Below are 70,104 nucleotides of genomic sequence, written 5' to 3'. Positions count from 1 at the left end.
AAACAGCTGTTTGGCAGCGTTAGCACGCCCCGGGAAGGAGGGGAGAGGAGCGGGAACGTGGCGTGCTCAGGGGAGGAGGTGGGGAAGAGGCAGGGCCGGGGTGGAGATTTGTTGAAGAAGTTGGAATGGGGCAGGGAGTGGGCGGAGTTGGGGTGGGGACTTTGGGGAAGGGGTTGGAATGGGGGTGGGGAAGGGGTGGGAAGAGGCAGGGCAGGGGTGGGGCCTCATGGAAGGGGTGGAGTGGGGGTGGGGCCAGGGGCAGAGGGAGGGGGTTGAGCACCCATGGGAAAGAGGGGAAGTCGGCCTTATGGGTAGGCCTTATGGCCTAAATTAACTGGGTTCTGCCTTGAACCCACAGAAGGGTAAAGGTGAGGTGCCCTAGAGTGTGTGGATAACAAGAGAGACTAGCTTACACAGAGCTCTTCCTGAGGTCTGGGAAAGGTCCCAGAGTGTCACAAGGTGGAACAGATTCGTAAGCATAAGGATCATTTTTCTGTCAGTTCATTCAAAAGTGTAGTGATTGTTGGTGGGGCATTTAGTGCACAGGATGAGGTACACCCCACGTTGTGACAGGCGTGTGCAGGGCCCATGGATTTTGAAAGGTGTGTAGTGGGGGGGGCGTTGATCATCACATCAGGGGCACTACATCTGCACGTTTTGCATCTGTTGTTATGATAGGCGCTGGTACCACTTTGAGTTGGTGTGTCCTGGTCTGTGGGGAGCTTGCTTCTGATGATGAACTTAGTGAAGCTGGGGGGTTGTTTGAAAGCCAGAAGAGAGAGATTGGGAAAAATTTCTTTCAGAACATGGCTACCATCCAGTATGGGTTGTAACTGTTTAATGATACACCGTATGAGTTTTAGTGTGGGATGATAGGTGACAAGAAGTGGTGTGTGGTCAGTGGGGTTTGTTTCTGCATGGGAATTACTTCTCTGGGGTTTGGTGAAGGCAGTTTTAAGTGTGTTAAGGTGTGTAGCCTGGACTTTCTCCAAGGAGCATATTCTGTGGTATCTGAGTGCCTGGCTGTAACTAACAGATTTCCTAGTATGTTTGGGGTGGTTACTGGATCTGTGGAGGGAGGTGTGGTGACCCATGTGTTTCTTGTATATAGTTGTGTGTAGGGTTCCATTGCTGAAGCTGATCATGGTGCCTAGGTGTGGGAGTTCTCTAGAGAGAGTCTGATGGGTGGTGGTTGTTGAAGTTGTGGTGGAAAGCTATGAGGGAGTTTAAGTTGTCTGTCCAGAAGATGTAAATATCACTGATGTATCTCAGGTGTATCATTGGTTTCATGGTGCATTTGTCCAGATATTCTTCCTCAAGGTGGCCCATGAAGAAGTTGCAATATTGGAGAGCCATCCTAGTACCCACGGCTGTGTCCATGGTTTGGACAAAGTGTTTGTTGTTGAATGTAAAATGGTTATGGGTGAGGATGAAATGGATGAGTCTGGCACTGTGTTTGGGGTGGTATCTGAGGGGTATCTATTGTCTTTAGATAGTTGAGGCAGGCAGTGATGCTGTCATTGTGAGGGCTGTTGGTGTATAGGGAGGTGACATGCATGGTAGCGAGGATGGTGTTCTGAGGAATGTTATTAATGTTGCAGAGTTTCTGGAGGAAGCCAGTTGTGTCCTGGAGGAAGCCAGCCCTTTGTGTGGTGAGTGGTCCGAGGATGGTTCTATGAGTCTCCATATTACTTCAGCAAGCGTTCCATGGCCAGATATGATGGGTCTGCCTGGGGTCCCTTGTCTGTAGAAGGTCCCTGGGGTAGGTTCGTGGGGGTGAGGTTGTCAAATTTCTCTTGGAGTTGTTTGGGGAAGGATTCAATGATATCCCTTAAATTTCTGGGTGGACTGTGGTGTGGGGTATCTGAGTTCTTTATAGTAGGCAGTGTCGGAGAGTTGTCGGTTGGCCTCATTTGATGTAGTCTTCATGGTTGAGGACTATGATAGAGACAATCACCATGCTCTCAAATGAACTCAAACAGAAAAATGATAAAACACCCTATCACCTGTAGGCCAACACTTTTCACAGAACGATCATTCCATATCTGACCTCTCAGTGTTTGTCCTCAAAGGAAACCTGCACACCTGCCAAAGTTGAGCCTGGGAGTTTAAATTCATAACTCTGCTAGACACTACTAATCATGGACTGAATAGAGAGACACTGGATTTATGGCTTGTTACAAGAATCATAGAATCATAGAATATCAGGGTTGGAAGGGACCTCAGGAGGTCATCTAGTCCAACCCCCTGCTCAAAGCAGGACCAATCCCCAATTAAATCATCCCAGCCAGGGCTTTGTCAAGCCTGACCTTAAAAACTTCTAAGGAAGGAGATTCTACCACCTCCCTAGGTAACGCATTCCAGTGTTTCACCACCCTACTAGTGAAAAAGTTTTTCCTAATATCCAACCTAAACCTCCCCCACTGCAACTTGAACCTATAACGCACTAACCTCCTCTGTCCTATGACTGCAGAGGCGCTAATTTCACCATGAATGGTCTCTTGCAACATGTGTTAACTTCTTGTGCTTAACAATCTGTTCCACCTTGTGTTTAGCTGTGACACTCGTACCTCTCCCAAACCTGAAGAGCTCTGTGTAAGCTTGAATGAATGCTTGTCTCCCTCACCAGCAGAAGCTGGTCCAATAAAATGTATCACCACACCCACCTTGCCTCACTAATATCCTGGGACTCACACAGCTACAACACTGCAAACAACATTTAATTTTGTCACAAACGACTTGTATTTGCTGAGTCAGTGATTCATGGCTACAGTCCGGAAGCTGCTGTTCACGGACATTCCTACCAACCGCCCTGTGGGGTGTGAGTGCTCACAAACAGTGCATGAAGAAGGGGCAGGCTCGACAGCCAGGTTCTAACCCTCAGGGTCTGTCTACACTTAAAGTGTTACAGTAGTACAGCAGGCGCTGTGTCCGAGCACTTCAGCATAGACACTCATGGCAGCGGTGGGAGTGGGTCTCCCATCGCCATGGTTAATTTACCTCCCCAAGAGGTGGTAGCTAGGTCGATGGAAGAATTTTTCTGTTGACTTAGTGCAGTCCACACTGGGGGTTAGGTCGGCATAGCAACATGTCTCCGGGGTGTGGACTGTTCACACCCCAGAGAGCCATAGCTATGCCAATGTCAGCTACATAGTGTAGAGCAGCCCCCAGTGAGCTGTACACAAAGAGGGCTGTTCAAAGCAGAGAGTCTGGGCAGGAGCCTGGGACTCAGGAGGAGACCTGGAGTCCATTCCCTTCTCTGCCACAGACTTTTTGTGTGACCTTGGGCAAGTCACTTAGCCTCTCTGGGCCTCAGTTCTTGAATCTTGGCCCTGCCCTGATGCACAGGGGATGTGAGGGTAAAGGTTGTGACACACCCAGATCCCATGGTAAAGGGGGCTGACTAAGTATTGTTGCCCCTTGGCCCAGGAAGTGAGGGGCCTTGCTAGGTTGTTTCTGTCAGGGGTAGAAGCTGATGACGAGTCAGGTGTTTCTTTGGCACAATCCCATTTATTCACCAAGCACGTCCTCAGATGTTGCTCTCCCTGAAAACAGCAGGAACAAATAGCTGCAGGCAGTTTCCTAGCTCATACTTCCCAACCCTGCCTTTCCAGCCAGTCCTGTGCCCCTAGCAAGCTCTGTCTGTGCTCCCACTCAGAGCCATGCTCATGGCTGTGTCTCTCCTACACACCCCGACAAGCAATCCCCTTCATCCTGGGGCTGACTGCCTTGGGTGGTAGCATCAATTGTCTCCAGCTATCTCACTTCCTGAGGGGGCTGAACTGCTCTTTCCTGTTATCTTGAATTAGGGTGGTTAGCCCACCCCTCAGCTTTAACCAGGTCTTTGGGGCTGGTGGCTGAATTTATTTGGACATCACAGTTAAATAAATAATTTCCTGGTTACTAACTTTGCTGGCTTCTGTGTGCAGATTATTGTTTTTAATGACAAGTTTTTTAAATCGTGCCTTACATGTGTGTAGTTATGTATGCTGGTATTTTAAAATGCCAATGTTGCCTTGGTTACCAGCGTCTATGGCTCTCTAGTGAAACGTGCACTGAAGATTCACCAGACAGGCTTGGCTGTCCCTAGCAGGGTTAGTATTGATTAAAGGGGACTCCACAGTGTGGGACTGAAAAAGCCACCCAGCCATCCTAAAACCTGGCTGTACTGATGGGGTTGTCACCATGGACGACAGTGTGTTCCCAGGCACCTCTGGCCAAGAGGAATGCAGCCTAGCCTGCGATCCTGGCCTAGCAGCCTTCTGGCAATAAACATACTGGGGAAGTGGGTCTCAACCTTCACCCTGACTCAGAGTCAGCCATTTGCCCAGCCCCCTCACCTTTGCTCTCAGAATCAAACACATGTGACTGATTCCAATGCTACCCCTATTGAATGGAGGGGGCGTGTATGGGGGGGAGAGGGCTGCACTGGGAGCCTGGCAAAGAACGCTCAGCCCTGAAGAAGCAGGGCATGCGGGGAGTGGGGGAAATGAGATTTGCTTTTCTCTAGGCTATAAGATTTTCAGCACCTCCCCCACACCCCAACTGCCTTTTGTGACACCCTGAAAACTACAGAACTTTCTCCTCAAGGGACACCACTCTTTTCCTGTTGTGAGCATGGTCTTAAGGCTCAGCACCCATTCCTGCAGCCGCACCTGACACAGCAGCTCATTTCTCCCCCGTCCGGGCCACTGGCTCTTCACTTCATAGAGGCACAGAATTTAAGCCCAGGCGGGACCATGAGGCCATAAGCTAGGGCAACCTCCTTTATAGCACAGGCCATTCATTTTCAGGCTTTCCTCTGTAGTGAACCCACAAACGTGTGTTTGACTATAGCTCACTGTGTCACAGGCACACTCGGGCAGGTATAGCTCCTCTGTGTCGGCCCAGCTTTGCAATATTCCACCCAAGGGTCTGTGTGGGTCTCCATCAAAAGCTAACAGTTTGCTGGTTCTCAAGGCTGTTTGGGGCTGTTTGTCCAGGAAACGTTTTTAGAGTTTGGTACCAGGCAGAACCTTGGCTTCTAAAACTGGTGGGGGTGAAACTTGTCCCCTGCAGCAGGCTGGGTCTCAACACTGAGAACAATCAACAGCCCTTGACCCAGCCCAGCCTCATCTGTACAGCCTGGGGCAGACGCAGACTTGATTTCACACAGAAAAGGTCTGGGACTGTAGCAGAGAGGGAAAGAGGGCAACAAACATTATCCATTAAGGAGGCAACATTCTGCCAGCAAGGGTGTCTCATGAAAAGTGGATCCCAGCTCTGTGGACCAGACAAGGACTGTACGAGCTGACTACTGGGTGACAAATACCTTATTAGACTGGAAAATTACTTGTTAATAATTCTAGGCTGGCCATTCTCTTTTACCTGTAACCTTACTTTCAAATCCTTTTTGTTGCCTTTAGTTTGAATCTATCTCAAGCTCTGTTAAATAAACTGTCCTTTTGTTACTATTGACACATCTACATGCCTTGTGCTAAGTGGGGTGTTGAACTAAGGTGAAACCGGGGTGTACTGCTTTCCTGGCAGCAAGGGTGTCCAGAAGACAAGGGACCAGACACTCAAGTGTAACAAAGGGGGTGTGTAAATTGCTAGTCTGAAGCGAGACAGAGCAGGCTAGCAGAGCCCTTGTGCTGCCAGGGACTGGCAGAATTGGGAGGCACTAGGTGTGGGCACAGATAAGGCTGGAACCTGGAAGCAGTGATGCACCCCAGGCACCCTGAAATGTGTCACACCTACCTTTCCGAAAGGCAGCCAGTTTGGATCTGAAGACATCAAGAAATGGAGAAGTCCATCATGTCTCTTGGAAGCTTGTTCCAATGGTGCCTTATTTCTAACCTGAATTGGTCTGGTTTCAGCTTCCAACCATCGGGTCTTGTTCTCCACTAGATTAACAAGCCCATTAGTACCCACCATTTTCTCCCTGTGAAGATAACTGATGCAGCATACTCAAGCCACCTGTCTACCCTTGTTTAGATTCACTGACTAGATTAAGCTCTTTAAGTTTTTCGCTGTCAGGGCAATTTTTCCAACCCTTGAATACTTTTTGTGACTCATCTCTGCATCCTCTCAAATTTGTCAATATTCTTTTTAAAACTTGCACATGAGAACTGGACAGAGTGTTCAGTATTGTTCTCACCAACACCATACAGAAAGGTCACATCTCTTCCCTGCTCCTCCACACCTCTCTTCTATTTATACACCCAAGGATTGTATTAGCCCCTTTTCTGACAGCATCGCAGAGGGCACTCATGTTGGCCGGCTTGTCCAATTGGATCCCTGGATCCTTTTCAGAGTCACTGCTGCCCAGGATACAGCCCCCCAGTCTCTAAGAATGGCCTTCATTCCTTGTTACTAGATGTATAACTTTGCTTTTGGCTGTACTCATAGATTCCAAGATCACAAAGGACCATTGTGATCATCTAGTCTGACCTCCTGTGTGACACAGGCCAGAGAGCTGCCCCAGAATAATCCCTAGACCAGAGCTTTTAGAAAAAAATCCAATCTTGACTTTAAAATTGTCAGTGATGGTGAATCCACCTGAGCCCTGGGTAAGTTGTTCCAGTGGTTAATTACCCTCCTTGTTAAAAATGTATGCCTTATTTCCAGCCTGAATTGGTCTAGTTTCAACTTCCAGCCACTGGATCGTGTTAGACCTTTCTCTGCTAGACTGAAAAGCCCATTACTAAATATTTGTTCCCATGTAGGCAGAGGCAGATTAGGAGTTTGTGGGACCCTGGGCCACAGCAAGTAGGAGCCCCTCCCCACCCCTTCCACCTGCAGTCCCCTCTGCCCCCACAGCGCTCCTGCTGCGGAGCTGGGTCAAGGTGCGGGGGTGCCCATTTTTCCAGAGGCCTCCCAATTGGCTGGGGCCCCTGGGCATGGGCCCCGTTGGCCCAGTGGCTAATCCGCCACTGCATGTAGGTATTATAGACTGATCAAGTCACCCCTTAACCTTCTCTTTGTTAAGCTAAACAGACAGAGCTCCTTGAGTCTATCACTATAAGTCAGGTTTTCTAATCCTTTAATCGGTCTCATGGCTCTTCTCTGACCCCTCCCCAGTTGATCAACATCCTGCATTGAAGCCGGGCTCGTGGTCTATAATTACCCAGGCTGCCCTTTTCAGATGTTGGCACAATATTCGCCCTCTTCCAGCCATTTGGCATTGTCAGGTCACTTCCCTGTGCACTGGACTCACGCACCCCTCATGGCTCGGGTGTTTCTCTATTTATAAACACAAGGTATTTAATGAGTGTAGAATTGCCAGTGCCAGCTGGTCAGAAAATGTAGAACAGACAATGAATATTGGTCATTTGCATAATGCCAGCTAAGGGTGTTGTGGGAGATACCAACATGGGGGATAGTTTACCACCCAGATCCGTGTCCCAGGGAGCCGTAGGTTGGTAGGGGGAGCAGCTCCCCCAAGAAATGCTCCCAGAGCTGACTTCATGAGCACCCAGCACCTCCCAAGTGGGTGAGCTTGGTGACAATCACTGCTCTGCAGTTTGCTTCAGTCATTCCAAGCTCAGGGGTCAGAACATGGTGGCCCTGGTTCTGGGTCTGGCTACTTCTCACCAGGCTAGACAAAAAGTGTAGCGGTGAGGCTGCATAGCCAGCTTTGGATGCAGCCCGGCTGGCTCAAGAGAGTGAGCATGTCACCCTCTAGTGGCTGCTGACCCTCCCCAAGGGGTTACAGCTCAGTACCAGCGGTGTGGTGGATGGGAGAGAGCTGGTGAGGCACCTGTCTGAGGCACTAGTGTGCTGCAGGGGCCTGGAGGAGCCAGCAAAGCCCATGGTAAATCCCATGGGCACCCTTAAATCCTCCCCTAATGTCAGCAGTCACAGTAGCTGCACCATGGCTGTAAGCCAATGGCCATCAGTGGTGAGCCCTGGCTGAGTGGAGAGGTGTTGGAGTCATTCTTGCTGTGCTCTGGACCATGTAGCTAGTGTGGTGCTCTCTGGCCGGGTTTTTAGCATTCCAGGAGGAAGTCTGCACTGGTTTAAACAGGACTCCTGGAAACGCTTCCATTCTAGAGTTTTGTAAGTCACCAGCAACCCCCTCTGCCCCCTGGGGGATTTCAGCCACGCCTGTATTTTGGAGCAACGTCTAATTGAGACACAATAGCAAACACCAAACCAGATCTGGAGCACCCCTGCCCCACCCTGCCGAAGGACAAGCCAACAGAGCATGTGTGATGAAGTGGGGATTTTCCTTTGTTATGTTGTATGTGAGCCTACGTGAGTCTTACTGTTTTGCATCAATGCATTGCTGTGCATGCCTCAGTTTACCTGTGTATTGCACCAATGTCTAGATGGTGGGAATAAGGGTGTGTGACTTTTGCAGGGGCTGCTCCAGATGCCTGCATGGATGCTATGGCCTCCCCTTCATAACCTGAGACACAGGAGGGGGATGCAACCAGGTTATTCTTGGCCCAGGAAGCGAGACAAAGGCCGGAGGAGGCGCACCGGGCAGGGCAGGGGCCAGGCAGCTGGAAGCAAGTCAGTCTCAGCTGGCTTGGGCCACAGGGGAGGGCCAGAGCCCTGGCTCTAGGCTCCCCTCCCCGCAAGATGGACTTGGCTGAAAGTCACTGGTTTCTGTGCAAACAGGTTCTGTTCTACGCTGTGTTCCTATCCATTAATAAATCTTCTGTTTTACTGGCTGGCTGAGAGTCACGTCTGACTGCGGAATTGGGGTGCAGGGCCCTCTGACTTCCCCAGGAGACCCACCCAGGTGGACTCGCTGCAGGAAGCGCATGGTGTGGAAGGGGATGCTGAATGCTCTGATGTCAGACCCAGGAAGGTTGAAGCTGTGTAAGCTTCTTGCCCTGGCGACAGTATGCTCAGAGAGAGGAGGCATGGTCTCCGCAGAGTCCTGGCTGGCTTCATGAGGTGTAGTTCCAGAGCATCATCCCAGGTGACTCCGTGACAGCGTGCATGGAGGATTCAGGTGCATGCATAGAGCAGATAGCTTTGGCGTATCCTGTACCACCCCCTGCCTGCCAATGGGCACCAGAAGGCTTCCCTGGATTTTTAACTGGCATCTATTCAGCTCAGGTATGAGAGAGGGTAATGCTGCGTGCCAGGCAGAGTGACATGAAGGGCACTTGACAGAATTATTTGCATTGCTGTGACACTGCCGAGCCGTCTCCACTGGCCCTGGGGCGAGATAGGCAGGGGCTTCCTTCTCCAGAGGCTTTTGTTTATTAAAACACAGCTCAAGTGACCCCAGCCCAGGAACCAAGCAAACCGGCACATACCTTAATCCAAATAGCCTGGATCCTGCAGAGTCCCCACAGCCCTAACCGGTGTTCCAACCCCCCTGGAGAATCACCTTCACCCTCCTGCTAACACATGAAAACACAGGCAGAGCGCCAAAAACACAGATCCCCAGCTGGGCGCATGCCCCCCCTGCCCCACCCCGCGAGCAGCGAGCACCCATCACAGAGGACTCTGCCCATGGTGTCAGCGGGGGATGGGGGGTTCACCCACTCACCCAGCATGGCCACACCTGCCCAGAGGCCTGGGTCACATACACCAGCCCACACCCCAATCACTGCCCCTCAATCACTGCCCCTCGGTGCCCCAGGGACACATTCCCCCCCATGTAGCCTCTACTTCTGCCCACCCTGGTCCTCGCATACCGCCAGGGCCAGCCTGGGAGCAGGCTCTGGCTCCTGAGCCAGCCCACCCTGAGCCACTGCACCCCTCTAACATGCTCCATAGCCAGCATGCTAATCCCACGTTGGGGGGGCCAGAGGCAGCAGCACCGCAGCAGCCTGGCCCAGGCCAGCTTGGTGCCAGGGTGGAACCCGCAGCACTGCAGATCCCCCGGACTCGGCCGCAGCACTCGCCCTGCCCTGGGGAGCGAAAGCTGGGCGTGCAGGGGGCAAGCATCCCTGGGAGAGCAGAAACTGGAGCCAGGCAGCAAAGGACGAACGACAAGGAGGTCAGGACAAAGCATCCCCCCATCCAGGGCCGGCTCTAGGCACCAGCTTTCCAGGCAGGTGCTTGGGGCGGCAATTAAAATGGGGCGGCAGTCCGTGTCCCCTGACGCCGCGGCAATTCGGTGGGAGCTCCACCACTGTTGGGGTGGCAAAATTGCTCAAGCCGCCCCACCCCCATCCCTTGGGACACCTCAGCAGAAAACTCAACAAAACTCCCCCAGGACAGAGAGTCCATGGCCCCAAGTGCCTGGGGCCCTTCCCACTGCTGCATCCCTTTAGGAAGCGGTAGAGGCATCTGGACGCTGAGCAGTGGTCCCTCTAGTGGCACCAGCCGGGCACTGCTGGGAGACACTGACTGTTCCCTCCACGGGAGGGGTGAGATCCTTCCCCCCACCCCCAGACCTCCTCCCCTCCCCCTGTCGCTGCACCAGCCACTCTCCCACTCCCGCCCCCCATACTGGCTGTCCCCCAGCACAGCCTGTGTGCCTGGCCCCGGGGCAGTGACAAGGGCAGAGGGGCCCAGCCAAGCAGAGGGCAAGGGGCTCTGTGCAGACACACGCGGGCAGGGTGGGGCCCAGAAGGGCCCGGGGAGCAGCTCCCGAGCATTTGGGCTGGAGCTGGGGGGCAGGGTGTCTCTGTAGAGGTGGGGCTCAGCCACTTCCCAGCCTCTCCGGCCAGGGCCAGCTCCAGCAGGTGCGAATGGAGCGGCAGTCCGTGTCCCGCGGCGGCAATTCAGCAGCAGCTCCGCTGCTCTTCCCGCAGCAGCAGCTCTTGGGCGGCAGCTCCGCCACCATTCCGGGCACGGCGGCAATTTGGCAGCAGCTCCGCCGCTGTTGCGGCAGTGGCAATTCGGCGGCGACTGCTTGGGGCTGCAAAATCGGTAGAGCCGCCCCTATCTCCGGCTGCAGCAGGAATGCTGTGGGCACCTAGCTCCCCCGAGCAGGCCCTGGACCTTCCTGGTGGCCACGCAGGGACTAACCTCCCAGGAGCAGGAGCACCCAGAAAGCAAGGGTGTGCCTTGCCTTCCTCCTCCCCCCTGGCAGGATGTGTCCTTGCCGTGCTCCCAGCTGGGAATGAACCCTGACCCTGCAGCTAGGAGTCTGGCTCCACAGCCCAGCTCGGACATAGCTCGGGCACAGCCCCCTCCCACGGGCAGTACACTCTCAGCCGCAGCAGCCCCAGCCACCATCTTCCCCAGTGTTCCCATGGCCCCGCTGGACTCCGTTTGCTTGACAGGGGCCTTTTCACCCTCTCCACTGCAGGGGGCTGGTGACTCTGCCAGGATTCACATGCCAGGCCTGCGTTGGTGGCTGGCTCCCGTGATGGGGAGCAGAGGCCACACATGAGGTCAGCAGGAAGAAGGTTAACCCTGCCGCTGGGAGACGTGGACAGTCCACATCTGCAGGGTTCAGTGCAGGGACTGGGGCTGGCCACGGGAGAGTCGGCTGGGTGCATTTCATCCCTCAGGCTCTAGGAGAAGGCTGTACTAGGAGTCCACGCCCCCCCATGCACCAATGCCAGGCATCCTGCCCCTGCTGCTTGCTGGCCCTGAGCACGTCCCAGGCAGCCTGCAGGGAGTGTCACTGGTCACATGTGGGTCAGGCTAATCTCCTCTCAGGTTCTTGGCATCCTGGAGGCCTCCCAGCAAAGCAGCCCAGTCTGGGTACCGGCCAAGTCCCTGCCCCTTCCCCACGGCCTGCAGGCGTCTCTCCTCTTGCACCCCCTCGCATCCCAACCCCCAGGTGTTTGTCTAGGGGCCGGGGAGGTGGGGGCAGCCTGGTGCTGGGGTTAGACTGGAGTTTTCTCTGGTCCCCTGTGGCAAGGATTTCTGCAGCCCCTTGGGACCCAGCTCAGACTTGGTACTGACAGGCCCAGCACACCCCATGCTTCTTGGGAGAGCTAGACCAGGGTCGGGAGAGGCCGTGGGCTGGTCCCTGGACAAGGCCCTAGGCTCCAGCTGCGCTGCTCTGGGGACTGGAAGATGGGCTCAGCCTAGTGTGCTGAAACCTGCAACGTGGCTGTTGCAGCACCGGCAGAGGCTTGGGCCGGCCACCTGAGCGCAGAGCCACTCTGCTTCCTGGGCTGGTGAGAGGGGGGCTGGCCCACACTGCTAGTTCTAGCGCGCGCCTGTCTCCCCAGGCGGGGGGGCTGGCACCCCACTGAAGTCCAGGCACACCTTCTGTGTGCAGCAGGGCCCTGGCTGTAGAATGGCCATAAGCCTGCATGCAGTCTGGGGCGTGGGGCACAGACCCAGCGGCGCTGGGGGCTGGCTAAGGGTTTGATGGAGAGCGCAGGCCATGCCCAGGGCGGTGGGGGCGGGGTATGGTGCATGGCAGCAGCCCAGCCCCCATGGGGATCCCCATGGCAGGGCTGCCTCTGTCTGGAAAGGGCACCAGCACCGCCAGCTGCCAGCGTTCGGTCTCCCATAGGCAGGAGGTTGCTGGGTGGCGGCAAGGCTGCTGTTACTGGGCAAGTGATTTTTAGAGCCACCCCCCCCCCCCCACCAGCCCCATCTTGCCAGGTCCAGCTTCATCCTGGGCTGGCAGGTGTCTGTGCTGCTGAATTTAGGGCTATTGCATCTCCCAGGCCCCGTGGAGGCTGGCAGAGCAGGGAGATGCTGAGCCGGCTGGGGGAGCGGGGCACAGCGAGAGCTCTGCCGGCAGAGATGCTGCTGCGTAGGGAGGGGAGGCTCACAGCCAGCCCGGCCCGGCCCCTACAGCAAGTCAGCGGCACATTGCGAATGTCTGTCAGGCTGCGCAGAGGCAGCCATGAGGAGCAGCGATGCCCGTCCACTGTGCAAGGCTGCAGGACCAGTCACTGGCATACGTGTCGTCACTGTGCCATCGGCTGGCCAGCTGGGGGCGGGCGGGGTACTGGTGGGAGAGACAGCTCTCTGCCAGCTTCCTCAGTTTCCCACTCCGTGAGGGAGGCTCAGGGCTAGGGCTGGGATGGGTCAGTGCCTGACTTTGTACACCTGACCTTTCGGTGCAGGAGGGCCCACACCTGGGCTCTGGTGCCGGGACTCACACTCAGCCCCCAGCATGCTGGGATTTACATGGCTCCAGCACATTCTGGCTTCATCTCGCATCTTTGTCTCAATCTCCTTAAGATTCCTGCCATAGTTCTGGCCTTTCCCGGCCCTGAGGCTGCAGGGGCAGGGACGGGCAGATCCCTGGCAGGAATTCTGAGCATTGCAGCCAGACAGGAGGAGGAGGGAGGTCGCCAAGGCAAACCCCTCCCAGCTACGCTCTGCTCCCTGGACCCCCCTGCCCCGGGAAAGCAGACCAGGGTGCTGCACGGGCCTGAGAAGGAAACTGAGGCAGTGCTGCTAGAGTGGGCACAGCTCTTGCAGCTCCACCCAGTGCCATGTGCCAAGGGGCTGATGGGCAATGGGGCTGGGGCTGCCCTGTCCAGGCACGGTGGCACTGCCAGCAGTGGCGCTCCCATACCCAGGTGCTCAGCTGGCTGGAAGGGTGGACAGAAAGGAGAATGGGCACGCAGCCTGATGGCCCGGGCCGGAGCCAGAGGCATGGAGCTCAGGCTCCTATGGGGATGACACCACAGTGTCGTTACCTTGGCACGCACGCAGCTCCAGAATTGCCCTGATGCTGGCAACCTCCAGCGAGACCCCCCCCCCTCCAACGCCAACACCAACACCCATCTCCAAGCCCCCTGCCCCAGAGCACCTGACTCACCCAACCCCCTGTGGCAAAGGCCCCATCCTCAACCACCCCACACCCCAGTGCCAATGCCCCTCAGCCTGCACTCCACCCCAGGGCACCGCCAGCCCCAGCCCTCCCCGGCTGCCAGCACTGCTCGTGACCACAGGGGAGAGAATTGGGAGGGGTCAGGCTCAGGGCAGGTCCACAGGACATCACTGGCGCCATGAGCTGTATGGCCAGCCCCAAAACAGTCAAAAATCATGTGTCAGGCACCACAAAAATCATGAGATTGTATAAAACTCACAGCTGTGGGGGGCTCTGTATTTCCCTCCTGCTATCTGAGCCCTAGGGTGCCCTGGGGCCACATCTGGAAGCTTTCTCCACAGCCATGAGGGCTAGAGACTCACTTTTTCTTTAAGTGTGAAAGCTGAAATCATCAGCTCCACTTGGCTCCAGGAGCTGGGGCTTTAAGGAAAACAAGAATTATCATGAGACTCATGACACAATCATGAAAGTTGGCAACACTGCGGAAATTCATAAGAAAAGGCAGATGTGGACCAGGTCTTTCAGTCACAGGGCAAAAGCCCCTCTGCCCCATGGGTCCCTCCGGGGCCCCCCAGGGTCTGTTCCTCTGTCCCATGGCTCCCGCTGGGCCCTCCAGGGTCTGCCCCTCTGCCCCACAGCTCCTGCTGGATCCCCCAGGGTCTGCCCCACTGCCCCATGGCTCCCACTGGTCCCCACGCAGGGGTCTGCCACTCTGCCCCAAAGCTCCCGCTGTGCCCCCCGGGTCTGCTCCTCAGCTCCTGCTGGATCCCCCAGGGTCTGTTCCTCTGACCCATGGCTCCCGCTGGGCCCTCCAGGGTCTGCCCCTCTGCCCCACAGCTCCTGCTCGATCCCCCAGGGTCTGCCCCTCTGCCCCACAGCTCCCACCAGGTCCGCCCCATGGCTCTTACTGGGCCCCCAGGGCCTGCCCCTCTGCCAGTGAGAAGGATGGAAATCGCAGCTCCAAGTCTGGCCAAGAGTCAGAGGCCGGGCCCAGGATTTTCCCTTTGCGAGGTCTCCTGGGCTCTGCCTCTCTGCTGAGCAGGATCAGCCTGATCCGCATTCGACCCACCCCCGTCTCTCCACTCCCATCTGCAGCTGGTCTGCCCCAAGCCCGGTGCAGCCGAGGGCCAGCCAGCAAGGGGGCATTTGCTGCAGTTACCAGTCTAGCTCCCCGTTGCTCCACGAATCAGCCATCCCTGGGGTCCCGAAGCAATGTGCACCTGACACTCCCCTGCCCCTGAAATGCAGCCGCCTCTGGAGGGGACTGGGAATTGCAGCCCCTGATAGAGCCCAGAGCAACAGGCCCCTTTCAGACAAACAGCAGAGGTGGCTGCAGTGCCAGACTCAGCTGGGGGCCAATGAGCCCGGAAGGATTTGCTCTGGCTGGTCCCTGGCCCTACAGAGAGTCCTCAGAGCTTGTGTTCAGAGCCATGAGCCTCCAGCCCATCAGCAAGGCAGCAGAGCGCCCCCTGGCATCAGGCTGGGGTGTTAGCACAGTACTGAGAGAGAGATAAGGGGTCACCTACTGCAACCCCACACACCCCCTTCCTAGGGCTGACTCAGCCCTGCCCTCCTGCACTTGGGGGGCTGTGGGGCTAACACGGCAGAGTGGGACTGAGGGGCTGAGCTGCGCTGAGCACTGGCCCAGCCTGCGGGAGGTGAGTGGGGGGCAGCGTGGCCGGCACAGAGCAGACTGTGCAGACCGGTCAGCTGGGCCCAGGCTTTGCCCTGCAGCGGAGGCTCAGCAGGAGGTGGGAGGCGTTTGCCCTGGGTGGGGCTTGCACCCACGGGGTGTGCGCAGCTCTGCACTAGTGCTCGCATACTTCACTGTCCCAGTCCCTGGCAGGCGACAGGGGCCTGGCGGGGCCCTGGGTTTACAGCTGTCATTTCTCGGGGGGGTGGCAGGGCTCATATGCTTGGCACCCTGAAAGCTTGGGCTGGGAGAGGCTGAAGGGAGCCGCTCTCAGGTCACTGAGGTTTTTCTAGTTGGGAGCACTTGTGTTACAGTTACCATAAGGTGGCAGCACAGCCTGGTGGTTAGAGGGATTGGAAAGCAGGACCACTGGCTCCTATTCCTAGCTTGGCTAGCAGCCTCCTCTGAGATCTACTCCTGGGGGAATTCTGTGCCACTGTGCAAGGCAGAATTTTGCAGAAATTAACATTGTATGTGCAGAATTTTCTTTCCCCCACCGAAATAGATAGAAGACGGGGAGGGAGCTAGAGGGTTCCTGGCAGCTGCAGTTCCCCACATGCCCTGAGGGAAGGAGACAGCGCACAGGAAACTCCATGCAAGCCTGGGACCCAGCATCAGGCTGTTTCTCCCTCTGGATCCCTGGGCTCTGAGGGTAGGGGGGAGGGTATCTGGGCTAGGAGGGGCCAAAGCTGGGCTCTGGGGGGTAGGGGGTGTGAGTATCTGGGCAAGGGGGAGCGTGGCTGGGCTCTGGGGTGTGTGTGTGTGTGTGTGTGTGTATCTGGGCCAGGGAGCCCCCACGGCTGGGCTCTGGGGGGGTAGGGGGCGGGGGTAGCGGGGCCCCACAGCTGGGCTCTGTGCGGGGAGAGATTGTGTGTGTCTGGCCCCCAGGGTGAGTTCTGAGGGGGGGAAGCCAGCCTCCCCAGACGATGGTGCCCCCATGCCCCTCCCCAGACGATGCCCCCCCCGTTCCCTCCCACAAAATTGGACCTGTCCCACCCCTCTCCTCAGACTACGGAGCCTCCCCCCCTGCCCCTCCCCCAAACCGGACAATTCCTGCCCATCTCCCCAGACTATGACACCCCCCCGTGCCCTCCCCCTCCCCAGATGAAGGTGCCCCCCGCACCCTCCCCCAAATTGGACCTGTCCCACTGCTGTCCCCAGACTACAGCGCCCCCCCCATCCCCTCCCCTAAATTGGACACGTTCTGCCCCACTCCCCAGATGATGGAGCCCCCGGCCCCAAACAGGATACATCCCGCCCCCACTCCCCAGATGACAGTGCTCCCCTGCCCCCCTCCCCAGACAAAGGCGACCCCCCTTACCCCAAACTGGATCCATCCCTCCCCTGTTCCCAGCTAACAGCACCCCCTGGCAGCCTCCAAACTGGACCCATCTCGCCCCCTTCCCAGACAATGCCCCCCACCCCTCTCCCCAGACAACAGCCCCATGCCCCTCTCCCAAACTGGACCCATCCCTCCCCCTTCCCCAGATGACACCGCCCTCCCATCCCCAAACTGGATGCCTCCTTCCCCCCTCCACAGATGGCAGCGCCCCTCTGCCCCAAACTGGACCCCCCCAGAAAACAGTGCCCCCCTGCCAAAAACTGGACATGTCCTGCCCCCATCCCCAGATGATGATGCCCCCCACTCTAAAGCTGGACCCGTCCTGCCCCCTCCCCAGATGTCAATGCCCCCCCACTGCAAACCTGACCCATTCCGCTCCCTCCTCCGTCTAAGGTGCGCCCCCCTCCCCAAATTTGATCCATCCCACCTCCCAACGACTGTGTCCCCCGCACCCTCCCCCAAACTGGACCCATCCCGCCCTCCTCCTCAGAAAACGACGGTGCCCCCCGCCCCAATCTGGACTCTTCCTGCTCCCTCCCCCAAACTGAACCCATCCCACCCCCGTCTCCAGATGACGGCACCCCCTGGCCTCTCCCCAGACTATGGTGCCCATCCCGCCCCCTCCCCAAACAACACTTCCCCCCCCGCACACTCCCCCAAACTGAACCCATCCCACCCCCCCTCCCCGGACAACAGCACCCCCTGGCCCCTCCCCCAAACTGGCCTTGACCCCCCTCCCCAGACTATGGTGCCTGTCCTGTCCCCTCCCCAAATGACAGTGCCCCCCACGCACTCCCCCAAACTGAACCCACCCTGTCCCCCTCCCCAGATGATGGTCCCCCATCCCCAGAAAATGACAGCGCCCCCCATGCCCTCCACCAAACTGGTCCCATTCTGCCCCCCCCTCCAAACGATGGCACCCCCCACCCCAAACTGGACACGTCCCTCCCCCGTCCCTTAGATGACTGCGCATCTCCGCACCAAACTGGTCCTGTCCCGCCCCAGATGACTGCGCCCCCCTACCCCCTATCCCAAACTGGCCCTGTCCCACCCCCCTCCCCAGACAACTGCGCCCCCTCCACCCCAAACTGGACACATCCCGCCCCTCTCCCCAGATGACAGAACCCCTTGCCCCAAACTGGATATGTCCCACCCTTGTCCCCAGACAACAAAACCCACTCCTTCCAAACTGGACCCATCCTGCCCCCTCCACAGACAATGGTGCCCCCTCACCCCCTTCCCCAGACGACGGCACCCTCCCACGCCCTCCTGCAACCTGGACCTGTCCCACCACCCTCCCCAGATGACGGTGCCCCCTGCCCCTCCCCCAAACTGGACCCATCCTGCTCCCCTCCGCAGATGACGACGGCGCCCCCCTCACCCCAATCTTGACACTTCCCACCCCCCTCCCCAGACAATGGCCCAACACACCCCCTCCCCCAAACTGGAACCATCCCACCCCCATGACACGATGGTGCCCCCCGCCCCCCTCCTCCAAACGACCCGTACCGCCCACCTCCCCAGACGATGACAGCGCCCACACTCCCTCCCCCCAACTGGACCCATCACAACCCCTCCCCAGACAACGGTGCCCCTGCTCCATACCCTGAACTGGACACTTACCAACCCCCTCCCCAGACGACGATGGCGTCACCCCTCCCTCCACCAAACTGGACCTGACCCGCTCCCCTCCACAGATGACAGCCCCCCCATCCTCCCAACTACTCATTTCCCCAGATGTCCCCCCGCTCCCCTCCCCCAAACTGGACCCGCCCCACCCACTTCCCAAGACAACAGCGCCCCCCCGCCCCTCCCCCAGCGCCCCTCTCACCCCCCACCCCAGATGTCGGTGCCCACCCGCACCCTCCCCCAAACTGGACCTGTCCCGCCACCCTCCCCAAACAATGACAGTGCCTCGACGCTCCAATATGGACACTTCTCTCCACCTCCCCAGACAATGACGGTGCCTCCCCAAAACTGAACCCGTCCTGCGCCCCTCCCCAGATGTCGACAGCACCCCCTCCCCCAAACTGGACCTGTCCTGCCTCCCTCCCCAGATTATGGCACCCCCTGCCCCCTCCCCCACATTGGACGCATCTCGGCCCACCCCAGACAATGGTGTGTCCCACACCCTCCTCCAAACTGGACCTGTCCCGCCCCCCTTCCTAGATGACGACGGCGGCCCCACTTCCTTCCGTGAACTGGACCCATCCTGCTCCCCTACACAATGATGACGACACCCCTGTACCCCAGGATGGACACTTCCCGCCCCCCTCCCTAGATGACAATGGCAGCCCCCTCCCCAAAACTGGACCCGTCCCACCCCTCTCCCCAGACTACCAGGGGTCATGGCCCTTTCCATCATGTCCCTTGATATCTGCCCAAAGGTATCGTAATTCCTATGGCTGGAGCGCAGCTGGGGCTGGACAGCTTCCTCCCCCCAAACACTGATGAGGTCCAGCACTTTGCCATTGCTCCATACTGGGGATCGCCTGGCGCATGGAGGCATGGTCACCTGGAAAGATGCGCTGAGAGCACTCCACGCCTTGCTGAGCAAACAGGAAGGGGATTTTCAAAATTCCCAGAGAATTTAAAGGGCGGGTCTGCCGGTTGGTCACCTGAGGGCAGAGCAGTAGAGTTCAAAGTGATGTCCAGAGTGGCTAGAACAGGCATTATTGGACACTTCTGGAGGTTGATCAGGCACATTAATAGACCAGGGCGTCAACACTTGTGCCGCAGACCTCCAGCCAGGGCACAGCAAGCGTTATGCTTCTCATGGAGGTGGATTACCAAGAGTGCTCCAGCTGCAAAGTCCGGGCTTTCTACATGCCTTGCCAGTGTGGACACCTCATGGGTTAAGGCACCCGGGGATGACTTAATGCACTCTAACTTGCAAGTGTAGCCAAGCCCTCATGATTTAGTTATACAGATGCAACTGTGTGTGTGGACACTCTTTCATCAATTTAAATCTGGCATGTATTCGTTTAGGTTGCACATGTAAGGCCTGGTCTATGCTGAAAAATTAGGTCAACTTAATTATGTCGGTCAGGGGTATGAGAAATCCACACTCTTGGGGCCAAAACTGTGCTGAACTAACTCTTGATGTAAGCACAACTATGTTGACAGAATAATGCTTCCATCAGTGTAGATGAAACTTCCATAAACCTAGCTCCCCATGCTTGGGTGTGTGTGTTTTCCTACACCAACGGAAAACCCCTTCTCTTGGTGTAGGCTGTGTCTACACTACGGGATTAGGCTGGCATAGCTACAGTGATGTCAGTGTCGACATACCCTGAATTAGCAGGAAAGGTTGAGTAAAGATCTACATAAATATTTGGCCCTAGCTGATTTGGCACCGATTTGTTTAAAGACGAGTCTGATCTTCCACCTAGCTCCGTTCCCAGGTGGAAGATCAGCAGCCTCCCAACATCAAGTGCAATCCAAGAGTAGTGTGGAAGCCCGGACAATGGTTGTGTTATGCACATCTTCCCACATCAGCTGTGCCGGGAATCCACTGAATCCCCATCTATGGAGACCCTGAAGTCTCCCTACCCCCTTCTGTGGGTTTTTTCACCAGAAGGGGGCAATTTGGCCCAAGTAACCCTAGCTGTGACTGCTGCAGGTGGTGGCGGTGCCAGATATACTATAGGGATGGTGTATGCTATATAGATTCCTAGTCTAAGGTGAGATTGTGACTTCACCACCAGACCTGAGCAAGGGGCAGCACATCTGAATCTCACTATAGTCCTTGTAGGGAAGCTTGCTCCATAGGGAAGCAATCCCTGTCACAGGCACAGATTACTTCCCCCTCCATGCAGGCTCAGTGGTGCTGGTTGGTGCACTGAGGGAGAGCAGAATGAAGCCTCTGCCCATGCCCTTGCCCACCTGTGCAGGAGGGAAAGGAGCAGCCCCAGAGAGGCTACTGCCTGCAGTAAGGGTAGCTTGTGCAGGGGGCTGGGGCACTTTACATCCCCTTACTAGCCTATGCTGAGTGGGAGTCAGAAAATGGTTCTTAGATTAACAGCTGGGCAGCCCACCTAGGCCCTGCGGGGTGGCGGAGGAGATGATGCCCAAACTCAGAAAAGGAGGAGGGAGAAGAAGATGAGGACTGAATGATGGGGATAATGACTGTCCACTCAAAATCAGGATGATGATCCCTTGCTAACATAAAGCTCAGCGTCAAAAGAGGTCTGGGCCCACTTAGCAATTCTGGGGCTGCTGTATTGGAAAGTTAGGAGATCAGCAGCAGCAAGGGGAAGAAGGGGAGGTGAAACCAGCAGGAGAAGCTGGGTAGCTCACTCTTAGCTTCTGCAGCTATCCAGGCTGCGGGAGAAGATTCACTCATGTGTAGGGTGACCATATGTCCTGTTTGGGCTGGGACAGTCCCTTTTTTAAGCCCTGTCCTGGCTGGCCCAATGTTTTAGGCAAAACTGGGCATTTGTCCTGTTTGCTCTCCGCAGCTGAGCATCAAGTGCCCCCCCCCCCCCGGATTGCCCTGCAGGGGCAGGGAGGGAGAGGGGCTCTACCCTCTTTCCCTGTGCCTCCTGTTCCCCCCCTCCCCCGCCCAAACTTTGGCTACATTGGCTGCTCTCCCTGGCAGCCGAGTGGGGAGCAGGGCAGAGCCGCATCTGTCTGAGAGGGCTTGGCTGGGTGGGGGGGAGAAGAGGGGACTCTAGCTCGCTCGGCTCCAGTCCCTGCAGCATGGCCCGGCCCAGTTGCCAGGGACGGGGCTGAGCGAGCCAGAAGCATGCTGGCGGGGAGGGAGGGGGACTCTGGTTCACTCAACCCTGGTCCTGGCAACTGGGGTGGCAGTGGGTTGCCCCCCGCCCGAGCCCTGCTGCAGATCCAGGGGCCGAGCGACCCGGAGCCCCGCTCCCTCCCACTGGCAGCCAAGCCCAGGCTGCCTCCCAGCCAAGCTCTGTCATGCAGAACTGGCTCTGTCCTGCTCCCTGCCCGGTTGCCAGGGAGAGTGGGTCAAACTTGCCTGGGGAAGGGGGAGGCACAGGGAGAGAAAGACAGAACCCCCCGGGGCCCCTCCCTGCAGGTAACACGGGGCAGGGAGAACGCGGCGGCCTGGGGCTGGGGGGTGTCACTCAAGCAGGGGAGACACGGGGGGGGTCACGTCCTCCCCTTTAGCATGTGCCCCCCCAGTCATAACTGGTCCAGGGGCAGGGGGGAGGGACAGTAGTGGCTGTGCATGGATTGCATTTAGCCCTCTGAGTTGGAGATAGAGGGTCCATCAGCATTTAACAGAGGTGCTGGTGTCTTAACAGGGGACGTCAACTCCCCTCGCAGACACTTCGCATCCCCAGAAGGCTTCCGTGGTATTTCCCCAGCTGTGTGGATTCCACATCCTTGTGAGCACGGGAAAGGTGGCTGGGTTAAAATAATGGAACAATGAATGCTGAGACATTTGGCAGGCTGCAACCTTAGCTGCTGAGTTTCCCATGAGCAGGGATTCCCATTCACAAGCCTGAAATCATCTCCTGCCTGGAGCGAGGAGAGGAGCCCTTTGTCCCAGCTGCCCAGGGCCTTGAGGAATCAGAGATCCTGAGAGGCATCTACATAGATGAGAGATGGGATAAAGCATCTCCGAACCCATGCCTGGGGGGATTCGCTCCCTGAGTACCAGAGATTTCTGGAGCCTAAAACAAATTATAAAGGTAGAGTCCTGAGGCCAGAAGGGACCATTACACTCATCCAGTCTGGTCTCCTCAATCACCTAGGTCAGAGAACCGCCCCTGGAGAATCCTGCATCCCGCCCAGTGGCTAGTGACTGAGCCAGAAAGGATCTTAGGGATTCAAAGAGAGAGTTCCCCCGTCCCCACTCTGTCACCTTCCCTTCACTGTTCCCTTTCCTAGCTGTCCTCTCCCATCTCCTCCCCTCTGCAGATGGATGTTGTGCGTACAAGTCTGGGGTTCGAGCCCTGGGAGAAGTGGTTATCGGTGATACACCTGCGTGAGGTTCCTATTTCCGAGTTTCCCTGTCTCCCACCCCCAGGGGATGGCTCGTGCCTAGACGGCCCCTTTATCCCAGATGATGACGGGATTGTGTCTCCAACTCAAGAGTCCTCACTGGGAAACCTAACTGGAGAGCGAGTGAAGCAGTGGGCACCCTCTGGAGCCACACAGAGAGAAACCCCCTCCATGCACTGGCTGTGGGGGCATCACAGCTGGTGTTCCATCTGCGAGATAGAAACCAGCAGGGCCATGTCTTCTGGGCCCATGGGGCCCCATCCCACCAGACACATTCTGCATCACATACTATTCGAGACATGTGGGCTCAGCCGTGAATTGTGAGCTCGGGGGAAAGGAGCACTTTCCTCGGGTGATTGATTGCTTGGGAATCATGTAACAGGGGGCATTTGGGTGGAAACCAGAGGAGAAGAATTCCTGGTGGAACCACTGGCCTGCTGGGTGACCTTGGGAAAGTCACTGCCCTGCTCTCTGCCACAGTTTCTCTATCGGTAAAATGGGGATAATGTTACTGACCTTTGTAAAATACTTTGAGATCTAGTGATGAAAAGCACTAGATAAGAGTTGGGTCTTATTATTATTTTATTTTATTATTAAGGAGCAGCATCTTGGGCTTATTGATCATTGCTTAGGTGCCAGTGATCATGACTTGATTACATTTGTCATGTGCAAACAGAATAATGTCCAAACCAGTATAATTATATCTACACTTGTGCTTTAAAAGGGCCAGTTTCACAAAGCTGAAAACCGTGATGAGTCAAATGAGTTGGGAGAAAGGATTTAATCAAAAAATTGTGAATGCTATTTTGGAGTTGTATAAGAACATTGTACTAGATGTCCAAAAAGCCAAAAGTCTCCAAGCAAGAAAGAAGGCTACACAGGTGGAAAACAAACAAACAAACAACAACCTGGCTTAGAGGAAAAGTGAAAGCAGCTAGAAAAAAATACAATATGTAACATATTGGGGGAAAATATAAATTAGACGCAAGGAATTGTAGAAAATTGCTAAGGGAAGCAAAAGAACACAAGGAGATTATCTATGGCCAGCCAAGTTAAGGACAATAAAAACACATTTTAAGAATATTCAGAACAAAAGGAAACCTAACAATGGTATTTGACCATTACTAGGTGGAAATGGTAGAGCTGACAATAATAAGGTAGAAAAGGCGAAAGTGTTCAATAAATAGTTCTCTTTTCCATTTGGGAAAATGCCAGATAATGTATTCATGTTATATGATGGTAGGAAAGACTTGCTATTCCAACAGTGACTAAGAAGAATGGTAACAACAGCTACTTTTAAAGCAGCAGATCCAGATAACTTGCGTCTAGTTAGGTTTTAAAAGAGCTGGCCAAGGAGCTTGCTCACCCATTAATGCTGATTTTTGACAATTCTTAGTACACAGGGGAAGTTCCAGATGACTGGAAGAAAGCTAATGTTTTGCCAGTATTTTAAAAGGGTAAATAGGACACCCTGAGTAATTGTAGGCCTGTCAGACTGGCATTGATTCCAGGCAAAACAATGGAATGGCAGATATCCAACTCAATCAATAAAGAATTAAAGGAGGGTAATAGGATTAATGCCAATAGCATGGGTTTATAGAAAATAGATCCGCTCAAACTAACTTGATATCTTTTTTTGATGTGATTACAAGTTTGGTTGATAAAGGTAATAACACTGATGTAGTATACTTAGAATTTTGTGAGACATTTGACCCAGCTCCGCCTTCCCCCCCACACTGCCCGGTGCCCCCGGAGGGGGCCTGTGGGAACCCAGCATCCCATCGCCCCCCACCAGGTGACCCGGCGGGGGGGAGAAGGGGGGCTGTGGGGACTTAGCGCTCCTGTCCTCGCACCAAGTGCCTGGGGGCGTTGTGTCCTGAGGGGGTCCCCCCCTTCACATTGTCACTTGACATACGTATGTCCTCGCCAAGCCACCGCCTCTCCTCCCAGAGTGGGCCTGGCTGCAGTAGGGCTGGAGGAGGCAGCATGAGGAGATGGTGTCCCAGGGTTCTGGGAAGCTGGGAGATGGGTCTGGGGGCTCCCAGAGGCCGAAGCCCTAGGAGGAGCCATTGATCCCATTTCTGCTGTTCCCCCCCCCCCGAAAATTACGACTTGGGGGAGGGCACAAGCTAAAGGGGAGGACATGTGACCCCCCACGTGTCTCCCCTGCTGAGTGACACCCCCCCAGCCCCAGGCCGCCGCGTTTTCCCTGCCCCATGCCTGCGAGGCGGGACCCGGGGGTTCTGTCTTTCTCTCCCTGTGCCTCCCCCTTCCCCAAGCAAGTTTGACCCACTCTCCCTGGCAGCTGGGCACGGAGCAGGACAGAGCCGCTTCTGCGTGACAGAGCCTGGCTGGGAGGCAGCCTGGGCTTGGCTGCCAGTGGGAGGGAGCGGGGCTCCCGCTTGCTCAGCCCCTGGATCTGCAGCAGGGCCCGGGCGGGGGGCAACCCACTGCCGCCCCAGTTGCCAGGACCAGGGTTGAGTGAACCAGAGTCCCCCTCCCTCCCCGCCAGCATGCTTCTGGCTCACTCAGCGCCCGTCCCCAGCAACTGGGCCGGGCCATGCTGCGGGGACTGGGGCCCAGCGAGTTAGAGTCCCCTCTTCTCCCCCCCACCCAGCTGAGCTCAGGCAGGGAGCAGGGAGCGGGCCCCACTGCCTCCCAGCCAGGCTCTCTCAGACAGAGGCGGCTCTGCCCTGCTCCCCACCCGGCTGCCAGGGAGAGCAGCCCTTGTAGCCAAAGGTGGAGGGGGGGAGCAGGAGACACAGAGAAAGAGGGTAGAGCCCCTCTCCCTCTCTGCCCTCTGCAGGGCAATCGGGGGGCACTTGACCCCCCTGCCACCCCCCACATCACCTCTGGGATGCAGACTTGAGCTGGGAAACGCTTGGACCATGGAATCAAGAGCCAACCTGGCTGCACAGCAACCGGACAGGACCGGGTTAACCCCGAGCGATCAGCTGCGTTAGTGCTGCAGTACGTACACTGACTCCCTGTAGCAGGGACACTCATTCACTCCCTGTTAAGAGACACAGGCCAGGTGTGCAGAGACCCCACATCGCTAGACTGGAGGCTGAAACCAGAGGCAAGCCCTACCAAGGAAAGGGGATCTCCGAGTTAAACAGGCTCCAGGTGCTCAGGGCCGTTCCCTGCAGGAATTAACCAGAATTCCTCCATCCATCCATCCATCTCAGAGTGACTCCCCCCCGACTCACAGCTCTACACTGCAACTCTAAACGTTCTCTTAGGCTTTCCATGGCAGCCACTGCCCACCGGGATGTTCAGAAACTCCAGTCCCAGGATACAGGGCACTCTTCTTTGTGACTGGCCCCGTCCGAGGGCCAGGGTATCCCCACCCCACCCTGAGAGGCTTTATGACGCTGGCACAGAGCACGTGTTTATCCCCCTACCTCCCCACTCCACCCAAAAACACAGCTAGAGACTTTCTGAATACAGGCAGTAGGCAAGACACCCAGGAGTCTCCTCTTCCAAGCACAGTGCTGTGCTCTGGGGACACGTACTGGAGACCCTTATGACTATAATCCACTATCAAGCTGCATGGCTTCAGCCAGGCACCTGAAGAGGTCAGGAAGGATTTCCCCCCACTGATGCTCAACTGTAATCTAGGGAATTTTTCCATCTTCCTCTGAAGCATCAGAGATCTGGCCACAGCTGGAGACGGGATCTTGGCTGGGGTGGGCACGTGGTTTGAGGTGATGCAGAGAATCCTCTCTCGAGATGCCCAGCTGGTCCCTCACGCACAAGCTCAGGGTCATACCGATACTGGATTTGGGGTTGGGAAGGAATCTTTCCCTTGATCAGAGTGGCAGGGACCATGGAGGTTTTTCACCTTCCACTGCAGTATGGGGCGAGGGTCGCCTGCTTGGATCACCCCGAACCAATTCCCTGCCATTGCAGGGGCCTCGGGTGCTAGTGACACCTGGATTGCTCCTGTTCTCTGTGATTCACAATAGTGTAGTGTCTCAAGGGCTTTAGTTTAACTGAAGTCACAGGGTTCAAAATTGGGATATCGGGGTGACATGTCAGGGCCTGTGACACACAGGAAGTCAGACTGGATGATCTAATGATCCCATCTGTCTGTAAACGCTCTGAAACTAGGAAATCTGGCCTGTCCCGTCTTCTGCTGGCGTGGCTCTGGGAGTGGGGGGATGACAGCCTCTCACACAGGTTCTGGGGACGACAGAAGCCTAGCCCTAGGAAGTCTAAGGGATAACAAGGAAACCTGAGGCAAGGCCTGGACTCCCTGCCCTCCCAGCTTCTAACACACGTGCCCTGGGGTGAGGGGAGGGGACCCAGTGCCCCCGTCCCCCCCTCCAGCACCTCCAGGCCCCTGCAGGTTGCCCCCAGGGATGGAAGGGAACCCAGTGCCCCCAGAGGTTGCCCCCGGGAGGAGGGGGGGAGGGGGGGGGGACCCAGCACCCCCATACCCCTTGTCAGGTACCCAGGGGTAGGGTGACCAGATGTCCCAATTTTATAGGGACAGTCCCGATTTTTGGGTCTTTTTCTTATATAGGCTCCTATTTCCCTCCACCCCATCCTGATTTTCCGCATTTGCTGTCTGGTCACCCTACCCCGGGTGGATGACAAGGGGACCCAGCATCCCCATGCCATCCGCCAGGTACCTGGGGGGCATGAGGGGACCAAGCGCACCTGGCCCCCCCGCCGGGTGCCTCGAGGGAGTGGGGATCCAGTGCCCCCATCTCACCTGCCAGGTGACTCGGGGGACCCAGCACACCCATCCCCCCCTTTGCCAGGTGCCCCGGAAGGGGAGGGCACCCAGCGCCCCCGTCCACCCTCGACACTGGATGCCCTGGGGGGGGGTAGGGGACACAACGTGCAGAGCCCCTGTCCCACACTGCTGGGTGCCCCGGTGGGGAAGGGGAGAGGACCCAGCACCTCCATCGCCCCTGCCAGTTGCCCTGGAGGGGGGGAAGGGTACCCTGCGCCCCTGTCCCCACCCCACACCTGGTGCCCCAGGGGGGGACCTAGCACCTCCGTCTCCCTTCAGGGACCCTGGTGGGAGGGGAGGGGACCCAGTGCCCCTGTCGCCCCGCTAGGTACCCCAGGGGGAGGAGGGGAACCAGCGCCTCCGATGCCTGGTGCCTCAGGGCAGGAGGAGACCTTGAGGGGGGTGCCAGTCGGGCCGGACCTGGCCCAGTTGTGGGGGGGGGGTGCAGGCTGGGCTCAGTTTCGGGGTGGGGGTGGGACATGCCCAGTTTGGGGGTTGCGATCTGGGGGGGTGGTGCAGGATAGGTCCAGTTTGGGGGCTGAGGGGGTGCCATCATCTGGAGAGGGGGTGAGATGGTTCCAGTTTGGGGGAGAGAGTGGGGGGCGCTGTTGTCTCAGGAGGGCAGACCCCCCCCCTTGCCAAAGGAAGGTGGGACACTGAGGCCTCCCTTCCACACAGGGTGAGAGACTGTGCCGCTCAATCCTCCCTCAGAGCTGGGGAAAGGCCTGGAGGGCTGGGGCTGGGGCTGGGGCAGGGGGGGACCCCACCTTGCAAGGGCCTCCTCCCCCAGGCTGGCCCTTAAGAGACCCAGTCCTAGAGCATCCTAGAGAGCCTGGGTCACAGCGCCCCCTACAGGCTGGCACTAGCACAGGTTAGTTTCTTGCCATGACATTGCCCTCCCTCACCCAACGCTTCCCCTGCTGCTAACAGCCTGCCTCACTGCACTGGGGCAGGCTGGAGGCAGCACGTGGTGACCCAGGCGGGCTGTTTCTTGCTGGAGGGCTTGTTCTAGATGACACACAGGCTGGCTGGAGACACGAGTCCCTGGTCCAATTTGCCTGGGGCAGGGAGTCCCCCGGGGCCTTCACAGTTAACCTCTGCACTGCTTGAAGCCCCATTGGCTGGAGCACTGTCACTCAGTGTTCCCAGCCTATCAGTCTTCCACACGGAGGGGCAGGGCTCCCCAAATCTGACACTCCCTGGCCTGAGAGCTGGCAGGGCAGGCCCTGGTGCCCGCCCTGCTCCGGGGGAAAGGCAGCTGGTGGGGCAGGCCCTGGTTCTTGCCCTGGTCTGGGGGAAAGGGTCAGGACCTTGACCTGACCCCTCTGGAGCTGCCTTAAAGCAGAGGTGTGCCCGCTCCTATCTGCATGTCCTGGGGCACCCCTCAGTCCCCACTGAGCCCAGTGGTCTGGCCAGGGCTGTCTGTGCTTCAGCCAGGTTGCTGTGCTCTCACTTGGCAGCCTGTACAGAGAGCATGAGCCTAGCAGGCATATACGGCCACCCCACCATCCGGGGACAGGATATAAGGGGATCCCGCAGGCTGGGTTGTAGGGTACATGGGGGCCGCCAGGGGTCAGCTGGGGAGGGTGTCCCATAGCACTGAACACCACGCAGCCTTGGTCCCTGTCCACCAGACACACAGCTGGGCTCTGACCCGAGCTGTGCTGTGTTTGCCTGCACTCAGCCAGGGCGTGGGAGGACCCAAGGCTCGGATTGTCCAGCAGGAGCGGGGCGGAAAAGGTTCCCCGTGCGGGAAGCCCAGCAGGGAGCGCTGGAATCTCTGGCCCTTCCTGGCCTGGCTCTCTGCCCACAGCCCTGCTCCGCTGCGTCTCCAAGGCCAAGCAGATGGGGCCGGCAGGGCTCTTCCGAAGCCCTTGGCTTCTCCACTGTGCTTAAAAGCAGCTGAGCTCTGCTTTTCCCTCTGCTCGTGGCTTCCTGTCTGCAGGGGCCAAGGAGCCTCGTCCCACCATGGGGAGGAGGCAGGCTCAGTTCCAGTGCTCTGAGATGGGGCAAAGCTTCCCATTCAGAGCATGGTGGGGCACTGCCTGGGCAATGGGGCTGGCATCAGACAGCAGCACTCTCACTAGGCATCACTGGTATAGGCCTGTTGGCATACTCAGGGCTGTGCAGGGGCATGCAGTGCCAGGCAGGTGCTTGGCCTGAGGGCACCCACAGAGACCAACAGGGCCCAGCCAGGGAAGACAGAGGAGTTGGCACATGCCAGAGGGGAGGTCCTTCCAGGCGTGGGGGGCACAGAGATGGGGCCGCAGGAGGCTGGTGTGTGGACCAGGAGTAGGAGTGGGCCACCCTGTGGGACGCAGAGCCAGAGGTCTGTGGAAGGGAAGAGGAGTGGCTGGAACCCAGTGCAGACAGATGCCCACAGAGACATGGCCAGAGAAATGGGCGGGAGGGAGACCTGGCAGCTGCAGTTCGGGGTGGCTAGTGATAGGCCCAAGAGACAGGGCCCAGCAGAAGGGTCATCTGTCCAGAGCAGGGAGGGGATCTGAGGACTCAGCCCAGAGGTGATGGCCGAACCCAGGAGCTAATGACCTGGGAAAGGGGCAGAGTGCAGGAGAATGGAGCCCTGTGAGCACTAAAGGAGCCCCTGGGCACTGGTGCCCCTGCCAGGAGGGCACAGTGAGTCACACGCCCAAGAGGAGAGTCAGTGTCAGCAGAGACCCAGAGAAGGAGGCTGGCGGCGTGGCCATGAGACAGCCAGGACGCCAACAGGGCTGGTGAAGCAGCCAGAGTGACGCCAGGAAAGGGCAAGGCAGACAGCAGGGGGCTGGGGAGAGATGGATGGGAGCCATGCCCGGGTCCGGGTGCAGAGAGTGGGATGGATTGCCACAGTGGAGCCCTCTGCCAAGGGGCAGTATAATGTGGGCGCTGCACCCAGAGGGGCAGGTTTAAATGACTTGCTGCAGCAGAATGCAGATTAGCAGGGGCAGCTCCATGCTGGAGGATGGGGGCTGATCGAATGGGATGGGCGCTTGTCTCTGAGGATTGTAGATCAAAGAGGGATTAACACAGGAAACAGCTCCAGGCTGTGCTCAGACCTGGCAGCTTCCACACCTTGCACTCACACACCATGTGAGCATGTGTTTGCACACCCACACACACACACCCCTGTAAGTGCATACCCCCCAGTGAGCACACAAGCCACACACATGCACACCCCCCTGAGCACGTGCATGCACTAAGCCCTGTGAGCACCCACCCGCCCACACACACACACACACAGTGAGTGCACAAGCCCCCCCCACACACCCCGTGAGCTGACATACACACACACGCATGCTGTGACCACACAAAAACACACCCTGTGAGCAGACAGATGCAGCCCTTGTGAGCACATGTACACTCCCACCCTGAGGGCACATGCACACACACCTCCCCCCAATCACACACACACACACATACACAGGAGCTGGTCCCATGGCCCCAGGGCAGGCATGCAGCCACAGCTGCCCAGTGCTGGTGGGCCTCTGCACAGGGCTCATTCCCTGCTGTGCACTAGCCCTGCCTGGATCAGACTGTGAGCAACTTGGCTTCAATTCTCATTCCATTTCCTCCCGGGCCAGGCTGGCGGGGGGCACAGCAAAGGCCCAGAATGGGCTGGGGCCCGAGGGCTCCTGCAGTGGCACATGCCCCAGCTCTGTCAGACTGTTGGCAGCTTGCCAGGAGCCCAGGGCAACCCCACTTTAGCTGTGAAATGCCCTTTCAGCCACACAGAGGGGTGGCCTCAGACCTGGCTCCTCCCTGACAGGGGAGCGCTGCATGCTGGCTGGGTCAGCAGTAATAAAAGCAAAGCGCCACTGCACCATCAGAGGGGCTGGGCCTAGCTTGGGCTCAGTCAGAGACCCCAACACGGTGTGGGGGCCACACCTTGACTCTGGAACTCTCCTGGAGCATCCCTGGATTAGCACAATACAGGAGACAGATGTCAGAGGGAGCTGGTCCCTAGCGCCACCTATGGGCCGGAACCAGTGCCTGAGAGACTGGGTCACAACACCCCCAGTGGGCCGGAACCAGCGCCCAAGAGACTGGGTCGCAGCACGCCCTACAGGCAGGAACCAGCGCCCGAGAGACTGGGTCGCAGCACGCTCTCCGGGCAGGAGCCAGCGCCCGAGAGACTGGGTCGCAGCACGCCCTCCGGGCAGGAGCCAGCGCCCGAGAGACTGGGTCGCAGCACGCCCTCCGGGCAGGAGCCAGCGCCCGAGAGACTGGGTCGCAGCACGCCCTCCGGGCAGGAGCCAGCGCCCGAGAGACTGGGTCGCAGCACGCCCTCCGGGCAGGAGCCAGCGCCCGAGAGACTAGTCGCAGCACGCCCTCCGGGCAGGAGCCAGCGCCCGAGAGACTGGGTCGCAGCACGCCCTCCGGGCAGGAGCTAGCGCCCGAGAGACTGGGTCGCAGCACGCCCTCCGGGCAGGAGCCAGCGCCCGAGAGACTAGTCGCAGCACGCCCTCCGGGCAGGAACCAGCGCCCGAGAGACTGGTCGCAGCACGCCCTCCGGGCAGGAACCAGCGCCCGAGAGACTGGGTCGCAGCACCCCCAATGGGCCGGAACCAGTGCCTGAGAGACTGGGTCGCAGCACCCCCAATGGGCCGGAACCAGCGCCCGAGAGACTGGGTCACAGCACCACTTACTGCTCCCCATGACTCAGATGCCACAGTCCGCCTACTTCCCAGGATACCCCATAGATTCAGCCCTGTGCAGCCACCAACACTCCCCTACCCCTTGGCACCAGGACACCTCATGCCAGAGCCAGCCCAGCGCTGCCTGTGCTCCAGCCAGGCCAAGGCCCTTGTCCTGATTCCCTGCCACAGTGATGGCTTGAGGGGTCGGGATGAGTCCATGGCTGGCCTCTACCTGACTCCCACTGGGGGCTCTACTGGGAAGACTGGTTGTTCGGAGGCCAAGAAGTCTTGGTTGGATTTGCTGGTACAGGACTGAGAGGAGGCAGCTCGGGCCCCACAGAGGAACCTGGACCAGGCTGCCCGCTGCCTGCTCCCTTGGTGTGGCCGTGCACTGCCCTGCGGCCCCTCTGGCACATCCCGCCTGCTCTGGCATTTCCTCTCCTCAGCCTGAGAAATGCGGCTGGTGTGCAGAACAATGGGCTCACCTTGCCTGGGTTCCGGGATGCTGGCCGGGGCACCCAGCTGCTGCAGGGGGCCAGGAGCAGCCCTGCAGGAGCCCTGCAAGGAGGTGGCAGGAAGCAGCTGGAGATGACACTGCCTGAGGCTTCCTGCGGCAGGACGCACTCGGCTTTCTCCACTGCCGCCCCAGCTGCTCTCCCTCCCAGGCAGGACGTGTCTGGGGACCAGAGCGGGGCAGGGCCGAGGAGAGCACTTGCCTCGTGCTCCAGGCTCTGGGGGCTGGCTGGGGCCCAGGCAGTGGGCAAGGCCCCTGGAGGGTGGGCTGGCCCAGCTCAAGCACCCAAGTCTTTAGCTGGGACCTCCTGACCAGTCAGGCTCCCAGCTCCAACGTGCAACTCTGTTCTCTGCAGCAGGGGCTTAGCCAGTGCTCATCACCGCAGTGTCTGGGCGCCTTCCACCATGACTAATTCTCCAGGCCCATGTGCCCCGGGGCCCAGTGCAGCCCCTTAAGCGGCTGGCAGGACATTGCACAGGCAGGGCTGTGCTCCACGGGGACAGGCACATGGAACCAAGGTTTCCCAAGAGCTCTGCCCCCATGTAGGCAGTAAAACAGGGTCAGATGCCCCTAAACACCCAGCTCGCTGGGCCCCTAGCATGCAGCTTCTAGCCCTTACATGATGGCTGCCATCTTGGGCTACTCCAGAGATGGAACTGGGGTGTGTGGCCCTGGCACTGGGTCATGGCTGGGGCCGGGGGCTCTGTAGGGGGGGAGGTCCCAGCTGGGGCAAGGTGCTGCAGGGGGTGGGGGCTCACAGCTGGGGCAGGGGACTATGGGGTGCGGGATCCCAACTGGGGTAGGGGCTATGTGTGTGGGGGCACCCTAGCTGGAGCAGGGTGCTGCAGGGGGTGGGGGTTCCTGGATGGGGCAGGGGGTTATGAGGTGTGGAGTCCTAGCTGGGGCAGGGTGCAGCAGACATGTGGGGTCCCCGCTAGGGCAGAGGGCTGGGGGGTCCCCGCTGGGGCGGGGGGGTCCCAGCTGAGGTGCTGCTCTGAGCGCAGTGCTGGGGCTACAGTGGGTTTGTCTTTGTCACCGAGGCCTTGTTCACATGGGCCATTTTCCCCGGACAAGCTGAGGGTGGATTCAATCCGCTGGCCTCACCTGGCCTCTTGCTAGCTGGTCAAGGCTCCCCAGGACGGTTTTAGTTTCACTTGCAGCTTGCTGAGGGGTTAAACATGGGCAGGGAAGCTGCTCATGGCCCCTGGGGCCAGGGGTCTCACATGGGCTCAGGCCTCAGCCCAGCTGTTGGGGTCCACATGTGTTCTAGGCCCCTGGCTCCTCAGCCCATTGGGAGCTGCCAGGAGCCCAAGTGTGCCACCGGAGCTGCCCATTTGCCGGGACCGTCTGCTGTCCCCAGACCTGACAACTGAAGCTGGCTGCCAAGCTGCTCCTGGGCAGCAGGGCAGGCCCTGGCCCAGGCTGGCACCCGTGTGGGAGCCACACAGAAGCTAGGAGCACCTGGCTCTAGGCCAGCGAGTGGCTTTTGTGAGGAGTGCCAGGTGAGGACTGATGAGTGATGCTGTCCCCTGAAGCTCTGCGCAGCTCCCGAAAGCAGCGGCATGTCCCCCCTCTGGCTCCTACGCATAGGGGCAGCCAGGGGGCTCCGCATGCTGTCCCCGCACCAAGAGCCAGCTATGCAGCTCCCATGGCTTGGCTGCATCCCCACCTAGGAGCTGGAGGGAGGACATGCCACTGCTTTCGGAAGCCGCTTTCAGTAAGCGCCGCCTGGAGCCTGCACCCCTGACCCCCTCCCACCCTCCAAACGCCTCGGTCCTAGCACAGAGCACTCTCCTACACCCCAAACTCGTCATCTCCAACCCCATCCCAGAGACCTTACAACCCCTGCGCCCCAACTCCCTGCCCCAGCTCAGAGTTCCCTCCCATATTCTGAACTGCTCAGCACCAGCCTGGAGCCCCCCTCCTGCACCCCAAATCCCTGGCCCCACACCAGAGCCTGCAACCTCAGCCAGAGTCCTCACCCTACCCACACACACTCCAACCTCCTGCCCCAGTCCACTCCCGCACCCTGAACCCCTAATTTCTGGCCCCACCCCAGAACCCACACCCCCATCCCAGAGCCCATACCCCCTCCCACACCCCAACCCCCTGCCTCAGTCCATACCCCCTCCCATACTCCAAACCCCTCGGTTCCACCCCCAGCCCAGAGTCCCCTCCTACACCCAAACCCTTCATCCCTGGCCCCACCCCAGAGCCCACACCAGCTGGAGCCCTCACCCCCTCCCGCATCCAACCCAACCACTGCCTCAGCCCGGAGCCCCCTTCTGCACCCTGAACTCCTAATTTCTGGCCCCATCCCAGAGCCAGCACCTGCAGCCAGAGCCTTCACCCCCTCCCACACCCCAACCTCCTAAGCCAGCCCAGTGAAAACGAGTGAGTGAGTGAGGGTGGGAAGAGTGAGCTACGGGGAGGGGGGAATGGATTGAGTGGGGAGTGGGATCTTGAAGAAGGGGCAGGGTAGGGGCGGGGCCTCAGAGGAGGGGCTGGACTGGGGGCGGAGCAAGAGTATTCAGTTCTGTGTTAGTAGAAAGTTGACAACCCTACCACCATGGGGCCTGCAGCTTGGCCTCAGGGTTTGCTAGGAAGGGGGCCAGGGGATTGACTCAGCCCACAGACCAGCAGGAGCCACTTAGCCAGGGTCTTTGCCTCCCACCCCGGCCCAGCCCCTGGGCTCCACATGCAAAGCAGAGGCTGGGCAGGTCTGGCCTGTGCTGCTGCCTCAGCCGCTGCCTGCCAGGGCACAGGCTTATGCCACGACCCCAGCCAGTATCTGCCCAGGCTCTCCCACTATGAGGGGGCAGGTGCAGCTCTGTGGCCCGGACTGGCTGTGGGGTTCAGAGCAACCTGGCTCTTGAAGATCCACAGAGAGGAGAGACGGACGCCCTGCTAGCCCAGCCTCCTGTCAGTGCTGGATTGGCCCCAGTGCCAGGGTCCTCTCTACACCAGGGGGCACTCGACGGGGCACTGTGTATGAACCGGCCAAACCCAGCTGCACCTGGGCTCCCAGCCCGGGCAGGGTTCTGGGAAGGGTGGACGAGGCCTGCCTGGGGCTCTACCCGACTGCTTCTCTCAAACCTCAGCAGGCTCAGGGCATGCAGCCAAGGAGCTGCTGGGGGAAGGGCCGGTTTGCTGGCAGCTCTCCCTGCTCGGTGGAGAGGGCCGGGGGCTGGATCGTCTATTGTCATGGAACAGTCATACAGGCCCTTGACCAGGGCAGAGCCCTGCTGTGCTGGGTGCTGTATGCACGTAGAGCAAAGATACGGCCCCTGCCCCAGAGTACTCACAGTCTAAGGCAGCTGGGCTGCTCCAAACGTCAGTCACACCATCCCGAAAGCAGCCAGCACCAGGGCAGACTGGTGTGCTGCAAGGGGCAGGCAGTGGTTGCGCTGAGGGAGTGACGCTGCCCTGCTGAGTGCAGACGGGACCTACCTGCGGCGTGGCGTACAGGAGATCCGTCCAGGGGATCCTCGAGGGACTGCTGCCAGGCTCCATGCTGTCTCCAGCTCAGTGGCAGGGGCCTGTTGCAGTGCCAGAACCGGGAGCTGGGGCCAGCCGTGAGTGACTGTGTCTGGTGTATTCTCCCCTGAGGCCGGGAGCACAGGCGGGGGTCAGGGGGAGGCAGAGCACAAAGCCCGTGTCTGGGCACTGAGACCCAGCACCTGGACCTGTGCAATGTCCTGGGGGCTGCAATGGGGCTTTAGCTCAGAGGGAGTGGGGAAGGCAGGCAGCTGGGCTGTGAAGCTGCTGCCCAGCAGAAGGGGCTAAGGGACCAGGCAGGCTGGGAACATGCAGCCGCTTCCCCGTGTGTCACCCGGCCTTTCCCTGCCCATTACACCGAGCCAAAGGTAAGTAGTGCTCTTGTGCCATCTGCTGGCTGCGTGTGGAATTGCTCTTCTCCCAGCTCTACCCTACCCTACATCCTACTCTACCCAGGACCCCTGTCCCCCACCGGCCACTCCCAAGGCCTCAGCTCCAAAATCCCACCACCCTGCCCTGAGGTCTCTGTCCTCAGTGCTCCCCCACATGCACCTACAGCCCCCGAGCCTGAAGGGAGGGCGGGATAGTAAAATAATCTGTGAGTTGACAGAGATTTGCAATGCGGGGGAGAGGAAAGGGGCAGTTGACTAAGTCAGATTTCAGCAGCCTTCAAAGTGCCCTGGCCTGGTGCCTACCGCAGCTGGGAAGAGGGCAAAACAAGCCCCGTCTCTCCAGAAGTGGCCCAGCCTCCCCTGCTGGCCTGACCTTATAGGGGAGGGTGCTCACATGATGGGCACCATGCGCAAAGGAGCAGCCTCCTGGCAGCAGTCCTGCCGTGTAGCACATCAGACGTGGACAGGCAACTCAGCAGTGACAGCGGCTCAGTTCTCTCTGTTACGTGCCACTCACACCCATGCTGCCGGGTATGATACAACATGTGCCTTGCCACTAACCACGGCACAAACCGAGCAAAGACAAAGGGAGGCTGAACGGGAGAAGGAAGGTTCCCCAGCACAGGGCTGGGAATCCCATTGCTAGGACTGGTATGAACTCGACAACTAGCGAAAAACCTCCATGGCATGGCAGGGACGCTCGGAGCATCTGTCTGCACGACAGGCAGGGGCTGGTCCTGTGAGCTACTCATGGCACCACTCCCAGCTCCCACAGCAGTAAAGTCTATCAGCTGGGCCCATGGTGGTGGGGGCACTTGAGGAGACACTGTGGAATGTGCTGCCACTTTGGTCTCCAAAGCAGGTGCTCCTTTGAAATGTTCTAGCTTACAAAGCTGGGGCCCAGGCGTGAGTCCCCAACCCCCATCTGGCTTAGCTTAGTGAAGGGGGCCTTCCCCATGGATCTGGCGATGCACCTGGAGGTACATGGGCTCCACGAAGGTGGTGGGGACTGCACGTGTGTGAACAATGGCCTGGGGGCAGTCGAGTGGAGTGCTGAGGCTGCTGCCACTTTGGACCATGCCCTGTGGCGCTTCCAGGGTTACCCAGGGCTGTGGGGCACCTCGCTAGCACCTGCCCTTAGTGCAAGGGAGCCTTTTCTGTACCTTCTGGGAATCAGCTCCCTGCCGCCATCACCCATGGGCAGCACGCTGCTCCTGATCCACTGGACACTTGCCCAATTCCAAGCTCCTCTGTCGCTAAAGGAACAGCACGCCCCAGCTTAGCAGTGACACACCATGGAACTTACACTTATCTGCTTTCTCGATAAACAGTGTATTAAACAAAGCCCAGAGATTCAAATGCTAGCCAGCAGAAACCAAGGGGTTACATATAAACTAAAGTCACAACATACCTACTAGAGCAGTGGTTCTCAAACTTGTGTACTGGTGACCACTTTCACACAGCAAGCCTCTGAGTGCGACTCCCCTTATGAATTAAAAACACTTTTTTATATATTTAACACCATTATAAATCCTGTAGGCAAAGCAGGGTTTGGGGTGGAAGCTGACAGCTCGTGACCCCCCATGTAACAATCTCACAACCCCCGAAGTGTCCCAACCCCCAGTTTGAGAACCCCTGTACTAGAGGCTAAACTTAACTAACCAGTTCCCCTCAAGTTCTTCTTGCAGCAGTTCATTGGCTGTGAGACTTTGTTGGTGAAGCAACCCCCTGCTGGCTAACTGCCTAGGGGAAGGATACAACATGAGTCTCTGGCCCTACAGTTACAGTCCAAAACTCCACTGTCTGCACTTATGACCAGGCTAGCTCCTGCCCCGCCACTTGGGTTTCCCTGGCTGGAATTTCCCCTGGAGACTGAGTCATGTGGTGAGCCTGTGGCTCAGACTGTAACTTGGAGCTCACTAGGAAGCATGCAACACTCAATGTACGTGCAGACAACCTGAGAGAAGGAAACACAACCAAGTTTCTTTCTTTTATCAACTTCCCGTGGCTGGTCCCACATTCCAGACCCTACGAAGAGAACCATCAGTAGCTATACTTAACTCCTCCTGTGTGGTGTCCACACATCCATCTCACCATGGTTATAACAGCCACAGAGACCTCAGGACACTAGTATGTAAATACTAGACCCAGAGGCTCCTTGTGACCCTAATGCACCCCTGTGCCCTCTGCCAGCGGGCATCAAGACATCCCTGGATCACCAGTGCCCCTCCCCATTGCAAGCCCCAACAAGCCACCCCTGCAGAGCGTACACAGGTGCCATGAGAGCCTCCTGCATCATGGCTGAGCCCAGCTAAGCAGCTGCTGCCGCTGATCAATTCCCACTGTGTGCAGCGGGAGTTACCTGGATGCAGGATCTGGCTAGCAGGGCTCCACAAGGCAAACCCTTGGGAGGAAGCTGGGACAGCCTGATCCAGCCCCAGCCCCAGCCCCTGGAGCCTCCCCAGCCCTAGGGTCCCTCAACAGCCTACAGCATTTATGGCCCTTGGGGCTGGGTTTAAGGCAGTGGGTCTCTAGGGCAGGGGTTTCCAATGTGGGGGGTGCATAAGCCCTTGGGGCCACCTGCTCCTCTGTCCCTACTGCTAGCCTCATGCCCTGTCCCCTGCAGCAGGGCTGCACTGGGGGTGCAGAGGTGGTGAGCCCACAGAAAGAAAAGGAACTGGCCCACCTGGGAAGCTGTGATGCTGTGTGGGGGAGGCGGGGAAGCTCTGCTCCAGGGCTTTGAGGCTGCATTCTCTCTGTGGATTTGAAAGGCCCTGAGCCAGCTCCTCTCAGGGCTCCTCTGCTGCAGGGCCACAGGGAAACTTTCCCCAGCATGTAGGGAGAGGACAGGATCCCTTTCAGTAGTAGGAGCCCTGTGGTGGTGACATTCGTGACCGAAGCACCCATTAGCAGTGGGCTGGGCATGGCTGGGAGTTGTTTACTGCTGTTGTGTAAAGACCCCAAACTGGGGAGTGCGGGCTCAGCTGCACACAGCCTGGGGAGCCCTGGTGCAGAGGCTGCTGGCTCAGTGCAGGTCAGCCCAACATGGCATCTCTGCTAAGTTCCCTGCATGGCTGAAAGGGGTTGGCCATGGGAAGAGATGGCAGGGCCCATGAGGCAGTGCCAAGTGCCCCAGCCATAGCAGAGGGCTGAGACCATTTGCCACAGGCCATACCCAGATACAGAGCAGATGTGTAGATGAAACTCATCTGGTCCCCGCAGGGAGCTATGGGTGGGCGTGGGTCACATCCCAGCCAACATGGGATGCTAGCTAGCAAGTGCCCAGACCACTCAGTGGTCCCTGTAGGAGGCATCTGGCCTCGCCTTTGCAGGATGGTCTGTGCACCGCCAAAGCCCCCTATCTGTCTGAGCTACAGACAGTGGGAGAGGAGGCTAAGGTAGTTATTTCCTCTACTCAAGCACTTTTGCCTTGGTGAGGATGGGCACACAGTGCCAGGACTCCTGCCTCCAGCTGCTGTGTGGAGACTCCCCACCCCACACCTACAGCACCTGCACTTTGCCCTCCTTGCTGCTGGGGAGCAGGGCAGTTTCATGAGAACATAGTCCTGGGAGAGAGGGGAGCAAGGTGCTGTGAAGCTGATAGCACATGGGAGCTCCTGCCATGCAGCTGGATCCCAGCCCCCTTCTTTGGGGCAGGGACAGGCTCAGGAGCAGACTTTGGGGATCCCTTTCTCAGTAGAGTGGCCTGGAGCAGGAGCACGCTAGAGGCTGGAGCATGCTGCAAGGCCAGCTCCGCTAAGTGCCCAAGTCAGCCACAGCACCATGCTTGCTGAGAACCCCCAACTGGGCTGCCCATCAGCCATTCTCCCCCAACACCTGGAAGGTTTCCTATCTCAGAAAGCACAGCTGCTGCTGACAGTACTGACAGTGGCGGAGCCAGCCCCGAAGCCCTGCCTGGAGGTGCCAACTCCACAGCCTGCCCTGGGGAGTGCTCCAGTTTGGATCACCTACCTTCAGCCTCCTCCACTGTCTAGGATACCAGCTGGACGGCGAGGCCCAGGCCTTAGCATGGGCACAGCTCCCAGGCTGGGCCAGGCTGTAGGTTCCGCAAGCAGGTGCCATTGGCAGCAGAGGTGAGCATAAGCCCCTTGCACCGTGCATGCCATGTATGCCTAGGAACAATGTGCAGCTCCGAGCTGCTGCCCTAGGAGAGCCCAAAGCACTTACTGCCCCACTGGGCAGCACAGGGAAAGGCAGGTCTGGGGGCTCGTGACACCACTTTACTCATTGCACAACAGAGGTTTATTTGGAAGAAACAGTTTTCTAATAAATTATGTAATAAAAAAGAAACAGCCCAAGGTACAGGAGCCCCGGACAGCTCCGAGCAACAGGACAACGCACAGAGCAGCACAGGAAATGGAGGGGAGAGCCCCACAGGCCAGCCTGAGTGCAGAGCCCTCCCTGGTGGGGGGGGGAACATGGGCCTTCCCCTCTCCTGGCATTGTGTGTGTGTGTGTGTGTGTGTGTGTGGGGAGGGAGGGGAATCTTCCTCCAGACACGTACCAGAGCCACTGAACCCCCAGGGCCTACTGCTGACCAGGACCCACTCCCTCCCCCCAAACTACTAGCTGCCTGGACCCAGAGGTTCCTTTCTGCTGTGGCTCTGGCCCACATCTTGGCTCCTGGTGCTGGAGCTGCCCAGGCTGGGCCTATGGCCAAAGCTGGCACGTCTTAGTGTTTTGGGAACCCTCTCCCCCATGCAGCCCCCACCCCCCTCAGCCTCAGACACAGACAGGAAGCACACAGCTGGGAGCACCCCACCAACACTGGTACTGGGAGCAACACCAACCCCCCGGCATTTCAGCCCTTCCTCCCCGCCACGGGGGAAATGGAGCAGCAGAGGGGTGAACACCAGGGAACAAAGCAGTGGAGAATGATGTAGGCCTGCAACTAGTCTCTTCCACCAGCACCCGGCAGGGCACATGGCACGTCCCCCCTCCCCTCCTAGGGCTCAGCTTTAGGTGAGCACCAGCACAAAAAGGGGAACAAGTGCCAAAGAGCCTGGGATCTTCCGTCCCTTGGAGAGCAGGGCAAGGGCTCTGGCACAGACAGCAGTGGGCCCAGCATGCACAGGCAGGAGCGAGGTGCCGGGCTCAACTGTAGCAGAAAGCACAGGGCTGGGGCACAGCCAGCGCCACACACAGGAAGGGGGATCCCCTCCTCAGTGGCTGACAGCAGAGGGCTGGAGGGCGCCACGGGCGAGCGTTGAGGAGACTGCAGGGTGCGCAGCCACTGGCTGCAGCGTTCTGACCTGCCAGAGAATCGACAGCCCTGCCAAATGCCCACACAGTCCCACTGAGCTACCCCAGCACACCCCCAGGAGACTCAGCCCTCCCCCTCTTCCCACGGGAGACTAAACTGCCCCGGACAACCCGACTATGCAGATGCCTCCCCCCATTCCCTGCAGCCTTCACCAGCGAGGCTGCACCTTCACCCCATAATTCCCACTGGCACCCCAGAAGGAAGTTGGGCCAGGGTCCCCATGCTCACTGCCCCAGCACTGGGCTGGGTGCCAACAAGCCACAGTAAGGCTGCCCTGCTTGGGGGAGGGTCGGAGTGAGCAATGCTGGGGCAGCGGTCGCATCACACAAACCACAGAGCAGAGAGGAAAGGCCAGGCAGCCCTGAAGGGACTGGGGAAGCCAAAGGACTGATTAACCCTTTCAGTGCTGCTGCTGGCACACACAGGGCCCAAGACGAGGGATGCACACTCGGGGAAACCCGTTTGCGCAGCTGGCAAGACACACAGTTGTCAGTGTGTGCACATACATATACACACAGAGCAGCAGAGTCCAGCCAGGGGACACTGTGGCCAACCTCCAGGCCCTCGGGGAGCTCCTGGTCTGCCCTTCCCATACATAAGTCTACTGCCAGGGAAGGGATGCTGCGGGATGAACCAGCACAGCACCGTCCCTTGGAGGGCTCTGGCTTGGGTGGCAGTGTGATGAGCGTACAAGTCCTCTGCAGTGTAGGTACAGCAGGGGGAAGGGTGGGAGGCCACTTCCTTTCTGATGATAAACACGACCCGTAGCATAGCTTAGAGACTTCTCCCATATCCCCTCAAGGGCTATGGGGTGGGTCTGGCCCCCACTAAACCACCGGCAGTGGGTCCCACGCATCAACACCGTGGGCAGGGAGGTGACTCCTGGTCCCCGCCGAGCAGGAAGCCCAGGAGGAAGCTGATGGCTCGCTGGCGGTCTTGTGGACTCTGTTTCAACATCAGGTTGGGTGGAGGCCGCAGGAGGAGGCTGGTGAACAGGGTGGCTGCAAAGAGAGGCAAAATCCTGCATTAGATGTGCAGGCAAGGGCTTGTGTGGACACTGCATGGATGGCAGCAGGCGCGGGGGCAGGCTGGGCTCTTACCGATCATATTGGCACTGACGTTGTTGTCCTCCGAGTATTTCAGGAGCTCCCGCAGGAACGCCATCAGGTAGTGGAAGACGTTGTGGTGACACCGGGGCAGGTGAGAAATCACCTGCAAGGGGGGAAAGGTAAGCTTCCCCAGCAGCACGCGTTCCTCCTCCCTCCACGCCCGCACAGTCTGCCAGGGCCCCTCCTGCCGGTCCAGATCAGGCTGCGTGTGTCCCCCTGGACCGGCACAGCTCCCGGATGCCCAGCACCACCTGCCAGGCCTCACTGTCTTTCCTCAGCAGCAGGACTCCTGTGAGGAGGAGCCCTCCAAGCTCAGCCCCTGCCTCAGGCGCACGTCAGAGGAGACGTATGTGCCTGCAGCCGTTGGACCCAAACCTCCCGAGCCACCTCCCGAGCCAGCTTCCCCAGCCCCCACAGCAGGCACGTGCCGCCATAGAACACCGGCCGCGCACCCCAGGAGAGGGCCTTGGGCCAAAGGCCTGGGCGGGTGAGGGGGCAGTGGCATAGCCTGCTCCAGCCCCAAAGGCCATGCTGCTAACCGCAGCAGGGGGGAGCCCCAGTGGCCCTGTGACAGGGGAGGGAGGCGCACACCTGTCGACACAGCCGGCTGTCGTGGGAACAGTCCAGGCATCGCTGATACAGCTCGTAACAAATGACCGGCTCCGGCAGAGCCTCCAGGAAGATGAGGAGTGCCTCAGCCACCGAGTGGTTGCTGCCCGCTGCGCCACACCCAGTCAAGGAGCAATCTTCTCCAGCATGGCCCTGCGCAGTGCCCAGCCGCCCCCACGACCGGTGTCTCTCCGCCACCCCTCCTTCAGCCTCCGTCCCCACCCTTCTCTGGCTTTGGGCTCCCCCTTTCCTCAGGCAGCCTCCTCAACGGTGCTTCCCTCTACCCCCTTCTATCCAAACAGCCAGGGCCCAGCACAGCCCACTGTGCACCCCCCGTCCCCCTCCGACACCCCCGCTGTGCACGCCCCCACACCCCCTGCCATACGCACCCCTGCCCCCTCCAACACCCCCGCTGTGAACCCCGTCCCCTCTGAGACCCCCGCTGTGAACCCTGCCGCATGCACCTCTGCCCCCTCCAACACCCCCCACCCCCTGCCACACGCACCCCTGCCCCCTCCGAGACCCCCGCTGTGCACCCCCCATCCCTCTCTGACGGCCCTGAAAACATGCCCCATGAACACCCCTACCCACTCGTACACCCCCACCGTGCATCCCTTCAATTCTCATGCACTGCCCACCCCCTCCGGCACCCCCCACACTCCCTGCAGTACGTGTCCCCAACCCCTCCAGTACCCCCTCAACACCCTGCGTACGCACCCCCAGCCCCTCCGGCTCCCCCCTCACATCCGCTGCCATACGCACCCCCTTCCAACACCCTTGCTGTGCACACCCCCCACCCCCTGCTGTACACATCCCAGCCCCTTCCAGCACCCCTGCCATGTACCCCCCGACACCCTGCTGTATGCATCCCCAGCCCCTCCGGCACCCCACTCACATCCCTTGCCGTACACACCCCCGCCCCTTCTGCCACCTCCGCCTTGCACCTTCCATGTGCATGTGCACCCCTCACTCTCCCTCCAGCACCCTCTGCCGTGCACACCTCAACACTCCTGTCATGTACTCCAACCACACAGCCCCTGCTGTACCCACCCTTGCCCCCTCTGACCCCTCCGCTCGGCACTCCCTCATGCACGCGTGCACACACACACACACCCCCTGTGCACACCCCCACCCTCCCTTCAGCACCCCCTGCCATGCACACCTCCTGGATGTCTCATCACAAACAGAACATTTCCGAAACTGAGCTCGTCCCCCTCTGACCCCTTCATCTCCCTCGCTGTTAACAGCCCCGCTATCCTCCTCACTTCCCACTCCCAGCATGCGCCCTCAGCATGGGCTTTAGCGTCTCCCCAGATCCCTGCTGCAGCCCTACTCCATGCCGGAGCCCACCCCACACCCTCCAATCCAAAATGCTGCTGCAAAGGGCTCTGGCCAACCCCCACCCTGCCTCCTCCACCCTCACCCTCACGCCCACACCTGCATCTCTGCTCTCTCATCAGGCTCCTCCCAGAGCTCCCTGAAGGCATCGCTCAGCACCTCCTGTACCTGGTCCCCTTCTTCTGACCCAGGGCCCTGTGGTGCTTTGGTGTTTTCGAGTGGCTCCCTGGAGAGGGGTGAGAGGGAGGCAGCTCCCCTCACAGGGAGCCTGCCCCAGGGAAGGCAAGAGCAGGATCTCCATGGGAAGGGCAGGGAGCTGGGCTCCACCCTCAGCACTGGGAAGGATACGGATTGTCTCGGGGATACTGGTGTCCAGGCAGTCGATGATCTGCTGCAGCTCCTCCTGCATGCCAGGCGTCTGGAACAGGTCCTCCTGCCAACGACAGCACAGTCAGGGCACCCTCCCGAGAGCCGCAGTGCAGAGAGTGCAGCCGAGGGAGGCTGCACGGGCCCCGGGACAGCCTGGGCTGAGGCTGAGCACAGGTGCGATGGCCAAGCCCTTGGTGAGCCAGCCTCAGCCTTGCAAACACCCAGCCTGAGTCGTGGTCTGAGTACTACCGACTCACTGAGCCGGGGTGTCTTCCCTGGTCACCAACAGTGGGGAGCTCTCCGTGCAGGCACATGCCCTTTCTGTTCACCTGATGGCAAGCGCACTTGAACAGGTGGTCCACCAGCAGCCAGATCTCCTTGGGCACCTTCAGGGGTCTCTCGCTGGCATCCTCGCTGTCCAAGGGGCCCATCTGCAAAAGTGATTTCTCCTGGTGGGAAAGAGCAGACCCAGGGTCAGGGAGCCCCAATCCCTCTACAGCACAGACACCAACACCACCAGAACCTGGGAGAGCATGCGCCCTACCGGCACTCACCCAGGCCAGCCAGCTCCCACCTGCCTTCCCAGCCCGCAGCCCCGCTAGACCAGGGCCTCAGAGTCCTTTAGATAAATTCTGCCACTCCAACAGGCTCTGCTCTTCCCCCCGCCCACTCGGGTGACAACCCTGTTAGGACCCCGTACAGCACAGCCTCCCCCTCACCTGAGATCTGCACCATGCAGCTTCCCCTAGACCCTAACCCTCCTCCACACCCACCCTCTTAGCCCCCTTCAGACCAGGCTGGATTGCATGGATCACCTGACCCACAACTAGCAAGGGTGGGAATACAAAAAGCTCATGTGCTAGGCAGGAAAATAACCTTTTAGAGAGGCCAATACAAACCCACCCCCCTTCCAGGCCACCTGTCTCCAACAGAATGCAAAAGGTTTCAATGCAGTATTTCCAGCCAGGCCAGAGCCCACAAACCCCAGCTATGACAGGCACAGGTCTCTGCTGCTCTGGCAGGTATCCATGCTGAGGATCCCCCTCTGGGGGGGCCAGCTCCTGCCCTGCCCCAGGGCAGGCAGCGCATGTCAAAGCACTACCATGAGGCTGCTCCAGCGGCTGCAGGGCAGAACAGCCTGGCTCAGGATGAGGGAGCTTTAGCCAGCTCCTGTGCGGTATGCTGACCTTTGGCTCTAGAGCGCTCATCCAAACCAGCTAGTGCCAAATGCTGTCCCCAGCCTCTGAGCAAGCCTGACAAGCCGGCTGACACTCAGCATGCCAGAAGATGCGACAATGGCCTAGATTCCCCGCTGCACCTGGAGAAGGGGAAACACCCACAAACACCCCCTTCTTTTGGGGGCACTTTTCTATCCCCCCCAAAAGAACCCTCAACTTCTTCTCCCTACCCCCACCAAAGACAAGAGCCAAAACTAACTTCCTGCCCAGCTCCACCTTCAGGCATGGAGACCCACAGCACTCTGGGCTGGACACATGCTGGGAGACCACTATTCTCCTCCTCCTACATCCAGCCTGCTTCTGTGGAGAGCAAGTCACCTGCTGTCCTAGGAGCTGCTCACGCGCTCAAATCAGCCATCCTTAGAAACGAAACCGGCAAATTGCAGCCAACCAGTTAGCCAGCCTGAGAAGAGCTCTGTGTAGCTCGAAAGCTTCTCTCTCTTCTCTCGCACCAACAGAAGCTGGTCCAATAAGAGGAACCTCTCTCACCTTGTCTCTCTCATATCCTGGGACTGACACATCTACACCATCACTGCAAGCTAGGGAGTTAGCATTCCCCTGCCCCAAAGCATGCTGAAGGGGGCCCAGCAATACACACTGGGTCCTGGGCAGGTATTGCCGACATGGTGATGGGACTCCTTGTGCATCTCCAAGCCTCTGCCAGGCTAACATATCTCAGCAGAAGAGAACCTGCTCATTGTTCCTTTGGGCAATGCCATTCCCTTAGTTACACCCCCTCGGGCCACACTAGGGTGTTTACTAGGGTCTGGTGGATTGGGAGATGGCTCCAGCTCCTACACCACAGCTGCAAGTCCCAGTGAATGTCTCCTTTTAATCCAGCCCCTGCTGCTCTACTCTTCATTCTAACAGGCGGACATCCCGAACGTCCAGCTCCCTGCTGTCTGGCGGCTCAAGCGCTGCGTAGTGAGACTTCATCTGGCCTGCCACGTGGTGCTTCTGCACACTCAGCCCCAAGGTCCCACTGGCTGCTACGGAACTGGCTAGTTGCTAGCAGCCCTGACGCGCTGTCATACTACAGGCAAGTTTTGCTCTATGGCTGAATCCCTGGTTTGGATCACATGTTCTCTCCCCTCCCCTCAGACGCACTGGCTTTCATTTGTCCAGGTTCAATCCCACTGCTGTTTCCTTCCTGCCCAGCTAGCTGCCCATGACTGCGGGTTTAGCACAGTCATTCACTAATGCCCTTAGCACTCTGACATGCATGTTCTCAAGCCTGCTGAACTGCCCCCATTCGGTCCCCCCAATGCCCACCCTGCTGGTGGTGAATAGCTATATTCAGGCTCCACTCCGTACAGAGTGCCCACACCTCCCTTTGCCTCATTCTCCTGGCTACCCATGTGAAGCAGCTGAGACACTACATAGCTTTGGACTCTCCATTCACTTCCCAAGGGACAGGGCTTCACCCGCAGTGTGTGTTCCCAGTTTTACATCACCCTGGAGGAGTGGCACTAGCTGCATGCAGCGCTGACCCGCAGGTACCGCTATTGGGAATGCACCTGCCACCCAGAGCGAACCCTGTCCTATACACACACATGCGTGGCGACCAATTGCCAAGTGGACTTGCCTGGCAACTGCCCTTTTCCAGACCTGCTGGGTAGGGTTTCCCATGCGCAGCCTTAGGGATTCCCCTCAATCACAGGACGCACTTTCACAGAGGCTGTCTGAAGGAGCGGGACCTATTAGCTTTACAGTGCTAGAAATCACGTGCAGGTGAAGGCTCTCTCTCTCACGGCTCTAAACATACAGGGCCACAGATCTGGAGCAGCACGTTGACAGCAGTGAGCATACTCCAACTACAACTTTTATCCTGCAAAGCAAAGGCCAGAGCCTGAAATCCTTATCCCAGGGCTGAATCTACACCACAGGCTGTTTATCCCATCTCAGGGCTCGTCTACACTTAACAAGCAGCTGCATCACTGTAGCGCTTCCGTGTACCAACACTGACAGGAAGGGTTCTCCTGTTGGCATCGGAACTCCACCTCCCTGACAGGATTCTCCCATCAACTAGTGCTGTCTACACCAGGAGTTAGGGCAGTTTAACTGTGTTGCGTGGGGGGGGGTTGATTTTTCACACCCCTGAGCGACAGTTATAACAACCTAATTTCCTATTGTAGGCCAGGGCTAAGGGATTACATCGACATGACAGCTGCATAACACTGGCAGGTGCCACCTCATGCCAAGACTGAACACTGAAAAATGCATAGCTGGACTCTGGCTCACCTGTGGGTTAGTACAGTTAAAACAGATAGTACTGTTACAAGAATCAGAGTAGCAGCCGTGTTAGTCTGTATTCGCAAAAAGAAAAGGAGGACTTGTGGCACCTGAGAGACTAACCAATTTATTTGAGCATAAGCTTTCGTGAGCTACAGAATGCATCCGATGAAGTGAGCTGTAGCTCACGAAAGCTTATGCTCAAATAAATTGGTTAGTCTCTAAGGTGCCACAAGTCCTCCTTTTCATTCACCACAAGAGGTGTTATCCCCTGCCCATCACGAAGCACTACTGGGTCCAAACGGGCCATTGTGGAATAAGGACTTTGTTGATTGTTTCCCCCACAGCTCTGAGGAGGGGACATGCCCAAGCCCTCATCCCATCCCAGCTTGAACGCTGGGGGAAGGAAATAAAAAGTCCTGTTAAGGAGAACTGATTATTCCTTTCTTTGCTGCTTGAAATCTGAGGGGTGAGGATTTCTAAGGGCTTGTCTACACTAGCACTTCACAGTGCTGCAACTTTCTCACTCAAGGGGGTGAAAAAACACCCACCGAGCGCTGCAAGTTTCAGCGCTGTAAAGTGTCAGTGTAGACAGTGCCCCAGCGCTGGGAGCTATTCCCCTTGTGGAGGTGATTTTTTTTTATAGTGCTGGTGCCACAACTACACAGCCACATTAAAGCGTTGAAAAAGCTGGCACAGTCCACCCCTAGCTGCTGGGAATGGTGACAGGCTGCACTGGATTCCTACCAGGGCGCTCTTCACTTTGGCTTGTAGATGTCTGACTAATTTGGAGTGCCCTCTCCTCTTGTGCTGGCAGGGAGGAAGGAGTTTCTCCTTTCCTCCCTTCTTCACCCCATTAGCCAGCTGCTCCAAAGACAGCAACCCTGGGAGACACATCGCCCTGCTGTTCCCCTCCTCCCTGCTGGACGACAGGCAGAGGCTTTCTTGTCCCACAAGATCACTCCCTGATGCCCCACCTCCTCTCCTGGTTCGCTCTGCTCTGTGAGCAGAGCCTAGGGCAGCAGCACAACTTTGCACGTTAGTAAGCCTCTGAGCAGCTGCAGGAGGAAACAAGAGACTGGGGCAATCCTCTGAGGATGAGTTGGAAGAATGGGGGAGAGGGAAGGACAGTGGCTCCTTGCCTCCTCTCCCCCAGGCAGCGGTGGGATTTGAGTCCCTGACTCTGCAGTACAATCAGCACATGCAGAACGACGGTTCCTAGCACTGGCCTGGCTTTGCTGCCTCTGCTCAGCTAGTGGCAGTTGCGAGAATTACCAGACTGCTTCATTCTGCCGCTGTGGCAAGTATCAGGCAGAAAGCGTGCCTAAGGGCTTTCCTCAAGCTATGGCAAGGCCCTCCCCAGCCCCAGGCCTCCACACAGACATGCAGAGATGGAAGCCATCCCTCCGAACTCTTTTTGCAGCTAACAGAGACCTCTCCCCCAGCAAAAACATAACCTTCAGAAAGCCTTCCTCAATTCTGAAACTCATTTCTCATGCATTGATTCAACTCACTCATGGGGGGTAAAGCAAAGTCAGATTTTGCAGACAGATTCACCTTGGGCACTGGGATCTGTCAGGAGAATTTCTTACCCAATAGAAAATGTTCTAAGGAAATTACACACACCTGAAAGGTGCCATCTCCACCTTAACTAGAGTCACTATGAGGCACACAGGGGCTAATTCAGTACTGTAGAGTGTACCTGTCTGTTCTAGGCCCACAGCAGTGCCTTCTGGCACCAACACTCCCTCTGCAGCAGTCTCCCCCTGCGCTCACCAGGAAAATGGGAAAAAAGTCTAAGTTCTCATTTTTTACAGTGAGTTCAAACAAAAACCACTGGTTTCAGAGTAACAGCCGTGTTAGTCTGTATTCGCAAAAAGAAAAGGAGTAATTGTGGCACCTTAGAGACTAACCAATTTATTTGAGCATGAGCTTTCGTGAGCTACAGCTCACTTCATCGGATGCATACTGTGGAAAGTGTAGAAGATCTTTTTATACACACAAAGCATGAAAAAATACCTCTCCCCACCCCACTCTCCTGCTGGTAATAGCTTATCTAAAGTGACCACTCTCCTTACAAAGTGTACGATAATCAAGGTGGGCCATTTCCAGCACAAATCCAGGGTTTAACAAGAACGTCGGGGGGGGGGGGTAGGAAAAAACAAGGGGAAAAAACACTTAGAAAGCCCCCTCAGCATTGGCTTGCATTACCTTCTCTAGGAAGCTGTCTTCTCCCTGAGAGGAGAGCAGGATGTGAGAGAGAGAGAGAGAGGAGGAGAGCATGATTAACAGAAAGAACCTGATTTAGGATTAAGCAGAAAAGAAACAGACTCTGCAGCCTGAGACCACACCAGCACTGACTGGCAGCTACTTCTCAGATGTTTTGCTGACACCACTGCTGTTAAAGCTGCAGCAGGAGATTTAGATCCCAGTTAGCAGGAATACTGCTCACATGATGTAAAGGCCTGTTAGGATTCCAGTGAGCACCCCCAGTGACCTTGTAGCATTGTTCAGCACTCAGCAGACTCCCATGGCCAGAGGTGGAAACAGGCGCCTACCTGGAAGATTTCTCTGTCCACTCCCCGAGTCTTCACAATCAGCATCAAGTGTCCCTGTACAATCTGACCTGCCCAGTTTCTCCTGTGACTATCTGTGTGTGCGTGGCAGCGGGTGAGTTAAAGATGACCATCAGGAACGTTGTGCAGTCAGGGGCAGGAAAACACATGCTCCAAAGGCCCAGAGCGAGTCAGCCTCAACCTAACAGTACTACATGATAACGCCTCCTCTTTCAAATAGCAGAGTTCTCCCGCACCTTCCAGCCTGTGTACATAGGGACGCCTCAGCCACCATGGAAAGGCAGCAAAGCCCAAGGGGGCCTGGGGTCAGGAACTGCCAAAACCTAGACAAAGTGGGCTCCCCTTCCACAGCACTAGGTGATTGGGAGCAGAGATAGGCAATATAATCTTAGGCTCTGGTGACACCCGACAGCCACATCACAGAGAGAATGGCTCACTTTATTGCCTGTCCCACCAGGGCACTAGCCTTCTGCTTGCCTGTCCCCTTTCTGTGGTCAGTAGAGTAACAATTATTTTCAATTTTGCTGCCTGAACACCATCCGCTCCTGTGGATGCAAACCCTCCAACAGGCTGCTCTGGGTCCTGGACTGGCATTCCAGCTGACAGCAGAAATGGTGCTAGTTCTTAAACCACAACAAATCATTATCACCTGGCCCCTGCAAGCACATTCAGAACTGGAGAGAACCATGCACAAATACGTCTCCAGCTACACTCGCTATTCCACACCAATCCAATTTCCAGACCCTCCTTCAACCATTCTGTCCTGTTGCCTTTTAGAGATTATCTCCATTCCGGATCACAGTCCAAGTCAAGTTGGCCTTAATTTGAGCAAAGCTTTTGATGCAGTAGGCTTGTTTCACTATCTAAACTCAACAACACTGGAGAGATAACAGATCTCTTCTCATGACCTCCTACAGCTCAGTCTCTGTATCTATAGGTTTCAGAGTAGCGGCCATGTTAGTCTGTATTTGCAAAAAGAAAAGGAGTACTTGTGGCACCTTACAGACTAACCAATTTATTTGAGCAATTTATTTATAGGAGGAACTCAAAGATCACTCTGCTCATACACAGAACAAGCACATCTGCCAAATGTGCATGCTTGGTGTGAAGCCATCATGTGTGTTGAGGGTGCCATTGCTAGTGTCTGTTGCTATCACTCTCTCTGAGCTTGCTCTCAGCCTTGGAGCAAGCCCGTAAATCCAGTGCCAGAATAAATATCGGGAATTGATTTTGGCTTTAGAAGAGCCCAGCAGTTCGTTCAGGTAAGTCACTGGCAGCATTTGGAAAGGACTTGTATTTCCTTGTGCACCCAATTCAGGGCCAGCCTCTGGCATTTTCTGACAGTCACTCTAACAGCTACTCACAGGACTGCTTGGAGGCAATGTCTGGAAATGGCAGACTCATCTTACACTGTGCCCTGAGCTGACCACAATCAGCACCCCCTAGAATAAAGGTTTCCATAAGGAAACCCAGGCAATTCTAAAGATGCAGCAGGAACACGACCATGAGGGTCTGGGTTAGCTTTTCATCCCATTAAATATGAAAAGTGAAGCCCTCAAGAGAGGTTGGGGTTGAAAGCACAGAGCAGTGAAGAGTCCTTAGGGGAACGTGAGGAAAGCCAGGGTGCAGCGTGTGGAGGGGAAGCAGTGGCGAGCCAGGACCATTACCCAAGTGAGGGAGGTTAGCCCTTGGGAAATGCAGCCATTTTTAGCAGGGGGAGAGTTCAGTGTCTGGTTAATAAACCACAGTGCAAATCTCAGGAAGCAAGTTCCCAGGAGCTTCAGGACCACTGCTCCTTACCAGATCGACAAGTTTGGTGACAGGAACTTCACGGATTGGTCGTCTCATACGGCACAGAGCCTCCAGGGAGGTGCCGAAGCAGCTGGGCAAGTAGCTCCCACTGATTGTGAGGAAGTAATCCTTGCCTCGGTCCAGGTGAAGGACAAGGATATCCTCAATTCTGTCCTCACCTGAGTTTAGGAGGGTCACAGAGTCCTTACTGACATACACATCCAGGGAGATGTCCACAGTCTCATCTGAAACAGGCAAAGGGCACACATGGACTTGTAGAACCCCACAGTGGAAAAGTAATGGAGACCTCATGGACAGACACAGAGCACAGGTGAAAGTTGGGCAGAGAGGCAGAAATCCAAAGGGGAAAGGGAGACAGACGGCTTGTGATGGTGGGAATGGTGACAAACAGCAGAAGAGAGGGAAAGGACAGAATGGTGGTGGCCTTAGCCAAGACACTACAGAGACAGTGTGTAAAACTCACTCGGCTCCAGGTACCCCTCACAGGGCTCGGCCCGAAGCCATGGTTTACAGTACTGGCTATCATTAAGTTTGGGGATGAAGAAGAAGTGACAGGTGACCTGCCCGTTGTTGGTGATCTGGAACTTCTCCTTCTGTAGCTGCCGGAACTTCACTTTCTCAAACACAAACTACAGAGCAAAGAGAAAACAACTTTTCTTATTACCTGCAGGGAACTGTAGTTAGGTATAAGGACTCCACATCACCATCAACACTGGGAGGTAAGTACACCTACCAGCGTGCTTGCTGAGAGGTTAGGGCAATGGACAATTTCTAACCCAATACCTGGTTGTGTGGAGGTGACTGAAGTTAGTTTTTGGCACATTTGTCCACACTGGTGTTTAATAAAACATTACCAGGCCATGTCTACACTACAGCTGCCATAGGCCGTGCAGCTGTGCCACTGAAGCACCGTAATGTAGACGCTTCCTACACTAATGGAAGGAGTTTTTCCATTGATATAGGTGGTAACTAGGTTGACAGAAGAATCCTTTTGTTGACCTAGCTGTGTCTACATTAGGGTTAGATCAACCTAATGGTGGTACTCAAAGCGTGACATTTTTCACAGCCCTGAGAGATGCAGCTAAGTCAGCCTAAGTTTTAAGTGTAGACCAGGGCCTCAGACACCTTTAGAGAAATTCTAGCCCTTCTGCAGCTGCTGCTCTTTGGGAAGCAGACAAGGAATTCATTTCTGTTCTCACCTCTCTCCGGCTAAGCTCCAGTGAAGGAAGGAAGTCATTCTCCATTCTGTCCATCATACGAACAATATCCTCAAACAACCTCCGGTACCTCTGCTCATCCACAATCTTCACCTGCAGGAGATCAGATCACACTCACTGAAGGTGTAGGCCTTAAGAGTGTAAACTCCCTTAGTGGTTTGTAAATAACTGCAGCAGAAGCTGAGGAGATTCTTGGGCATTTCACGTGTGCAGCTTTGAAGGCTGAAGATTTGTCCAGTTGCTCCCCCAAGTCTCATGGGTAATTTCATGCAAGTTATTATACCTGGAGTAATTGTACTGGTGTCTTTTTCTGGCCAATGGGCACCAGGAAGGATCTGCTATTTGCAGGAAATGTTCTAAGGCCATTCTGCACCTAGTAGCACAGGCACTCTGCAGTCTTACCCCAAATTACTCAGGATTTCAGCCTGCTTGATTGGGTAAGAGGAGAAAGCAATGAGTTGTCTAGGAGACCACCTAGTTCAGAGAGTGGGGGAGAGGAATACTGGACACACATGCTGGCTCTGCCCAACAGGCCAGGGATCTCAAGTCTCTTCCCTCCCACAACTTATATTCAGCCATTCACAACCCCCCCAGCAAGCCAGAAGCACCCCAGAGTTCCTGTTTCTCCAAGCAGAGCAGAAGCAGCATCATGGGAGTGGGTGCAATCGTTTACAGGTAGCTCATGGCCCCGAGGAGGAGCCAGTTGCAAACAGCTCAGTGCACCCGTCCCAGTGGCAGAATATTGGGATCACACCTTAGAGCCTAAGAAACACTATTTAAGCAATCAATGGCTGGAGCCTTTCCTGCTGAATACTCTGCATGTCTGCTGTGTAAACGCCAACCATTGTCTGTGTCAACATGGCACAAAGCTGCTCTGGCACTGCACAGCCGACCTGTGCTGCATATGAGAACAGCAGCTCTTATGAGTCCCCTGCTGCAGAGACTGAGGTTAGTAAGGCTGCCCAGCTCCAGCTGCCGAGCAGCTATTACTCATTTCTGCTCGCCCCCCTCCCTTTTATATCAATACAAACATGGGTGTTTGTATCCCTTGCTTCAGCAGATGGATCCTTTAACTTGGAACTTCAACCAAGCGTTCTCCCCTAGCACATCAAGTGACAGTTACCCCAATAAGGAACAGCGAGCTGACTGGCTTGTGGTCGCTGGTTTTCAGGTCCATGTGACTGCGGTACCGGAGCTGATTAATATTCCCCCCTCTCCAGAGGATTCGATCGCACCAGGCTGGCACGCGACACTTCCCACTGCAGATATACAAGTTAACAGGAAATCAGACAGTCCTCCTGTCCATCTGACCATTCCCCTCCTCAGCCAGATTGGTCCCTGCAGGACACACTTCCTAGGGCAGCATCTGGAGTGATAGGGCTCCCACCACTTTCCTCATCCGAAATGTTACCATTCTGAAATCGCATCCCATTACTTCTGTTCTCCTCTCTCTGCCCCCCTCCCAGGGCTACATTCCTACGCTGGGAGTGGCACCCTTTTCATACCTAGTTAGGCTCCCTGCCCCAGTTGTCAGCTAGCCCATATACATGGATTTAATGCCCCTGATCTATTCATCATCCCCGCAATCGCTCAGGTTGCTCTTCTTAGCACCTGTTAACATCTTGCTGGTACTGCAGTGCTAAGAAGTGGAATGGGCTCAGTGGGGGCTATCACCATAACCTGAGGCTTCTGCATATGTGGCCCCAAGTTGCATTAGCTTCTTTTGTTACCACACTCCGGTGCAAGCTCCAGTTTAATTTACTACCCCCACTGCTGAAAATCTATTCAGCTGTTCCTGCTTTCCAGGGTCCTCGAGTCTGTGTTTTGGATGATCTTTCCCCAGATGAATTTGCATGGGCAAGAGTAGCAGAGTAGTCTTCCCCTTTAAGGGCCTGCAGAGCCAGGGAGCAGCAAGCCTTGGCCTAAGGAGAAGCCCAACAGGCAGGTGTTGGGATCCAGCTGAGCAGCAGCTAATGATTGGCTCTGATTCCCAGCTGGAAGACGTAAGGACCCAGTTCTGTAAGGGAGGAGGGGGGGACCCAGTAGAGAGAGACACTTTCCTGAGCAGCAGCAGAAGGCTGCAATGGGGCAGGTAGGCCCCGTGGTGCCCCTGAGGCTAAGTGAGATCTGTGATCCTTGAGTTCCTGGGGGGAAGAGGACCCTGCAGTGCCAGCCCAGGACAGGACTATCATTTTTGTTTCCTGTCAATTTTTCTTGCCTTTGTGTGGTAGAGGAATCAAAGAGCCTGTGCTGAAGGCTAAACCAGAGTTCGGCATGGCTGACTGTTCTGTCCTCAGGCCCACCAGACTACAGCAAAGCTGACTTCTTCTGAGACTATCTGCACTTACTCCTAACCCCTCAAGTGCCTTGTGTGTTGTGTCTCTGTCCTCAGAGGTATTCCCCACACCTCTCAGACGAATATCAACTGTATGTTTCATTCATTAGCCTCACTGACGTTCTGCATCAGCAAAAAGCTCCGTCCCAGATAACGCGTCTAGTCCATTTGTGAGGGATCCACGAGGCTATTCAATGTCATGTTGATGGCTCTAGGCATGTTTCCAGGAGAAGGATCAGAGTCTAATAATTCAGCCAGGGAAGGAAGCTGTGTGGCAAGATGCTGTTGGTGTCACAGGTTAACAGGCCACCATCAACAGACTTACCTGGAATCCCAGCGGTCCGTTTTAGAGTCAAATTTGTACGTGGGGATGAATTTAATCTCTCCCTCTGTGAAATCAGCAAAAGCTTTCTTATGAGTCCGCTGAATATTCAACTAGAGGCAAAAAAGGAACAGCCTGTCAGCACAACAGCAAAGTCTTCATAACTCTGCAGAGCAAAGTTACAGGCAGGGCCCTTTTACTCCGCAGCCATGGACTCTGTCACAGAACCCACCCCTTACAACAGAACCGTGTCCCCAGACAGACACTTTCATTACAAAACAGAGCTACTCCGAGTGCAAAGAAAACCTTCCAAAGACAAACCAGATGCAAACTGACATAGTGCTGCCTGCCTGAGTCTGTACACAGCATGAACCAAGAGACAAGGGAGCCAAGTTGTTCAACTCAACCAAGTGTTAACTTTGAAACCTAATGACGACAGTTAAGCAACTCCATTGCTAACTACTTCACTGTTGGTCATTTTAACAGAAACCTACAACTGGTGTGCTTGGCCGACAAGGCCAAACCAGCTCTCATAAGTCTCCTACCCAGTTACAAAACCTCCTAAGTTCCCCTAACAGCATCAAAAATTCAGTTAGTTATTTTCAATACAAAATTCTGCAGCATCCTGGAAATTAAGTAGTAAGAGGCAGCACGAAGTCAGATTTACTATCACCATAAATACTCCAAGGGACACTGCACTGATTGTATTGTTCCTTTTGTGTTTCACTGGATAAACCCCCCTTTTTGAAATGTATCTAACGCTGCCCCAGAATTTCCAATGTGCTGCAGGGACATATTTCACAGCCCACACCCGTCAGAGAACTCAGGTCCAGCTTGTTGAGGAGCACACAACAGTTACAGGCAGGAATCCCCAGCGCTCCTGCAACACACTTTCCAGGGTCCCTCTGAGCTGTGACTGACCTCGGTCAGTGTTCCTGCTCTGTCCTCAAGAGCTGGTGAGAGGAGCTGTTGAGCATGCAGCGTGTATCTCTGAGCTTTAATACACATTCCTACAGCCTAAACATCATATCTTTTGGCCAGAGACACTTTTTAATATTTTTAATGGGAACTAAAACGGCAAGAAACAAAAACACCCTAGAGCTGTGTCTAGATCTCATCACCACAGGATACATGCCAGCCTTCCCAAGTGTAAGGATATATTAAAACAGGATGACCCAATACCCACATGACTGAAGTTCACTTACCTGGTCATATGTCAACAGTTTCTGAAGCTCATGCTTATTGATCAGAATTTTCACCTCACTGGCATCAGGGAGGCACAGCCTGTAGTTTAGGTCTCCCAGCCAGATGACAACACTACGGACAAAGGCAAACATGGAAAAGAAAAGCCTGCAGTTCGTATCAGAACTCCCATGGGAGAGAGAGATGGGGGAGTCAGATTGAAAAAGGGGTCTCTCGGGATAGCTAGAGCACAACAGGACATATAAGAGAATCAAAATATGCTAGCAGCTGCCGCTTCTGTAAGTGTCTACAGAGATAGCATCCCAAAGGTGGGTGATCTATATGGGATGAAGCAGTCAGCTAGCTAACAATGCAGAGATTCCAAGGACAGAAGGGCGCATTGTGACCATCCAGTCTGAGCCCCTGGACAGCACAGGATAGAGAACTGCCCCACAATAATTCTTGCGTGAACTAGAGCAGATCTTTTAGAAAAACAGCCAATCCTGATTTAAAAATGCCAGTGATTGAGAATCTACCAGGATCCTCAGGAAGGGCTGCTGACGTTTTCCCTAGCCTGAAAACAATGTGGAAAAACCCACCAATGTTTTCATGAAATGAAACAAATAAGAGGAACAACACAATTCACTGCACAGTGGTATTTATCTCTCCAACACAAGGCACACACGTCACCCCCAAGGAAGAGCTTGCACTTCTGTAAGGCACGCATAAGAACACAGCAGCAGAGTCCCCTGCCTACCCAGCAGTTAGGCCTTTTGCTTCTGCCCTTGGATCCCACACAAGTCTACCAGTTTGTTTGCTTTTCCAGTACCTAGTACATTACCAACCCAAGGCACCTATGCTGAGCACACAGACTGGTGCTGAGCTGGCAGGACACACAAGCAGGTCTCTTGAAAATTCACAAATCTAAATGCAGCTGTCCTATCTCATTGTTCCACCCACTAATCATAGAATCACAGAATATCAGGGTTGGGAGTGACCTCAGTAGGTCATCTAGTCCAACCCCCTGCTCAAAGCAGGACCAATCCCCAATTTTTGCCCCATATCCCTAAATGGCCCCCTCAAGGATTGAACTCACAACTCTGGGTTTAGCAGGCCACAGCTCAAACCACTGAACTATCCCTCCCCCATCACATCCCTCTCTGCAATCACCACACCAATGACAACTCCTGTTCCCCTCACACATAGGCTTCCAGACAGTCCTATAGCCTTCTCATCACTTCCCAACAGGCATAACAAGAACTTTGACACTCTCATAATTTTCTTAGCCTTTTACAACAAAGTTTATATTCACAGATTCAAATCTGAGCTCATTTCTAGAATCAAAAACCTTGCAGACTATGTGAGCTGTTTATGTAAATCCTTCCAAGTAACAAGAGCTCAAAAATGAACAAACCAGAGAAGCCTGGAATAAAACCCAGTTTGTCTGTTGTTCTAGAAATGCCCCAGGTTTTCCACAACCATGTAATAATCAGCCTTTGACTCAAGAGTGCCAGCTGCTGAGATGAGCACATTACAGACTTCTTGCAAGGGAAGGTACTAGAGACAGGTTTGCCTTGTGAGCCACTACAAGAACACTGCCCACTAGTGCAATCACTGGTTCAGCTGCACCAACAGCAGTGTCAGTGTAGACAAGGCTCTGGCATTTTCCTCACCATCTCAATTAACCTGCAGGTTTGTCTACACTTGGGCTCTTCTTGGTAGCAATTTCTAGCTAATATTCCCCAGACCTTGGAGAAGGAATGTGGAGTTGGAGACTTACTCGTGTTTCATGATGCTCAGCTGAGGCAGGCCCTGGTCAGGAGGCAGGAAGCTTAACCGGGCACAGATATCCTTGTAATCCTGGTTCCGCCGCTCAAAGTCCTCCACATGAGCAGCAAGGTGGGAATTGACAATGCAGAAGGTGGTGTTGTGGAATACAAATCTCACAGCCACACCACCCTTGTTACCCTGGGGACAGAGTAGTTACAGGTGAGACTGTTACACAAACACAAGAGGTTGGGTAACAGATTGAACAGGAGAGAGCTGGGGAAATGAAAACAATGGAGACAATGAAAACAAGAGGCACACTGACAGGAAAAGAGGCAGCAGGGATGAGAAAGTAAGGCAAGACACTGTACCACAGACCACATTTCACACAAACATACACCAGAGTCAGCTATTCTGAGGCTATGCACCCACAGACCAAGACCACTCACCATCTTCCCCATGATTCCAGTCCCCACAGTCTCTGCCATGATATCCGTGATATAATTCAGTTGATCCTTCCTGGCAAACACAACTAGCATCATCCCAACCAGACGGACCACCTGCACCTGCAAAACAAATAAATAAATATTCTATGAGTTTCCAGGTCAGCCGTAATACAATCCCCAATTTCTCACCCCCTGTGCTGCTTGTCTCCAGAGTCTCTTCCCATCTCCCATGGTCCCCCAACACTCCACATACTGCACTAGCTTGGGGACTCCCTGCACAACAGGTGGAGACTTGGGAAGTCTATGGTCCTCCGACAGCACCCGTAGGGGATGCTGCTGAGCTCATGGTTGTTCAGGTTCTGGTGTATTCCCTTGAAGCAGTGCCCCACTGTGAAAAATTTGAGGCTTCCCAGGTGCATTGTAGGATACAGATTGGAGCCACATAGCAATACTATGGTGGGAGGGATAGCTCAGTGGTTTGAGCATTGGCCTGCTAAACCCAGGGTTGTGAGTTCAATCCTTGAGGGGGCCATTTAGGGATATGGGGCAAAAATTGGGGATTGGTCCTGCTTTGAGCAGGGGGTTGGACTAGATGACCTCCTGAGGTGGTCCCTTCCAACCCTGATATTCTAGGATTTTATGAATACTAAACTAAGCTCCCACCAACAACACCTCGAAGAAGGAACTGACCAAACTAGTCCTGAACCTCACAAAAGGCCTGAGCTCAGGTCCCAGGATGGCTGGAGTTTATTTCTGCTCATCTTTGCTTTTACAGAAGTACAGCAACCTGGTGGTGGAGCTCACGGTTTAAATTCCCAACTCTTTGCATGAGTAGTTTCAATGTAGGGGAAACAGCAAGCAAGTGAAGCATACACAGAGTCCGATATGCCTGACCTGCAGGCACCACAAAGCAGCATCTCTGGGGTCCTACGCAATGCCTGCCTCCCAGAGAGCATTTGCTCCTTCTGCAGGACGGAAGAAGGGAGGTCATTCTCCACTGTTCTGCTCATCCTACAGCCATTAACATGGCACCTGTGTGCACAGTCTCTTGCTGCACGGATCCTGGCTCTGCCACTGTCTCTTCTGGGTGACTCTGGGCAAGTCACTTCACCTTCCATACTGATTTTACCAAGGTGCTTCTTTACTTTTTTTCTTTATAATAAAGTTCTGATTTTTAAGAATCTGATTGGTTTTTAGTGTCCTAAAAACCCAAGGATCTGGTCTGTGCTCACCTGATTTACCTATTTGGTTGGTAGATTATTCTCAAGCCTCCCCAGGAAAGGGGGTGAAGGGGCTTGGGGGGATACTTTAGGGAAACAGGAACTCCAAGTGGTCCTTTTCCTGAATCTTTGTCTAACTCAGTCGGTGGTGGCAGCAGTACCCATCCAAGGACAAGGAAGGATTTGTGCCTTGGGGAAGTTTTTAACCTAAGCTGGTAGAAATAAGCTTAGGGGATCTTTCATGCGGGTCCCCACATCTGTACTCCAGAGTTCAGAGTGGGGAGGGAACCCTGACAACCTGTAACTTGTGTCACTGGGCTCTACATAAAAAAGTAGTGCACGGATGTCACAGCAAAACATGGTAGGGGAGGAGGAAGGGGAAATTAACTAATGTCTTAAGACAGAGCCACCTACCAGAAGGCCTGCTATGCCAGCAAGAAAAGCTGTAGTGACTCAGTCCTGACACTTCATGAAGGAGCCAGCTAGCAACATTACAACTAAAATTACTCTTTCCCAAGGCACAGTCTCCTAGCTAACTTCCCCTATACAAGCAATTTTGTTCCTTCAAGGAAAAGCTATTCACTTGGCTCCTTAGAACAAGACACACCCGGTTTTTATAGTTGCGGAGCTACCAAAACAAGGGAAATGTGGAATTTGACCCGCCTCTGCCTCTTATTGCCTGCGTATAGGAGGGACACATCTCACACCGAGCACCTGTCCTGTCAGCTCTCTGAGGGTATTTTTTTGTTGTTGCCCCACTCATGAGGCACCCACCAAATGGCCAGGGAGCTATTATTGGAGGATATCTCTGCCCTAGAACTATCTCCAGATTTATTCTAGTCCCACAGTGACTCTCCCTGCCCAGGAAACTATTCCATCAGCGGTGTCAGGTACACATCCTTGGGGACTCTGCTCTTGGCCATTTTGGTTGGGTGACGTATGGACCATCTGAGTTGGGAAAGTGTGAGCTTCATTCCTGTCCCCATTCCCAGTCCCACCAGCTTGGATGCCAGAGGAGATGGTTTAGTAGGACTCACTTTCTTATACTTGGCCTTGGGGTGCAAGGCCTTCTCCACAGCAGCCAGCCACTCGTGCTCCTTCGCAGAGTCCAAGTAGAAAAAAGCTTCCGTGCTGAGGTCCAACTCCTGGAACCTACAAACAAGTCAATTTAGGACACAACCCCTCTCCCCCAAACCAGTCTCCGCTCTGTACCCCCATCAGAAGATGGCACTGCAGGAGGCCCAGTCTGAATCTCTCTATCATCATTCATCCCGGAGGAAGGTCAACTGGGCCTAGCTCAAACGAAGGCACTATGGCTCCCTTGCAGTGTCTTACAGGCCCCTTCCAGAGACTATTTCCCTGAGGGACATTAGTCTGGTCTGCTTTGCTAATGCCGAGGATGAGCTGGTTCTCAGCTGGTGCCTCACTGGAGGAAAGCTGCTCTGTTAGTTCAAGAAATCTACTTGACTTTTGGCTACTTCTTTACATCATCCTGACTACTCCAGCCCTGTGAAGGAGGATCCCCTCCCTTCCGAGTCCCAGGGTACATGCTAGGCAGCAGTGTAAAGTTTGGAGTCCACTAGGAAGCCTGGGAATTTGAAATGAATAAAATCCACCAGTGTCCAAGGGAAGGGAGTGAGACACAAGATGTGTATGTATAAATGAACAGGAGTTCTTGCCTCACCCAACACAGTAGATATCTGGGGGGTCTGAGTCACAGACTAGCCAGGGTTCCAATCCACTGTCCGGAGACTGGCCATTCACATTCCACGTTCCCACAAAAAACCTGCAATACACACAAGAGCAGCCATGCTGCTGGGGCAGAGCTTTACTGAATAGGTCCAGACTCTCTAATGCACACAACATCAAAACAGGGAGTGTCTGAATTGCATGAGGGTCCTGTGTAAAAAGGCCAGTGAACTTGCTAAGGAGTGTAAACTACACATAACATGAAGAGCTCTGTCCAAGACTGCAAAACACAGAGAATTCTGGGCATGGCACATTTCTAATGTACTAGGGATGTCACAGAGCTCTGCAAAGTAAAGGACACCTCACTGGGGGCCTACCTACATGACCCACACCATGCTTTCTACATACTGAAAGTGAATTCCATGTTGGCAAAAAGGCACCAGATTGGCAACCATGAAGGCCTTTGTATTTATAAGACAATGCAGCACGGGCAACAGCAGTGCAAGCTCCCGCTACCTCGCCTCTGCCAACATGCCTCAGTTCTACTTGGGGGAGTTCAACCCCCAGCCCCTGGGCTGAGATTACCTATAAGGACACCAGGAAGTGCCAATAAGATGGGTGAAGGGTGCTACTGTGGCCACCTGGCCACCTACGAACTGGACTGAAACCCCACTACTTGTTTCACATAGGCCATCCACCAGCAGGAGCTCATTTTGAGACCTGGGCTGGGTTCAAGGCAGCAGCCCACAGAAGCTGGGAAAATCTCTGCTTCTCACTACCCCTACATACACTGTGCCTCGCGGCTATGGCTCTAGGGGCAGCGCTGACCTGAAGCTCTGGATGTTGACATATTCCTTCTCTCTTTTGGCAAGGATGTGTTTGATGAGACCCTCTCTTTGCCCAGACTGCGTGTTGGGCACAAACAGCTTGCGCATGGTGTTGGTTACTTTTGGCTGGTCTCTGGCCACACCTTCCCTCTCTCGATGAAACCTAGACAGGAGACAACAAAAGACTTCAAACTGGGGTTACTGCCTAGGATACTGGAGGGTAAAGGCAACAGCTCTGGGATGCTACTTACTGCCTATTTTGTGGAGGAAGAGGGGGAGGCGGGGGCTCCCGACGAGATCCCATTTGCTGGTTTTGTAAGTTTCTTTTCTTCTCCAAACTTATGGCATTGAAATGATCTTCAAAGCCTAGAACCCCTGTAATGACCGAAGCCTGGGTGGTGAGAGTGAGGCCCAGGTGAATGTTCTTCAGAAAGCAGCTTAACAAGAACCTAGAGGGGGCAACGTAACTCCGGAAGCGGGAAGAGAGATCCCCACAGGAATGTGGGTGTGGCAAGGGGTAGCAGTATTATACCAACTCTGATGGTGCCAAGAGGGCGAGGGGAAGAGATGCTGACAGAGGCAAGGGGGAGCAGAGAGTGAGGAGATGGACAGACCAAGGGAGTGGAGAGACAATCATGAACCAAGAGGGACTTTGGCAGAGGGAGATACAGTACGTCAATAAGACATCAATCCATGGTAACATCACACTAGGAGCAGGAGGTGGGCTTTTGTGGGAGTTAGTGGGGGGATGAAGGAAAAGCACTAACCATGCTCCTACCTGACAGGACCAATGAAAATCAAAGCTCCTGCAGAGGCCATAGTTTTGTATGTATCCCACCCAACCATTGAAAACAAGGGCCCCATGACTGTGCCCTGAACACAGGGCTGCAACTGCCGAGGTGGGACTCATTCCAGTACCTGAAACAGATGACTGAGGAGGAGCTGGGAGGTTTTTCTCCACCTGATACCAGTTGGCTGGCTCCCTGTGCTCAGGAAGAGGCGCTTTCAACTGGGCTGGAGAAGGAAACATCACTGTCAGAAACTGCTCTTGAGCCCCAGAGACACACACATGGCTGTAAGTGTGGTTACCTTCTTGTATGTTCAGCACTTTGGTGAGGAACCGAAGGCAGCATTCCTCATCGGGGATCTCAAAGAGGCGCTCTGGTGTGCAGTCTCCCTGTATTCTTATCTTGCAGCCAGCTTCAGACATACAAAACACACACACCAAGACACAGACAGGTTCGGCTTCTTGACCTTTAAACCCCTCCCGTGAACAAGCCACTAGCTGCCATTTGCTCCTCTGGGCCCATGATGGAAGTCCTCATTTATTTGCCATCATCTTGACAATTAGTCTATTTTAAAAAGTGAGTTTGAGGCAGTGTCGGGTCCTCCTTGTGCCCCTGAGACTCCCACCAATTTGTGGGTGGGCAGGGGTTCCAATGCCATTTTCCTGATTTTTAAAACTACTTCTCTCCCCTGCTGCTGTGTGAAAGACACTCACAAATAACAGGGGAAGCTGCCTTCACAAAGGAAACAATGACACTGCAAGCACCAAATGCAGTTAAAGGCACAGTGTCAAATGGAGACAGGAATCCAAGGTGGTATTTGTAGCAGTAGACACACATTTTCAGACAGAGTGATTCCAGATCCCCAAGACAAGCAGCCCACATGTTACCAAAGATAACCTAATCCTCAAGTGCATCTGTTCTCCCCATCTTCCACTGTGCAAAGCAAAGACAACCTATACTTGTCTATGCTGCATGCAAAGCACTGTGGGACCCTGCAGGGTATGAAAACCTCCTAAGAGGCCCTGATCAGGTTACACTTCCAATGTGGGCATCGTGTACTGCCCCTGCACTCCAACCATGGGGCTGCTTCTGTGGCAGCAAGGAGTAGAGCAATAATATAGGACAGAAGCAGGAAAGCGAGGGGCTGGCAGGTTAAGTTCCAGGGAAAGTCAAACAGGCTCACAGGGAGGGGTTTTGGGAGAAGCATTAAGGGAGAAGTCAAAACTCAGCCAAGTGACACCTTTTGATCTAAGTATTTAGATCATACTCCTTGTGGTAATGAGCATTTTCCAAAAGAGTAACAAAGCCAGCCAACCCCTCTACAGCCTTACAACCCACAACTAGCACAGGGATAGCAAGTGGGGTAGAGCAGAGGGCAAAGGGGGAGGAGACAAGAGGGGGAAGCAGAGTGGGTGAAACAGAAAAGTGTGTGTGTCAGTGATGGAGAGATGATACATTTGTTAAAGAAAGCTCTCATCATAACAGACTCACTGTTTGTAGCTATATCAATCAACAGAGTTTCTTCAGCCTCTGGGAAACAAGAGAGAAGGATCAGGAAAGTTTAACCCTGTCCAGGAGCAGAGACTCAGTACATACAACACAAGCACAATGCCTGCCTTCAACACAAGGAGATCCCAGGCCCCAGCAAAGGAACAAACTGCTTCCATACCTCTCACCACTAGCAGTGGCACTACTGGAGAGAGTTACGACCCCACAGGCTGGGCCAGACTGGACAGAGGTCCCCCTGCAAAAGGGTCTCTTCAAATTCAGGGAAGTTAGACAGCGGTGTGTTTAAAATGAAAGGTACCAGCCTGCCAGTCCTGGAGACTGACTCCCCAAGTGCAGCATGAGCAGTAACAGTAGTACTAACTCCCCACATACACAGGTCCACCAACAAGTCTCACGGCTCGTCTACATGGAGAAATTTACCAGCAGAAACATGCCATAGCTATACTGGTATAATGCCCCTTGTGGACACTTATTGCAGAAAAAGTGTCCCCCCTCAAGGAAGTATCACAGGACAATTATAAGGTATAGTTCTGCTGGTAAATTTCCTCATACAGACAAGCCCTCAGCCCATTCAGATCCCATTTCCCATTCTATCTTTGGCCTCTGTGGAGCTGCCAGTAGAGAGGGCCATTTGATGCCATTCCAGGCAGTGTTTTTTGACACCAACACCTACCAATGAGGAACTGAACCGAGGCTCCCCAACCCACATTTATATCGAGATGGACCAAATCCCCACACCAGTTTGGGAGAGGTAGGAAGCTGTAATCATAAGCTCTGAGTTTTAGTTGCATGGGGAAGTCCCAATCTGTACAGCCAGGGGAAAAAAAGCAGTGGATTTCTGGCTGAGGGGTAGGTGTGTTAGGGTCAGTACCTTGCACACATCTAAATCGGCTGTTGATGGGAATGTTATCCTGGTCAGGTGGGTCCTTCTCCCGTGAACGGATAACCAATCTGGAAACAGAGAGAAGCCTCATAACAGCACAGAAACTAAAAGATTCTAGAGCAAAGGTGTTGCTGACCTCATGACTGTATTTCTTCTGGAACCAAAGAGACCACAGGCCCTGCTCTCTAGCTCTACGTTGTTGGGGATAGTGAGGAGGAGCATTTATCACATGACATACGGGGAGATGCATGCAAAAATATGCATATGGAGGAACAGCTTCCAAAGATGTACATGATAAAGGAAGCATGCTAAACTCCCGAGCCATGGGTCTACAAACTATACCAGAGGAGCTGGGGAGTTGACTGGGGACCCAGAACCAGGAAGCAGGGCCACTTTTCTGTCTGTTTAGAGCAGCGGTTCTCAAACTGTGGGTTGGGACCATGTTTTAAAGGGGTTGCCAAGATTGGCATTAGACTTGCTGGATCTTGGGGCCAAAGCCCCAACCCTACTGCCTGGGGCCAAAGCCCAAGGGCTTCAGCCCTGGGTGGTGGGGCTCAGGCCTCAGTCCCCACGGGTCATGTAGTAATTTTTGTTTTCAGAAGGAGGTCACGGGACAATTAAGTTTGAGAACCTTTGGTTTAGAGGACAGCACTCCAAAGTGATTGGGAAGACTCCAAGAGCAAATGTGCTGATGGCGGTGGCAGGGGCCATTCCATTTCTCAGGCCTTTGCTACCCTCAAAAGTTGTACAGCTTTAACTCATCTACTACTCTACTCTAACTCATCAACTTTAACTTCACTCATCTAGTGGTACAACTCCTCTACTGTGGGGACAGTTATAGCGGTATAAAGGGTCTTTACACTGGTAAAGCTATTCCTGTATGGGAATAAGTTATATGGACACAAGGTACCAGTATAACACTATGGCTGTATCCACACTAGCAGTTATAGCAGAATAACAACTTTAGCTAAAAAAAATCAGTTTGTTAAGTGAACCAGTTAAATTGGCACAAAATCTGTTTGTATAACAGGCCACAGTGCTGTTCCAGCTACAACTAATAACTTGTACGCAGTGCAGGGAAGGATCTACCCTTAAGTCCTGCATGGAAAGGGCCTTTCTTGGGAAGCTCCAATATAAGTTCCTATTTTCTCCTCTTTATGTTCCTCAAAGAAAAAAAGTAAAAAAACCTTCAACCATCTTTTCAGACATGTGAGTGACTGTCTCTTTTCACATGGATTTTAATTTGGTTTCATGAAGGTTAAAGCTTTAACTTTTAATTGTAATAGGCTCACAACAATAGTTGTCAGTCTGACATTAAGTGTTCCACCTCAGCACTCAAGAGCATAAGGACGATCTGTTCTTAATTCCAAATGCAAGACAGGAGTTCAGCTACTCAGAGCAAGGCATCCCCAAGAACATATTGAAGAGTCACTGCAAACTTTCCAGATAGTTGCCTACCCACTAACAGCAACTAGGGAAAAAAATCCATCTGAATTTTCTTTTCTTTACTATAAAAAGATAAAAACCTAGCAAATGTTTCTTGTAACCTTCAGTATAACATCACCCTGGGGGGTGACACCATGGGGATTTCCCTAATGTACCCCATCTCCCAGGGAGCAACACTCCAGAACACGTCACTGTACTAACCAATCACAATATTCACATAATGCTGCTGAGTCTATTCCAGAAAGACATCACTGTACTAACCAATCACCCAGGCCCACACACCAGAGGCAAGTGATACTAATGGAATCAGGGCAAGGGCAGAGATGCTCAGACAGTAGAGAAGAGGAACACAGTCCCACCAAAGCCTGCTCACTCCCTACAATAGCATGGGATATGCCCACCTTTTCCCAATACACTAACTCCTGGTGGGAATCTCTACACAGCTGCCCCTGCCAACGTAGCCCAGGCGAAGACTGAATAATTCCCCTGCCTCACTCTGCCAATGTGCCCCCCGAGGGCGGGGGAAGGAAAAGGTCGTGCCATGACTCCAGTCTGTCAGTATGCCCCCAAAGAGTCCCTGCCACCTGCCAGCCTGGAGCCGTTTTCAACCCTGCGCCCGGGAGCAAGAGTCACTGTGGGCAGGCAACGTCCCTGCGGAGCCTGGGCTGCCGTGTGTGCTACTCACTCGCACTGCCCGTGGCGCTGGGAGAGGCTCAGGACACAGGGCTCCCTCCGTCCTGCTTTCACCTCCACAGCATAGGCACACGGCTAAGGAACTCAGCAATACCGCGGGCAGTAGTGTCCCCCCAGCCAGCCCCGCCCGCCCGCCCGCCCGCCTTCCCCCGGGCGCCGGGGTCCCCCAACCCGCCCCTCCCCCGGGCGCCGGGGTCCCCCAGCCCGCCCCGCACCCTTCGCCCCGGGCGCCGGGGTCCCCTCGGGCTCCCCGTCCCAGCCAGCGGATACATCGAGGCTCCAGGCCGCGGGCGGCGGCAGCGGCTCCATGGGGAGCGCAGGGATCCGGTCCAGGCCACTCCCCGCGGCCCGGTCTCCCGGCGACTCACGGCCGAAGCGAGCGCGCAGCGACCGGGGCCGGACAGAGCGGCGCCGGCCGGGCCCGCAGTGGCCGGTGCCCCCTGCCGGCCGGAGGAGCTCACCGCAGCGCGCCGGCTCCTCCCGCCCTGCCCCGCTGCCCTCGCCTCAGTCAGCTCTGGGCCCGCCTCTCCGATGCTCTGGGCACGGGGGCCGCACCGGGGCTCAGAGCAGAGCGACCCAGCCACGGGGCCATCAGGCGACACCCCTCTAGCCATGGGACCCCCCCCTCAGCCACGGGCCCGCGGGGCGAGACCCCAGCCACAGAGCGGCCGGGAACATGCTGGCTCACATCAGGGCAATCCAGGCACAGGCCCGCTGGGTGAGACCCCAGGCACAGGCTGCTGCCACGAGGCAGCAACGGCCCTCAC

At 55.7% G+C, this 70,104-nt stretch overlaps 1 protein-coding gene across 3 annotated transcripts; it reads right to left on the bottom strand.

Moving 5' to 3' along the window:
- Positions 1 to 40,687: 40,687 nt before the first annotated feature.
- OCRL (OCRL inositol polyphosphate-5-phosphatase) lies at positions 40,688 to 69,830 on the bottom strand. Of its 3 annotated transcripts, none has more exons than XM_084639048.1 (24): positions 69,608 to 69,830; positions 69,330 to 69,391; positions 67,187 to 67,266; positions 66,298 to 66,336; positions 65,108 to 65,218; positions 64,937 to 65,032; positions 64,270 to 64,393; positions 64,020 to 64,181; positions 63,187 to 63,288; positions 62,540 to 62,654; positions 60,286 to 60,402; positions 59,850 to 60,037; positions 58,093 to 58,204; positions 56,891 to 57,000; positions 55,354 to 55,489; positions 54,213 to 54,323; positions 53,477 to 53,642; positions 53,002 to 53,237; positions 50,837 to 50,860; positions 45,485 to 45,604; positions 45,135 to 45,219; positions 43,431 to 43,558; positions 42,831 to 42,942; positions 40,688 to 42,731 (listed from the first exon to the last, which is right to left on the bottom strand). In XM_084639048.1, exons 1-24 carry the CDS (start codon positions 69,644 to 69,646, stop codon positions 42,586 to 42,588), a joined length of 2,721 nt encoding a protein of 906 aa, XP_084495174.1. In that variant the 5' UTR covers positions 69,647 to 69,830; the 3' UTR covers positions 40,688 to 42,585. The 3 variants fall into 3 exon arrangements, with proteins under 3 accessions (XP_084495174.1, XP_084495173.1, XP_084495175.1); XM_084639047.1 differs by having other exon boundaries at positions 69,330 to 69,402; positions 69,610 to 69,830; XM_084639049.1 differs by lacking the exon at positions 50,837 to 50,860 and having other exon boundaries at positions 69,330 to 69,402; positions 69,610 to 69,830.
- Positions 69,831 to 70,104: the final 274 nt, after the last annotated feature.

Source organism: Lepidochelys olivacea (genome assembly GCF_965140295.1).
Source record: "Lepidochelys olivacea isolate rLepOli2 genome assembly, chromosome: 9".
Classification (NCBI taxonomy): Eukaryota; Metazoa; Chordata; order Testudines; family Cheloniidae; genus Lepidochelys; species Lepidochelys olivacea.
The sequence above is the reverse complement of the archived record's forward strand: the minus strand, read 5'-3'. Positions and strand labels throughout refer to the sequence as shown.

Coding starts and splice junctions, on each gene's coding strand:
- OCRL (XM_084639047.1), bottom strand. CDS start 69,646: ATGGAGCCGCTGCCGCCGCCCGCGGCCTGGAGCCTCG. Junction 54,324..55,353: donor GCTCGCTGTTCCTTATTGGG/GTAACTGTCACT, acceptor GATCTCCTGCAG/GTGAAGATTGTGGATGAGCA. Junction 45,220..45,484: donor TCAAGTGCGCTTGCCATCAG/GTGAACAGAAAG, acceptor TGTCGTTGGCAG/GAGGACCTGTTCCAGACGCC.